The 72,089-nt window shown below is 35.6% G+C and overlaps 5 protein-coding genes and 1 long non-coding RNA gene across 8 annotated transcripts; all 6 read right to left on the reverse strand.

Annotated features, from left to right (window-relative positions):
• Positions 1-2,119: 2,119 nt before the first annotated feature.
• LOC145059296 (receptor-like protein EIX2) lies at positions 2,120-5,136 on the reverse strand. The gene has a single exon (XM_079007149.1). The coding sequence runs from the start codon at positions 5,085-5,087 to the stop codon at positions 2,238-2,240; it is 2,850 nt and encodes a 949-aa protein (XP_078863275.1). The 5' UTR covers positions 5,088-5,136; the 3' UTR covers positions 2,120-2,237.
• Positions 5,137-26,285: 21,149 nt separating this feature from the next.
• Positions 26,286-29,460, reverse strand: LOC145059199 (receptor-like protein EIX2). The gene has a single exon (XM_079007053.1). The coding sequence runs from the start codon at positions 28,425-28,427 to the stop codon at positions 26,388-26,390; it is 2,040 nt and encodes a 679-aa protein (XP_078863179.1). The 5' UTR covers positions 28,428-29,460; the 3' UTR covers positions 26,286-26,387.
• A 1,378-nt stretch (positions 29,461-30,838) lies between these two features.
• Positions 30,839-31,373, reverse strand: LOC145058465 (uncharacterized). The gene is made up of 2 exons (XR_013686401.1): positions 31,262-31,373; positions 30,839-31,117 (listed from the first exon to the last, which is right to left on the reverse strand). It is a non-coding gene; the product is annotated as an uncharacterized LOC145058465 (long non-coding RNA).
• Positions 31,374-42,640: 11,267 nt separating this feature from the next.
• On the reverse strand, positions 42,641-43,180 carry LOC145059924 (receptor-like protein 50). Its single transcript, XM_079007683.1, has one exon. It carries the CDS (start codon positions 43,178-43,180, stop codon positions 42,641-42,643), a length of 540 nt encoding a protein of 179 aa, XP_078863809.1.
• Positions 43,181-45,748: 2,568 nt separating this feature from the next.
• On the reverse strand, positions 45,749-49,086 carry LOC145059925 (uncharacterized). Its single transcript, XM_079007684.1, has 3 exons — positions 49,069-49,086; positions 46,429-47,242; positions 45,749-46,317 (listed from the first exon to the last, which is right to left on the reverse strand). Exons 1-3 carry the CDS (start codon positions 49,084-49,086, stop codon positions 45,749-45,751), a joined length of 1,401 nt encoding a protein of 466 aa, XP_078863810.1.
• Positions 49,087-52,064: 2,978 nt separating this feature from the next.
• LOC145059201 (uncharacterized) lies at positions 52,065-56,047 on the reverse strand. Of its 3 annotated transcripts, none has more exons than XM_079007054.1 (3): positions 54,426-56,047; positions 53,279-53,367; positions 52,065-52,330 (listed from the first exon to the last, which is right to left on the reverse strand). In XM_079007054.1, exons 1-3 carry the CDS (start codon positions 56,005-56,007, stop codon positions 52,307-52,309), a joined length of 1,695 nt encoding a protein of 564 aa, XP_078863180.1. In that variant the 5' UTR covers positions 56,008-56,047; the 3' UTR covers positions 52,065-52,306. The 3 variants fall into 3 exon arrangements, 2 of the variants coding, with proteins under 2 accessions (XP_078863180.1, XP_078863181.1); XR_013686677.1 differs by lacking the exon at positions 52,065-52,330 and adding an exon at positions 52,626-52,959 and having other exon boundaries at positions 55,269-56,028; XM_079007055.1 differs by lacking the exon at positions 52,065-52,330 and adding an exon at positions 52,626-52,959 and having other exon boundaries at positions 54,426-56,040.
• Between the last annotated feature and the right edge of the window lie 16,042 nt (positions 56,048-72,089).

Genomic DNA, 72,089 nt, shown 5'->3' on the forward strand with positions numbered 1-72,089 from the left:
TGTACGAGTTGCATTGGAACTTTCTTCGTCGTGAATGTGTTGTACAACGTTGAAGAATGTCTCGACGAATTCTGCATCGTCATCCGAGTCAAAAGTTTTTAAAAATTTCATATGTTTTGTGGAATCCATGTATATGTGTTTTGTGGTTTTAGAGAATAGAATGAGATGTAAATTTTGGTGAAAATAAAAAGTTTATTTATAAGTGAATTGAGTTTGAAAAAAAAAACGGGCAAAAAAGCCGTTCTACGGCCAAAAAAACCAACCACCAATCATCTTCGTTTGATTTCGTCGTCGGGAGCATGAAGGAGCACGCCCACGCCCGACCACGAAACGTCGGGAGGTGTGCACGATGCATTCTTGTAGGCAACTAGACCACGAGTCCATATACCACAAGGCCTAACATCCCTAAGAAGCATGTCTCCCTTTCTTCAACTTCAATGTCACTGGAAGAGCTAAAATTAATATAAAGATTATTAGGGTTAATGAATTGTACCTTGAGCATAAATTCTGGTTTTTTTTTAATAGCTAAATTAGCTACCCTGTCCTCTGAATCAACTAGCTTCTCATCTTCTTCACCCACAATAATTGTTTTGATTTACTCTTTTCTTGGCAGCAAGATCTTCTGATGCACTCAAATTCGGATAGAAAGTAGAAACGATCCACGACTTCATCTACATCGTTTTCCAGCCCAATTTCTCTATTTCTTTCCTTTTATTCTTGAACTCCATTGCAGGTTTGTATCTCTAGTCGGTTCCATTTGAATGAAAACAAAGTATTATCTTCAGAAAGTCAGTCCGCCCTCCAAGTGTTTGATGAAATGTCTGAAAGAAGTGAATACTGATTCAAGAATTTGATTGCTTCGAATAAATCTGTTTCATGTGTTTGATCTTGATTTCTAATTCTTGATTTTTCTTCTGACCTCACTGTATGATTGTGTTTTGCCGCCAACACTTTGTTCTAATTCTTCCCAACTACAAATCGATCTTCTGTTGTGCTGAGTTCATCGCAGCCTACAAACTTTCATCATTGTACAATCGATTTAGGGAAACATACTGATCAACTTTCAAAATCCATATGGATTTGAGCCAACAAATATAGATATCTCTAATTGTTTACCTAAGAGAGCAAAAATTAGTTTTGGTTCTTGAATTGTCCTCTGTTTCTTGATCTTTCTCAATCTTCAAATGGTGATCTATCTCTTCTATTTGATTCCTCTTGAATTTGATTGAGATGGGTAAATTGTAGCAGAATTTCTTGTAACATTCCCTCCAATTCCATGGATTCAAATGTGGAACCTATCCTTGATTGTGGATACACATTTGCTTTGCTTTTGTGGATTGTAATTTTGTTATTCCGCCTTCATTTCCCTCCATTTGATTGTTTGTTAATCTTATTTCCATGGTGAATCGAAACTGTTCTTATACCATTTGATGCATATTACAAAATTAATTCTACTCGACTTCCCTCCCTTTATACTCATTCCATCCAAGTCTAATAGAATTTCCCTCCCATTTATGGCCAGTTAATTAACAACTTTGACTTGCCTGGTTGATGAAAATTTTCCCTCTTCTAGACACCAGACTCATCATTATGGTGCACAATTTTGGTACACTCTTCTTTTTAACTGGTTGATATGAAATATTTTCTGAAATATATTTGTTTTATGACGGAGTGCAATTAATGATTCCAAGTTATATTAAGAATAGAAATCAACTTCTGGTTCTAAGCTTTTGAAAGAATCATCATTTTAGTTCATTTCCCATTACCTGTATATATTGCATGTTTTCATTTCCGTTGTATGTAACATCCTCATATGTTGGTGGAATTTGTAATAAATTATGAATTGTTAATGCTAAGTAATGACATTTAACTTAGGTAGGGTATTATTTTAATATAATAATGTTGTTTTTCTGAGTTGAACATTGATTTACTGATGAACAAATAAGGCCCTAGGAAACATAAGGTGAAATATATTATTAATTATAGACATAACTTCATGTTCGCAGCGGGAGATTAGTCGGTACGTGAAAGCTTGCCCGGAAACCCACATTAGAAAAGTTCTCTTTCCAATAAAAAAAAATAAGCAAAAACTTTCTAAATATAAATATTTTATGATGCCTTATTTCATACAGCGGTGAAAAATGGCTACCCAACGGTGTTGGTGGCAATTTTATTGATAAATGGGACTTAAAAACCCATGCCAAATACAAAAATGAAACATGGTTTTACATGACTATCTATGTTCTTCTTTTTTTCAAATTTGCAATGAACACCACCACCTTCACATAAACCCAATCTTTGCAGCTATCAAGAAACGTAAAAAAAGCATATCTTCCACGACGGTTGAGGAGTAAAGCACCACATGCTATCCAAAATCCAACAGTGAAACCAATGGCCCCACCAATATAGAACCATACATCAAGTTCGTCTACACCTTCACCCTCACCCTCACTTTCACCAATATAGTGTTGTATTTCAGATTCTTCATCTCCAAGACATTTTTTGGTAAAGGGAGGTCCGCATAGCCGTAAGTTCCCTTCGTATCTTGAAGGATCAAAGGATTGAAGTTGTGTGCTGGATGGGATTCTCCCTGACAAGTTATTACATGACACGTCTAGGTAACTCAATAAGGTCATTTGAGACATGGTTGATGGTATTTCTCCTGAAATCTTGTTTCTAGATAAATCCAAAGTTAAAAGAGTTTTCATCTGACTGATGTTCCATGGAATCTTTCCAATAAGAGCGTTCGTTGACACGTTGAGTGCAATCAGTTGATCAAGATTGGTAATCTGATATGGGATTTCCCCTGTTAAGTTGTTGCTTGACAGATCGATGCTCCTCAACAACTTCATATTACTTCTGATGAATTCACGTTCAGTTCCTTGCCACTGGATCATCACATGGTCAACATTATAAGAATATCTTATTAATGGATTGCTAGGATCTAAATTCTGTAGTTGAGAGAATCCTTGTTGCACCATGATCGTAAGATTACTCAAACATGAAGGGATGGTTCCATGGAAATGGTTCACGGACAAGTCTAGAATTTGAAGACTTGCTAATTGACATAATTGTAAAGGGATGCTTCCAGAGAAGTTGTTCGATCTTAACATAAGAACATACAACCCAGATAAGCTCTCGCCAATCCAAACAGGCAAATTACCAGAAAACTTGTTGGCACCCAAATTCAATGATTTTAAGCTCGTGCAATTCTTAGCAGACAAAGGAAATTCTTCGGAGAAATCATTCTTATATAAATCCAATGCCTCTAGCTTAATCATAGATCCAAGAGAGGCAGGAAGCCTTCCAGACAGATTATTGTGTTCTAAATTAAGAACCTGTAGTTCTTTGAAATGCCACAAACAATCTGGAAGTTTTCCGCTTAGAAAGTTATGGGAGAGGTCAAGAATAACTAAAAAGCCATGGACAACCTCACATAAAAAGGAGATTGCTCCAGAAAATTTGTTTCTGGAAAGATTTAGTAATGTCACAGTGGAAGAGACATTAGTTATTAGACCATCAAAGCTGTTGGAGCTTAAATCTATCACTGAATTGTTGTGAAATATTGATGACAGATCTGGTACTTTCCCACTTATGTTGTTGGAAGAAAGATTCAGGAATGTTAACCGGGAAGGCCACGAGCCCCAAAACTCGAGAGGAATAGTATCTGAAATACCATTATTTGCAATATCAATACTGGTAAGGTTTTTCAAATTTTGAATCCATTTGGGGAAGAGAGGCCCTAACTTGCAAGAGCCTAGTTGAATAGATTCTATATGAGAATGGTTTGACATGTAATCGGAGGAAGGAAATCCATGGAGTGAGTTTTTAGAAAGATCAAGATATTTAAGGTTGGGCAGTTCCCACAGTTTCTTACTTACAGTTCCTTTTAATTGATTCGTAGAGAGAAACAGATATGTTAGGGATGTAAACTTTTGGATCTCATCCGGCAATGACCCTGTAATTTGGTTGTTGGAAGCAACTAACAATTGTAATGAAAGCGATGTGCATCCAGACAAGTTGTTGAGAAAATCAGGAAAAGTGACAACAGCAGAGTTCCTATCAAATCTCAAACTTACCAAACTACAGAGATTACCAAGATATTTGGGTATCCCAACTAACATGTTGCCAGAGAGATCAAGTATGTGAAGCTTATTGCTGGTTAATGAGAACAACCAATGATACATGGATGAGGTGAGACTGTTGTTTCCAAGATAAAGGGATTGAATAGATGAAGAAGAAGAGTTGAGAAATCCAGAAGAATATGGATAAATGACCTGTGACAGCTCACATCCTGATAAACTTAAATACGAGAGTTTTGGGAGACTGAGAATAACATCTACCCAATGATTTGTTTTGGCCAGTGAAATCCCATCCATTTCAAGTCCCACCAGATGAGACAGAGGAGACAACCACTCAAGGTTCTCAACTCTACACCTTCCAACATATGAAAGGTAAAGGTATTGCAAGTTGATGAGGTTTCCGAACTCTGCAGGAATGGTTCTATAAAGAGAGTTAAAAGAAAGGTCAAGGTTTCTTAATTGAGTCAAGGAACCAATGGACCTGGGAATGGTTCCATTAAGATTATTGCCGCCAAGGTCAAGGTGCCTTAATTGAGTCAACGAACTAATGATCATGGGAATGTTTCCATGAAAAGAATTTCCGGAAAGATCAAGATAATTCAAGTAGGTTAAGTTAACCAATGCATGGCTAATCTCACCTACAAGATCACAGGACATCAGATCAAGCTCTGTGACATGACCACCTGTTTGGTTGTTGCATGTTACTCCATTCCATTGACAGCAGTTGTCTTGTTCAGCTGTCCACATAGAGAGACGATCAGAAGGGTCTTGAAGGAGAGATTTGAAATGAAGGAGAGCGTCTTTCTCCTTCTCAAAACACCTGTTCACAGCACCATTATCATCATCTCCTCCTCCTACTGCGGCCAATTGGTTGGCAGCTGTAGTCTCAAGACATAGCAAGAGAAGTGAGAATATTATAAAAACACAAGGATGCATGATGTAAATGCAAATCTTAATTGGTGATTTCTTGTTGTTTGTATTGATGAAAATTTGAAGATGCCCCATGCAAGTTTATATATTGCCAACTTTGAAAATGAAGGATTCAATAATTCTCGTGAGAACCGTAGGAATACATAATTCTTTTTTCCTTTTTTTTCATCAATATGAAAACATTTTTTAAGGCTAAAAATAATAAATTCTGGAATTTTTTTAATAAAATAAAACACTTCCTATAGCAACATCTATAGATGTCTAGTTTTACATCCTAAAAAGATATTTTGGTATATTTGTTTTTATTTTTTGAAAAAAATAATGCTCTAATAGATAAAAATAAAAATAATAATAAAATAAAATAACAATACTCGTCAATGAAAATATCATAAGAAAGACTTTGTATATCCATATGGATGTCTATTTATACAACATAAAAATATATACATTTGGGTCTTTTTGTTTTTATTTTTTCGAAAAGTAATATTACATTGAAAAATAAAAGATAACAGTGATTAGGCATATTCACCAACAAATGGTTTATTATTTCTCATTTTTACAACTATGTTCTTATCAAAAAAAAATACTGAAATTTATTATTTTTATCCTCTAAAAAAAAAGATATCAATATACAAACAAAAAAAAAAAAAAAAAAAAAAAAGGTTCCTACCATTTTTCACAAGAATTGTCTTTCTTGCGTTTACAAACACCTTATGAGTTGCGATTCGTGTGGAGCATAAAATCTGTATTTTCCTTTGAAATAGAACCAAACTATAAGACAAATTAGAAAAGAAGAATTGAAACAAACTACCGCAAATCAAACATTGTGTGGGGCATAAAAGCCTTGGTTTCCTTAAAATAGAACCATTCAAACTATAAAATAAATTAGAAAAGAACAACGGAAATGGATAGCTAGCTTCAAAGAATCTCAGGTCTTGAAAACTTGTATTTTTCCTATACATATCTTTTTTCATATTGTGATATCTTTTGGTCCTCATTTTATGTCATACAAATCCCAAAAAACAAACTAAACATTCAGGAAAAAGGACAAATGGTAAATAGTTAATGGGTTAGTGCCTGGAAACATTAAGCGTTTTTTTGGGTTAACATGTTATGTCAAAAAGAAACAACCATCATATATATAGTTAGCTGTCCAGATCAAATGCTTTATTTATTAAGCCTATTAAGTCATAAATGATGAGTCCAAAAGAATGTACCGGATAAATAAGGCTTTTTTTTTGTATTCTGGATTGAATGAACCGTTCAAATAAGAGAAAATGACCATTTTACCCTTCTATATAAAAGTGATGTAGAATAGCAAATTGTTGTTTGTTTGAGAACTATTGTGATAGGAAGGCACCGGTCCCAGTTAGAGTATCCAAATATTTGACTGCATGAAGTTAACGTTTTTATTTCACAGTATTTTTGTTGTTTTCTATTTTAGTTTTATTTGTTTGAAGTTGTCAAAGTAGTAAAGTAGTTATTTGGGTTTCCACAAGTGTAGGAAACGTAGGGTGGAAGTGCTAATGTTTGTGTCTTTCTTTTCATACATATTTACTGGAAAATTGTAAAATTTCCTGAAATTTATTCCCTGTACTTGGGAGGATGTTCTATTTACATGTTATTCTAACCTTTTGGCAGACAGTTAGAAGGTGATCTTGAAAGACTAATCTAAATTCTCATGGTTTGACGATCCAAACTAGAGGTTTCTTTTGCCATCATATTATAATTTAAAACTAAAAATCACTTTGATACATACGACCATGAGACTTAAATATGTCAAAAACTACCATAACTGTCCTGGTCTTTGTAGTTTTTAAAGAAGTTGAGAAACGATGAGCACAACATGCATGCTGTAGAAGACCTTTATCAAAGCAAACTTGCAGTGTAATCTTACCATTTGTCAACATGATTAGGAAATACCATATAAATTCTTTCCCTACAGATAGAGCAAAACCTTTTTCAAAGGATCGTTTCCCCAAAACAACAAATCAGAATGCAAACGAGTTGTTTTATTCACAAACATTCAATTAAACCCCAATTTAACAAGGGTTCATGCATCTCATATTCCCCTTCGGTTATTAAACAACTTATGTTTATGTCAAATTGACATAATTCTTCCTATCCTAAGCAAGAATTAATATCCTAAACAGATTTCATGGAATAAACCCAAAAGACAACTCTAATTTATGGAATCAATTAAAAAAATGTCAATTCAAACAAAAACGCACCGTTCAACGTCAAAACTCAAATTTTAAATAAATAAATAAACAGAGAAACATCATTCAAACAAAGAATGTAGAAGAAAATCAAGATTCAAAGAACAGTGAAGAGAATAGAGATGATCGAGAAGGACTACCTGAGATGGTCCTGCAACACACCTGATGGAAGACCGAGGCGAGAACGACGAAGACATCGCGGGACAGTGATGGAAATGGAGAAGAATAGACCATGGGGTAGAAGTGAACGCGCTGACGAAGCAAAAGGCCGTAAACCCTTACATCTGCGTATTTTTGCGTATTAAAATCTCTTTGCAGCCTTTTTTTTTCTTTATTTAAGTTTGACCGGAACTTTAGATGTTGTTCTTTTTTTATACTTTTTTGGTTTCACATCTTTGGGTTCATTTAAATTTTTTTTATTAATTTATTGATTTTTAAAAATTCAATAAGTTAAAAAAATATTTGGATAAATAATAAAACATTTTAAAACTCGTTTTTGTTTAACATTTGAAAATGAGTTTTCAAAAATTGTGACTTTTTGAATGACTTATAATAAAAAAAACAAACAAAAGACAATTTTAAACTAAATATTTTTTAGTTTATTGACTTATTGATTTTTAGCATTAAAAAGCTAATCCAAACATTTTTTTAAAAAACTCATTTTCTAACCTTCATAACTTCATAAGTCAATAAATCCTTTTTGGCAAAAGTTATTTTTAATTTCAAAATAAAATCTCAAACAATCTTTAAAATATTAAGTTGATTACCATTTCAAGTCATTATCCTAAACATTAAAAATAAGCGCTAAAATGCAAAAAGAAAAAGTAAAGACCATAAAGGAAAAGTAAGGGACCAAATTCATAACTAATATTTAAAATCTTGACCAAATCTGTAAAAGGAAAAAAAAAATAAGGGACCATAAAATAAAAATAAAAGACCAAACTTGTTATAAAAATTAAAAGGCAGTCCAAAATTGTAAAAAGAAAAATAAAATGTGAGATGTTGGCAAATGTATGGAATAAATATTATTCATTTCCACTTATATTGTAGATTCATGTTGTTATAATCCAAATTGGTTGTATTAATTGTAATAAAATTATATATATACCCTCTGTCGTTCTAGTAAAAACTGGTCTAGAATCTAAACACTTGTTTTTGTTTTGCAAGATAAGAAAGAACAACTTACACTGCCTTTGACCAACATACATTGGATTTCCAAAATCTCATCTTCTTCAGGCGTCCATGGCCCTTTCTTCATCCCTATCTCCACCATCTTTCCTATTATTATTTTTGCAAGAATATGAAACCGAAAATTACTTCAAAATCTTCACCCAAAATATGTATTTGGTGATGAATCAAAATGTGGCATACAAGTATTGAATTGTTGTAATAAAACTACATAAGCGTTTTACCCTATTGATCCATAGTTTTAATTTTGTTTCTTATAAATCTTATTCTATTTCAAGTATTGGGCTAAATTACGAAGTTCCCAAACAGAGACACCGCCTTTGAAGAACACCCAACACCACCAATGATAAAAGTCTCGATGAATGACCACGAGCACGGTGATCGAAGCTACTCAATTCATCGGAGAATCAGGAACCCTACCTGAAAACTAAAATTAACTCTACCCTATCCCACTGTAAAAAGCCTCAAACCCTTTCCACTCCAAAAAAAAAAACCATTGGTACTGTGATCTGCTTCGTTGGCATTGATGTAGGGCGAAGAGGAAGTCGGTGAAGTAACTCAATTCAGCAAAAGTCATTATCTGAGTCGACATGACGACCACCGTGTGTTAATTTCTTTATATCATGTCGATTTCCATGTGAACAACAGGAATGGAGTTACCTAAGAAGAGGTCCGACAATAGTTGATCGTCTCTTTTGATGGATGAATAACATCCATCATGAATGGAGTTACCTAGAAGCCCTAACTAATCTTCTTTATAAAATCTATTATATTTTTAATTCGAGTGTAGACTGAAGTTGCAAAACCATTGCTTGGAGGATATTACATGGATCCAAATAAATCATGTCCCATTCCATTCCGTTTTGTTGGAGTTGTTGCAAATAGTATGAGAAAATATCATTATATGAGTTCTGAAGGGGGAGTAATTAGTAAATCCTTTTGTGAAATTGTTCTTCTCATTAAGCATATCTGGTAAAGAAACATTGATTGTGCAGTCCAAGTGTTTGTGAAAATGAAAACCTGAATACCAATTCAGGTGAACACCATTATTTCATTAACATTTTTTTTCAGTGTTTTTACAAATCTGAAAAGTTTCTTGTATTTTTTGGCAACTTTACTCTCCGGGTAACATCCTTGACCTACTTTCTTTTTGGATAACATCCTTGACCTACCTTCTTTTTGGATTTTATTTGGATCTTCTCTTCTAATTTTAAGGTAAAAGCTACTTTGATTTATGTATCAAATGAAGTTGCTTTTTTGATTTTCTTCAAAATGAGACACATGTATTCATATCTAAGTTTATGTAGTATAATCTTATCCTACCTGTATTAGAGAAAAGGATTTTAGGAATCAAATTATCAACCTTTTATGTTTAATTGTATGGTTTTAAAGCTCATGTAATCTAATACTATGCTACTCATGTATGATCCCTTCGAAACATGTAAGCTTCAATTTCGATGTATATAGGCCTTCAATAAAAGAAAATTAATTATATTTTTAAGGTATATAGGCCTTCAATATTTCTTTCAAGAGTAAGTTATACAATTTTTTAAGGTATATAAGCCTTAAAAATTAATTATATTTTTAAGGTATATAGGCCTTCGATATATTATTAAGGTATATAGGTCTTCAATTTTGAATCATGTAAGCTTCAGTTTTGAGGTATATAGGCCTTCAACATTTTTTTCAAGAGTAAGTTATACAAATCGTCGATCTGATTTGTACAATCTGTAGGTTTTGTCGCTAAATTGTTTTACTTGTCTCATTTTTATGGTAATTATTATATTTTTAAGAGTAGAAGTCTAAGGCTATGTTGGGCGTATTAGTTGAAAATCTAGCTGTTAGCTGAAAAACCAGTTGATAGTTATATAAAAAGCGATGGTTGTGAAAAATAGCTGATAAGTTAGCTGAAATATATGAAATGATATGAAAGGTCATTTAAAAAATATTTTATTTTATAATTAATTAAGGATATATTTTAAAAAAATTAAAAAAAAAAACTTTTAAAAAACTAGTTTAAATACTTTTTTAAAAAAGCTAGCTTATAAGCTACTGTTTTGTCAAACATTACAGATAAAAAAGATGGAAAAATAAGTTAGCGAGTGAAACTCAACCACTACAAGAAAAACACGCGCAATGCGTGTCGTAAAAGGCTCAGACGACGCGCAAATGCGTGTCAAGAAAGGCCCTGTCATAACGAGAGACGACGCACTTTTGCGCGTCGTCTATTTACGACGCGCATTTACGACACGCATTTACGACGCACATTTACGACATGCATTGCGTATCAAGGAAGGCCCTGTCATAAAGGAAGATGACACTCATTTGCATGTCGTAACCTTACGACGTGCATTTACGACTCACATTGCGTATCATTAAAGCCCCTGTCAAGAAAGGCCATGTCATAAATGAAGATGACACACATTTTTGCGTATCATAATTTTAAATGATTAAAATGGCATATACAAAAAATACAATCCATTGCATAAAATTTAATGTCATACAAATAATCATTCCATGGAAAGATAAAACAAATCAATAGAAGTTGTAACAAAAATTTACAAACTAATTAGATACAAGAAATATAAAAAAATATACCCTCAAATGCTTTTAAAAGTCTAATCTCCATGTCAGCTCTTCAACTCACTTCTCCAATTTTTCCTTAGCTTCTCTAAGGGCTCCAGCATCTCTTGTTTCACATATCATGTCAAAAAATTCTTTGTGTCATTGGTTTGCCACCAGGTGTACCAGGTAAAACTGTTGAACGCGGTGTTATGGGCGGCTGTCCACCGAGCATGGATGGCAAGTAAGGGCTTGAAGCATTACCTTAAACAAAAAAAAATTATTAATCACACAATCACATAATGAGCTTTAATCTAGGAATCTTTATGTTACCAAAGGTGAAAACCATATACGATGGAGCATGATTCTCTTTAATCACTAATCTTAAAGGAATCATTCATATTTGTTACACGGACTATTTTCAATTATGAGGATAAGAAGGACATTTATGCCTTTTGTATAGACGATAGATCACAACTAGTCCCTGTTCACATTGTTCACTGACAATACTATCCTTATCCCTCGGTAACCTTCTCATCATGTTTAAAAAATTGATTATTCTTATTTGAGTTCATAGAAAAATCTCCTATTCTGTTAGTATTAAACCTTATTATTATAAACATCAAGATGTTATTTTTGTCTGAGTCTGTTTCTATTCTAGATTAAATAAACCATCTTAATGAAATGAAATGACCAGTTTACCCTTTCCAAAGAAGAGTTGGGAGGAAAGAAAAAAAGAAAGGAAAACAGGCATAGAATTAGTGTTTTAATACATTAAGCCTGAATTTTTGGCTTAACCCATCAAGTCATTCTATGTAGAATAAATCAAGATTAAGTTCTTAATCCATTAAGCCCATTAAGTAAAAAAAAAACAACCCTTTAATCTAATAATATATATAGTATGTATCATAGTTACCAGAAACGCGGTACGGTACGGGAAACGAGGTACGGTACGGTACGGGGTTCGCGACATATAGCGTATCGGGTACAAGGGGGTAGGCTCATTTCGGTACGAACCGGTACAACCTATTGTATAGTCCGATAATGTGTGCCTAGTTCTAAGACATTTCATAAAATATATGTATACTATTACGTAACAGTTTAACACTTCAAGGTTTAAACATTAAATACTTAATAACAAAAGTACCAGTTACCAAATCGCACAGCCACTGTAAAACGCGGCTTATATCCCGCCAAAATTGCCATGTTAGTCGACGCATAAAATCTCATCGGAAGCAACAAAAACGACTTCAGGTACGCTCGATTTTGACGATTTAGACTCCAGGTACACTCGATTTAGACTCTAGGAACGTTATTAGAATCGATTGGGATCGCGATTGGGATCGACTGTATCCAATTCGAGGTTCGCCCATATATCACGTACCAGACCGATTTTGTCTCGATTGGGTACAGGGCGTTTGGGTACGTGGTACGCCACTGTTTGAGCGTTTCTGGTAACTATGGTATGTATATGGATGTTTCTTTTTCACTTCATGCAGAAAGAACAACTTAATATAAAATTTTAAAAACGAGGCTTTCTCAATTAACTGAAGTAGAGTACTCTTTTCCCAAATACTTTACAACAAACATCCTAATATGAGGAATTTATGAAACAAAGAAAAATGCATCACCTGATTTTTCTCAAAGTAGTTTGGAAGCACGTTGTGTTCACTAAGAATTACTTCACCACTGTTGGGCTTTTGTAAACCCATAGTTAACTTAAGTAGAGTGCTCTTTCCACAACCTTTTGGCCTAATTATGGCAGCTTTATCACCCCTTTTGATAGATATGTTAGCTTTTTTTAAAAGAACCTACAAAAAAACAAACCAGAGCATATCCTTACATATTTAATTTTCACAAAGAAAATAAAAAAGCTCAACCTTATTATTAATAAATTACCTTGTCTTCATAGCTATATTGTAGATTCTTTATTGTCACAACAGATCTTCCACTTCTTCCACGTTGTGGAGATCTGATCTTTATTTATTTTCGGATGAATGGCTCGTCGACTTGTTCTTCCTCATCAAGCTTCTCTAGTTTCTGAAAAAAAAATCAAATTACATAACATTTAGTACTTGGTAATTCAAATAATATGTTGTATATAACTGGTTTCTTATATCTTTTATGTAAAGGTGTGGTCAACGTCTTCTCAGAGTCTTGGTCCTTGCACCTACCAAGGAGTTAACAAGGCAAGTAGAATCAGAGATCAAAGAGTCTGCTCCATATTTGAGTATTGTTTATGTCTATGGTGGTGTCTCATATAATTCACAACAAATTGCATTGTCTCGTGGAGTTGATGTGATGTTGGAACACCAGGAAGACTTATTGACCTTATTGACAGTAACACCCTAAATTTGGTGGAGGTTCTTGATGAATCTGATCAAATGTTTGCTATTGGTTTTGAGGAAAATGTAGAGCATATATTGGAAAAGCTTCCATCACAGAGCCAAAGCATGCTTTTTTCAGCAACAATACCTGGTTGGGTTAAGAAACTCTCAAGGAAATATGTCAACAATGTAATGTTTGTTAAGCAGAAAAAAACAGAAAACATACATTTTTCTTTAATAAAAAAAACAAATCATAGCTATCTAACCTCTCACAAAGTGAATTCCACTTCTGCCCCTGTAATAAAATTCAAAAGATTGAAGATCGTCATTAAATTAAGTAATCATGAATTCATATATGGGTAATTTAGTAGCAGTGGAAGAATTAAGATGAAACGGAAAACATACCTATCAAGTGTTCGAATGTCTAATAATCAAACAAAACCATCAACAAAGCTATTTGAATATTGACCTCTATGAACTTGAGAAGCAACCTAAAAGAGACAATACATACATATTCATACAAAAAAATTTATTAGAAACAATATCAAATAATTAAAAAATGGGGCTAATGAGCCAAATTGGTTTAGTCACTCAAGAGCCTGCATTACTAAGCTTAAGTATCAGGGACAATATCGCCTATGGGAGAGATGCCACATCACTTCAAATTGAAGATGCAACTAAAACAGCTCATGCACATACATTCATCAGCTCACTTGAAAAAGGATACGATACACAGGTAACTAAAAACCAAAAGAGTATATGAAATTACAGTTTTACCCTTTTAACCTAATGAGAAAACATGTGTTGCTTTCAGGTAGGTAGGGCTGGTTTATCTTTAGCAGAAGAATAGAAGATAGGACTTTCGGTTGCAAGGGTAGTGCTTTCGAATCCTTGTATTCTTCTTCTTGATGAGGTGACAGGTGGAATTGATTTTGAAGCTGAAAGATCTGTTCAAGGGGCTTTGGATTTATTAATGTTGGGTCGTTCAACCATTATAATTGGTAGAAGGCTTTCGTTAATTAAAAATGCTGATTTTATAGCTGTGATGGAGGAAGGTCAGTTAATGGAGATTGGGACACAACGAGACCTCAACATTCCAAATCGAAAAAGATTCCACCTTACAAGAACCATCATCTCCCAAATTTACCAAATCGCCCTCACTTCAGTGAGCCTCCAACCTACACACAACAAGATCTCTAGATTCCAATTACAACTCATACGGATCTAAAAAAATCAGTTGAAAATGGAACAGAAAAAATAATAGCTAGTGAAGTGAATAAAAGAACGGGCTCAGATTTAAATAACAAATTGGGATATGAGTATCATAACTCTTAAGTTCAAAATAGTGAAACGATTATATTAGATCATATTTACTATTTCAGTGGGAATAGAAAGTATGTAACCTTTTAGATCCCAATATATGACAGACACAAAATAAGAAGAATATGGGTGAGCACCTGCTTCCCAAGCTCCTTAACCCTCATCTCTACATCCTGACAACTTTCTTCAGCAAACCTGAGTTGCACAATATAAACTCTACAATGAAGACCATATATATATACATATACATACATACATATATATATATATATATATATATATATATATATATATATAAACAAAGAATACCATAATTAGAACCCACCTTCTCAAGGACATTGTCATTCTCTTCTTGTAGCATATCAAGTTGCATGAAATAGCACAAGTTAACGAATTGTACATCACTTAAGCTAAAACTGAAATTGAAGGGAACAAGAAAAGTAAAAATTTCCCAGATGGTGGCAAATGAAACGCTGAGGAGAGAAGGAGGCAATCAAGGAGTCACAGATGAAAACAAGATGAAAGATGGAAACCTAGGAGAAATTGAGAAACTGTTTGATGTTTTGAGAGAAATGGAGAAAGAGAGAGAGAGAGAGAGAGAGAGAGAGAGAGAGAGATAGAGAGTGAGAGAGAGGGAAATGGAGAAATTGATCTCGAACCAGATGTATGAAAGAAAAATCTAGTCGATTTGAATGTCTCTGCAAATCTCTGGTGATTCACGTTCAACCCCAATGCCTCTAAGAATACTCTGAAAAGTACGCCTTCGAATTTCATGACTTGATTTGAGTACTCGATTTGAATGTCTCTGCAAACCTCCGGTAATTCCTCAGGCGGCAGAGGTAACTGTTGGATTAGTGTCTAAGTCCATAACTATTTTGGTATGTACTTGACCCGATGGTGCATGGTCCTTTTGGGTTGCCTTCACCAAAGCAACTTGATAGGATGAATTATGGAGAGAAAGGATTAAATATGATTTATTAATATATTATGAGAATTATATATTAAAGGAGAAATCATATTGTTATTAGTCAAGAATTAATTGGTAATTAGTTTTGTGACTAAAAGAGATTAATTAAACTTAAGGGACTGGAATTGTAATTATAAGATAATTACAATTTGGGCCATGGATTGCCTTATATAATGAGGTGGACGAATTCTATGGGAAACCCATTAAGAAATCGTCCAAGGCTTTAAGGAATGGAGTCCATGGGTTGCTTAGGGCTTAAGCAACAAGTTTAGGGTTTCCTTGTTAGATAACCCTAATAGCTCCTATATATAGAGATTCCTTATGACTCAAAAACATGGCTAAGACTAATTCTAGGGTTTCACACGTTTTAGGGCAGCCTTCATCCTCTCTCCTCTTCATCCTCTTGCTCTTGGTGTTTGTGAACCATTAGAGGAGTGACATTTGTGACTCTCAGCTTTCTAAAGTCAATACAAGAAGGAATTGGATTGTTATTGCTACATAACAATCAAGGTAATATCTTAAACCCATTCTCATGTTAATATGATTACTTGTATGCTAGAATTAGGGTTTATAGTCTTGGATAAATTGCATGTACAATAGAGAAACCTAGATCCAAGCATTAGGGTTTGTATGAGCACATAGGATGTTCTTATGACCAAAAACTCATCAGTGGTATCAGAGCCATGATTGGTTTCTATTCTATTGATGCCTTGTATGTTGAAAAAATTCGATTTTTATGATTCTGCCTGATGAACTCGGCGAGTACCACAGTGTACTCGGCGAGTAGGCCTCAACTCAGCGAGTACAGTGTGGTACTCGGCAAGTTCGAGCGTCAGATGGAGCTATTTCCGGGATTTCTTGTTGTTTTTGCTTAAGGATAGTTGCCTTATCATATTAGATCAATATAAATTCGATTTTATGATATATTTGACTATATTCTTGATCTAATTAAAGATATTTATCAATTAATAAAATATTTATTTCCTTATGTGATAATTGATTAATTATTTTGATTAAATTGGTAAATTGTTTTGCAAGAAATCATTAAATAAATCAAATATGGATAATTATGTGATTTAGATTATTTGTTATTAGATCCTTGTTGTTTTGAAAAGTTTCATATTTTCCCCTTTAGGTTTTATAGTTTAAATTTGAACTCAAAAGTTTTTGTTGTTTTGAAATTTAAATAGTTGAAACCCTAATGTTTTGAAAAAGGTTTCAAAACTTGCCCTCAAGTTTTGGAATTTAAATTTTGATTAATAGTTTAATTTTAATGTAGATTTAAATTCTAAACCCTAAGTTTTGAAATGTTTTAAAACTTGCCCTCAAGTTTTGGAATTTAAAAGTTGATTAAAAGTTTAATTAGGAATGTTAAATTCTAAAACCCTAGTGTTGTTTTGAAAAGGTTCAAATCACACCCTTATGGTTTTATTAATTAATTAAGGAGTATAATTAAAAGAGGTTTAATAAATCCATAATAGTTTTGGTTTACAATTTAATTGAATTAAAGGTATAATTATTAAATTTGACCACCTAGTATTTTCAAAGTGTAAAATACACCCTATACTATATATAACATTAAAAGTCTAACATTATATATATGTATGAGTAAAAGTCAGTCTTACCGTTAGTAGGCCTCATTCACGAAGCTGGTCTATAAGGGGTGTTTAAGGAAATTGCCTATAAAATGGCGATTGAATGGGTATCCACTCTTACCCACCGCACTCTTGACTAGTGGAGGGTCGTTAGCCGAACGGGTAGGATAGGACAAAAAAAACCTTCCATTATAAGTATAATGAATTACAAAAGTAACTAAATGTTTTCATAAAATTCCCAATCTTAGTTACTTTAGGAAAAAGTGAATTGATGCAATTCCATGAAATTACACTTTGTGCCCTTGCTAAGACGTTAGTGGAGCGCGTGTGGTTAACCGGCACACTAAATGGCTCTAAGCAAAGGTCGCAAAGGGTGACTCAATGTTTGTCATAGTTCGGTGGAGCGTGTGTGGTTTACCGGCACATCGAATAGGTGACTGTAACATGTGAGGGCACCATGTAAGTTTGCATGGTTATTCACACCCGCTTTGTGATCCTCGGCATCCCAGTCACAAACTAGAGGGGCATATCGAGATTTAAACATGCCATTGAAATGTTCAATGAATCTCAAAGGATCTAGGAATTTTCATAGATTTAAAACTTAAATTTCTTTTTCATTTTCATGGTGGAAATTAGTGAATCGTCATTCACTTACCTTCAAATGTTCTGCAATTAGGGTTACGGCATCCCTCTCCCGAATTGTAGAATATTATGTTGGGTCCTAGCCTTAGTATCTCATTTGGGTGATTTACTGAGGACTCAATCAATCAACTAACTTGAATTTGTTTCTCCCGTTTTGTAGATGTCTAAGTTCGACAACTATGGTCTTCCCAAATCCCGTGGAACAAGCATTTTACATGCTCATTGCTGCTGAATAAAAAATGATTTGGCGAAGCAATGGAGCGTATTTGTTGGGAAAGTCAACCGACCATGCTTCCGAGGACGTTCTAGAAGAACTGACCTGTGTTTGCTGCCAAAAGAAAGGGTGTTGGATACAAGTCTGCCCAAAGAGCCTGAAGAGTCCAGAAGATGGGAGAGTCAAAATGTATGGCTGCGCTTCAGGTAAAATCCACTATCTAACTCCATTAAGTTCCTATTCATTGATTCTTAATACATGATGTGATAAGATTGCATTTGAATGTTTTGCAGGATCGGTGAAAAGAAAGGAAGCTTGGTGAAAGAGCAAGATGAATCTAATCACAAGAAATGGATCTTGATCGCATGGACTTGAAGATTAGATTTTGAGCTTAGATAGTTATGATAGAGTTGTTAGAAATTTTCCTTTTGAAATACATAGTTTTCAATAGATTTTGCATTGTAAGGACAAATGTTTTCCGCTGCTTTTATGAATAAAATAAATTTTGTTTATTTATTTCCTTGCAATGAAATCGTTATGAAAAATTGATGTTTGCATATTTCTACAACGAATGGATAAGATTCTTAATTATGTTAATAGTGGAAATGTCAAGAATTACCAAATAGGGAGAGTTTCTCATCGCCCAAGTTTCAATTGGACAGAAACTTGGAATCATGCAATGTGGTTGCACGATGAATGAGAAATTTCATATTTGGAAATTAGACTAATTCGTTGACAAAGTTTCAAGTGAAGGACTAGGAGATCGAGTACACAAGGTTGTGTGTTGATCAAGTCCACCACAAGGGTAACGAAGATATTCATCATGATTTACTAAAGATTTAGTAAATATGATTATACTTATAAGATTAAGTGTAATTCTGAATTGATTGAAAATGTTTAAATCAATAGCAGAACGAACAAGAAGAATCAAGTAGGCAGAAAGATAAAAGTTTCTCCATTCTAAGAAGAAGGGAGAGTACCTTTTATGCTTTATGATTGGTCTAAATGATTAAGAACCATATCTCAATTGATCCTCTAAGTAAGTCTTAGTATAATTGTGTGTCTAAGAAGGGGAATCAAGAATTAAACAAATGGTTAAATCAAGAAGTCAATCATACTTCGTTCCAAAACAAGTCTTAGAGTTAAGATTATGACTTCGAGTGATAAGTATTAAGAAGGTTTATTACATTCATTAAATGTGGAAAGTTGTGATGTCTTGGATAAGACAAAGACCAACTAGGACCATTTTATGAAGTACTATGTTTTGATAAAAACTACATTAACTCTTGAATATTTAGTTGTCAAGAAATGTTTATTGACAAGAGAATCTTATATGTCAAGGAGTCAGTGGGAGTCTTAATGGTCTTGAAAGGTTTCAAGAACAAATCAAAATAAACCTGATCGATCATCACTAGCACACAAGTTGAGGTTTACAACCTATCGTGTTGACACAATTTTGTTTCTATGCCATTCCAATTAAGTTAATTATGCATGTGAGTTCTATGAGTTCTCATTTAAACGCATGAAAGACAGGCACCTTGATCAATGAAAGGTACATTGATTGGAAAGTTGAGCTGCTTAACTACTTGGAAGACATGGTGGGCAGCCGTGCTACCATAAGGCAAGAAATCAAGATTAAGAAAGTTCGGTCCATATGAGTTTAAATTTGTCGTAAACCTTGGTTTTGACAAATTCACATGGATAGGAACACATACACCGTTTAAATCTAAGTGTCATAAGATTTCCTCCTTCATGAAAATGATTGTGAGGAAATGCTTTCACTAAGAAAGATTTTTAAAAGGATAGTGATTGTAAAATTGCATTCTCAAATTCGATTATGGTTACGGTATCCCTTTCCATGATTTGAGTTTTGAGGTTTGGCAATTAGTCTTAATCGTTTAGACACACATATAAACTATCTAAGGCAAAGGTGTATAAGTTTAAGAAGCCTTGATAAAAGATTATCAAAGCATTAAGTATTAGGAACATGTACTTAAGAAATTCAATAGGTATTGTTTTTCTGTAAGTTAAGCTGTTTTCTGAATACATGTCAAAGCTAGTGGGAGCATAAGTGTTATGTTTTATAATAATCATCATGATAGTGGGACCATAAATGTTATGATTGTATGATTATTAAGGAAAATATTGCAAGTTGGCAATATTAATTATAGAAAACAAGAGTCATTCTTTGCAAAGTTGTAAGGATGGAATAGTTGTTTTACTATAACTAAGGGAGAGAGTATTATGCTTCATTTCAAATCTAAAGGCTTAGGTTGTGGAATGTTAATAAATTTAGTCAAAAGTACATAGTGTGTTCTTAAAATTTCGATTATGATTACGGCATTCGTCTTCACAATTCGAATTTTGAGAACATAGCAAGTAAAATATTATGGTAGAAGATTGATAAAGTATTAAATCTTCATGTAAGACATTGTGCATCGTGTCCATACGCTTCGGGTATAGGATCAATTGCAAATGCTATAATATTTGACCATTCTAAAATTTTCCAAATGTCTAGCGCATTTAGAGGGAAAAAGGACAAGAATCGGTATTGACTAAGATAATTAAACAACTATCAAAGGACAATCCAAAGTTCGCCGAGGATTGGTCACTTGTGAGTAGTTGGAAGTATAGTATTGAATGGACCATATCGACTTTATTATGGAAAATATGGAAACGTGTCCATATTGGGGATTGAATATTGAAAATCTATGTCTGGATTAGAAACTTTTATGCAAAAGGATACTCAAAGGAATGTACTTTGAGTGAGAGACATCACATCTATGGAATTGTCTTGTAACAATCTCCAATAGAGGACTTTGTAATTTCATTGGCAATAGTCTTTGTGACTTTGGTACAGTGACATTACGAAAGGATCATTGCATAAAATGTTAGAATCTAGCATATTCTATAAGTAGCAAGAATTTGATATTCTTTCACTTATGAAAAGGATTTGGAGTTGTGAAATGAGAATGATTGGAAATGTGTTCAATTTGATCTATTTCACAAAATAAGAACCATAGGTAAACATTGTGTGCATGCGAAAGAGCATGGGGCAAGTGTAATAATTCAAGTAAGAAGTTGATTACCCGAAACGAAAAATAATGAGTAATCGATATGGTGATAAATAAAAGGTGTTTTATTTATACTCAAAGGTTTGAGGCCATATGGGATTAGTATTATTCTTGTATTTCACTTTGCATGTTTTGACTTCCTGAATAATTTAATTGATTAAGGACAGTCAAATTATTCGAATGGGCCACAGTCGTTCATATGTTGGAAGTAGGTATGAATGAAGACTGTCGTGAATTGGTGTGTGGATTGTCTAAAAGAGTATTAGACATAAGCAAATGTTTGCTGCAACGTTCATGAGTGCTTATGAATATGATTTGAGCATTGGATTAAACCCACGCTCACTTGGATCACTCCATGAATTGTATCACAAGTGATTGGTGAGACGATAACATCTTATATTCTTGAAATCGAGATGTGTGAGTTGTATCTTGCAAATCGGTTGCACATTGATAATATGTAAACGCACCAGTAACTTGGTGTCATAAAACATATTGTTGTGTGTGATTCGGTGAGTGAGTGCAAGCGAGCATTGAATCAAAGTTTATCCGTTCCTTTTATTCAAAGTAGGATAAAAGCGATATCTTTGGGCCCCTCGATGATTTAGTGATGACAAACGTAAATGCTCGGCCGGGCTAGGGCTAATTTGATTTGTTCAATTAGTCAGTCGTCATAAATCAGAAGTCGAGAAATAGTACAAAGAGAATGATTAGAAATCATGTCTCATATGATATCTACAATGGAGGAATATATGATCCCTTATCTAAAGGACACGCGTATCTGATAGGATCAGAGTTAACAGCGGCTTTGGAAAGCTACGATTGCAGATCAGGATCTGAAGTCATACGCAGAATAGTTATTAGACTTATCCAAGTGGGAGACTGTTGGATTAGTGTCTAAGTCCATAACTATTTTGGTATGTACTTGACCCGATGGTGCATGGTCCTTTTGGGTTGCCTTCACCAAAGCAACTTGATAGGATGAATTATGGAGAGAAAGGATTAAATATAATTTATTAATATATTATGAGAATTATATATCAAAGGAGAAATCATATTGTTATTAGTCAAGAATTAATTGGTAATTAGTTTTGTGACTAAAAGAGATTAATTAAACTTAAGGGACTGGAATTGTAATTATAAGATAATTACAATTTGGGCCATGGATTGCCTTATATAATGAGGTGGACGAATTCTATGGGAAACCCATTAAGAAATCGTCCAAGGCTTTAAGGAATGGAGTCCATGGGTTGCTTAGGGCTTAAGCAACAAGTTTAGGGTTTCCTTGTTAGATAACCCTAATAGCTCCTATATATAGAGATTCCTTATGACTCAAAAACATGGCTAAGACTAATTCTAGGGTTACACACATTTTAGGGCAGCCTTCATCCTCTCTCCTCTTCATCCTCTTGCTCTTGGTGTTTGTGAACCATTAGAGGAGTGACATTTGTGACTCTCAGCTTTCTAAAGTCAATACAAGAAGGAATTGGATTGTTATTGCTACATAACAATCAAGGTAATATCTTAAACCCATTCTCATGTTAATATGATTACTTGTATGCTAGAATTAGGGTTTATAGTCTTGGATAAATTGCATGTACAATAGAGAAACCTAGATCCAAGCATTAGGGTTTGTATGAGCACATAGGATATTCTTATGACCAAAACCCATCAGTAACAGAGCCATAAATGAAAAGATGATGCCTCTCCAGTTCAAGGCGAGGGAACTATACAGATCGTAACTGCTATTAAACACTAATGTACTCGAAAGATCCCTCGTGTAAAACCCTTTCTTCACCTCATCATCTTGTTCGTGAAATCTACAAAATCCTTGAACCACCTCATCTATAACACTCACTTGAATCCCATGATTCACTACCTGAAAAATACCTAGGTTCGCAGAGGCTTCACGAATCATCTCCATCATTGATGCTCTATGGGTCGATTGAAGGTCTATGACCGGAATCTTGACTGCAGCAGTGGATATTTTGGGAATGGTGTCCTGTGGGTGAAAGAAGATGGGAGGGATTTTCCGGATTCCAGCATCGATGAGGCCTTTGACGCCGGTTTTTGTTTGGTCGAAAGCTTTGAGCTCCGTATGTCGATCGTAGCTTGAGCCGACTCAAGCAATGGTGGCAGCCACTTTCGTGAAGATGATCGTGCTATATATGTGAAGGTATTCTCTAGAAATGTGAGTGAGGATCCTTGCAATTGTGGCCTTATGAATGTAAATTGTTTGATTTCCTGTGAGAAATGAAGTGATAGAGATCGATCTACGGAGGATGTGGGTCGTTCTTTGAGGGATGAAAAAACCCTAGTTTCTTAGACTTTTTGAGTACGTGGTTTTCTAATTTTTAGATTCCCGCGAGGTATTAAGGAGGGAACACGATATTTAATGAGATCGATAAGGAGGTTAGGAGTGGAGGAGAAGCGGATCGGAGAGGAGAGAGAAGGAGGGAGAGGGGAGAAGATGAAAGATAGAAAGAAGGTAGAAGACGGGTTTTCAAAATTTTGGGGATTTCGTTTCCCCCTCTACTAAACGCGCGTTTTCATTAAAATTATAAAGTGACAGGTATAGAGGACGCGCCTTTAAAATAAAGTGCCCTCCGTGTTTTTAATTTATTTTCATGAGACACTAATTTAAGGGCACACAATAATGCGTGACGTAAATCATTAAATTTTTTTGAAGAGATGACACGTTTTTAATGTCACTCTCTTTTGCGTAACATAAATCAATGAGTGTCATGGTTTGCGCGTCATAAAAGGGTCTTTTTCTTGTAGTGAACCTAAATATTGAACAATTTTATACAATTACTATTTTGACTTTCAATTATATTTGAGCCTCATATTCAAATTTTCATTTCCTAATGCTTAACATCTCTTATTAAGGTATTCAAATTTTGTCTAGTTGCTAAAAGAGACTAATGCATTTATGATATCTTAGAATTAATCATAACCAAACTATATAAGGTCCAATTTATTCAGTTCGGTTTAGCAATTGAACGGAATAAAACTTTGCATGTAAAAATAAATATTAAACTAAAAAAAAAGCTTACTAAACTTTTTACCAAATGAAAAAGATACACTAATACATAACATATATAACATATATTGTCTTGTTTTGAAGTTATAAAATTCCTTTAAACGATCAACAATGTTGATGCAACCTTTTTTCAACAATTGTTGACCACCCATGTGATATTACCGTTTTAACCTCTTCTAAAATTCTAACTTCCCTAAGAAGCATGGTCAAACATGTCTCCCTCTCTTCAACTTCAACGTCACTAGAAGAGCTAAAATTAATATAAGGATTATTAGGCTTAATGAGTTGTACCTTGAGCATGATTTTTTTTTTAAACTAAATTAGCCACCCCGTCCCCTGAATGGCTGAATCAACTAGCTTCCCATCTTCTTCACCCACAATGCTTTTGGTCGACTTTTTTTTTTTGGCTACCACAGACTTTCGGCAGCAAGATCTTCTGATGCACTCGATTTCGGATTAGAAACCATCCACGACTTCATCAGCATTGTTTTGTAGCCCAATTTCTCTATTTCTTTCCTTTTATTCTTGAACACCATTGCAGGTTAGTATCTCTAGTCGGTGTCATTTGAATGAAAAGAAAGAATTATCTTTATAAGGTCGGTCCGCCTTCCAATTGTTTGATGAAATGTCTGAAAGAAGTGAACATTGATTCAAGAATTTGATTGCTAAGAATAAATTTGTTTCATGTGTTTTATCTTCATTTCTAATTCTTAATTTTTCTTCTGACCTAACTGTTTCATTTTTCTTATTGTTTTTTGAAATTGATTCAAGGTCATTTGTTTTAATTCTGCCCATATCAGTCTTCTGTTGTGCTCCCATTTATACCATTTGAGTACATCTTTTTCAAAATAGTTCATCGCAACCTCCAAACTTTCATCATTGGACAATCAATTTAGGGAAAAATATTGATCATCTTTTAAATCCAAGAGCCATCAAAGATAGATGTCTCTAATTGTTTACCTATGATATTAGAAATTGATTGTCGTTCTTGAACTGCCCTCTGTTTCTTGATCTTTATCCATCTTCAAATGTTGATCTATTTCTTTTATTTGATTCTGCTTGTTGAAATAGCACAACTGACATATTTTGATCTCTGTAGTGTTTTTTGTTTGTTTGAACAGATGCTTAGAGCAAATCTCGACAGCACCATCATCTTCTTCCTTTTCTCTTCCATATTTTGTTTTTGCTGATAATTTTTTAAGATACCAAGGCTTTGTTTCACTCTTTTAGGCTTTATTCCTTTTTTCATCTTTATCCATCTTCAAATGTTGAATAACCTCTTTTAGGCTGTGTGACTATAAGTATCATACAGACTCTGTGTGTGTATGTGTCTCTGGCTGTGTGTTATCTGCACCAGAACCTAAACAAATCAGGTAACCATCAGCTGCTAAAGAAACTTGGATGCACTGCTCTTAGTTATATCAAAACATATACTTTATTTTTTGTTTAAGAGGCTTATTAGATGAAGATGTTGTTTGTATTGTATTCGTCTAATTCTAATATAGTGGTTTGATATGTAATTAATAGGTAAAGCTGACTAAAACAATTACTCAACAAGTGACATTACTAGCAAAAGATGAAGATGAAAGTACATACATGGGGTAGTGTTTAGCGGCCTGTGTATGTGTTTTAGGAAAAAAAAACTATTTTTTTTAATAAAACATTGTATTTTGAAATATTTTCTCATATGTATAGATTTTTCAAAGTACATTGCCTTTAGAAATGTAAATGTTACTTTAACTGGTATGCCATGCTTCTGGATCGAGTTTTCAAGTAGAAACATGATTATTAATGTCCATGAGCAGAATTTTTTCTACAGCAAATGGTTAAGATATTAAAAAAAATGGTCCCTACCTAATAGAAAATTTAAAAATTATGCCCTATGCAAAACGGACATTGGAACTTATGAGTTTTGCAACGCCAGTTGGAAATTACCGGTCATAATTGTATTTTTAATGGTCAAACTCAAACGTGTACAAAAAGTTGACTGAATATGAACAAATGTGATAAATAGTTATCCTCATAAGTCATTTTCTCTTTTTATTATACACCTAACGGTTATTAGTACAAAAAAAAAAAAAAGAACTTTCATTAACTCTTCATGATGCCTTATTTCACAAAACACTGGGAAATGGCCACCCTTGGTGTTGGTGGCAATTTTATTGATAACTGGGACATAAAAACCCATGCCAAATACAAAAATGAAACATGGTTTTACATGACTTATCTATGTTGGTCTTTTTTGCAAATTTGCAATGAACACAACCACCTTCACATAAACCCAATCTTCGAAACTATCAAGAAACATAAAAAAAGCATATCTTCCACGACGGTTGAGGAGTAAAGCACCACATGCTATCCAAAATCCAACAGTGAAACCAATGGCCCCACCAATATAGAACCATACATCAAGTTCGTCCACACCTTCACCCTCACCCTCACTTTCGCCAATGATGTGTTGTATTCCCGATTCTTCGTCTCCAGGACATTTTTTGGTAAGGGGAGGTCCACAAAGCCCTAAGTTCCCTTCGTATCTTGAAGGATCAAAGGACTGAAGTTGTGTGCTGGATGGGATCCTCCCTGACAAGCTATTATCTGAGACGTCTAGGTAATTTAGCCAAGTCATTTGAGACATGGTTGATGGTATTTCTCCTGAAATCTTGTTTCTAGATAAATCCAAAGTTAAAAGAGTTTTCATCTGACTGATGTTCCATGGAATCTTTCCAATAAGAGCGTTCGTTGACACGTTGAGTGCAATCAGTTGATCAAGATTGGTAATCTGATATGGGATTTCCCCTGTTAAGTTGTTGCTTGACAGATCGATGCTCCTCAACAACTTCATATTACTTCTGATGAATTCACGTTCAGTTCCTTGCCACTGGATCATCACATGGTCAACATTATAAGAATATCTTATTAATGGATTGCTAGGATCTAAATTCTGTAGTTGAGAGAATCCTTGTTGCACCATGATCGTAAGATTACTCAAACATGAAGGGATGGTTCCATGGAAATGGTTCACGGACAAGTCTAGAATTTGAAGACTTGCTAATTGACATAATTGTAAAGGGATGCTTCCAGAGAAGTTGTTCGATCTTAACATAAGAACATACAACCCATATAAGTTTTCCCCAATCCAAACAGGCAAATTACCAGAAAACTTGTTGGCCCCCAAATTCAATGACTTTAAGCTCGTGCAATTCTTAACAGACAAAGGAAATTCTTCGGAGAAATCATTCTTGTATAAATCCAATGCCTCTAGCTTAATCATAGATCCAAGAGAGGCAGGAAGCCTTCCAGACAGATTATTGTGTTCTAAATTAAGAACTTTTAGTTCTTTGAAATGCCACAAACAGTCTGGAATTTGTCTGCTTAGAAAGTTATGGGAAAGGTCAAGAATAACTAAAAATCCATCGACAACCTCACATAAAAAGGAGAGTCTTCCAGAGAATTTGTTTCTGGAAAGATTTAGTAATTCCACAGTGGAAGAGACATTAGTTATTGGACCATCAAAGCTGTTGAAGCTTAAATCTATCACTGAATTGTTTTCAAAATTTGATGACAGATCTGGTACTTTCCCGCTTAAGTTGTTGGAAGAAAGATTCAGGAATGTTAACTGCGAAGGCCACGCGTCCCAAAATTCGAGAGGAATAGTATCTGAAATACCATTATTTGCAATTTCAAGACTGGTAAGATTTTTCAATTTTTGAATCCATTCGGGGAAGCGAGGCCCTAGCTTGCAAGAGCTCAGATAAATATGCTCTACATAAGAAAGGTTTAACAAGAAATCTGAGGAAGGAAATCCTTGGAGTGAGTTTTCGGAAAGATCAAGAGAGTTAAGCTTGGGCAGTTCCCACAGTTTCTTACTTATAGTTCCTTTTAACTGATTCTTAGAGAGGGACAGAGCTTTTAGGGATGTGAACTGTTGGATGTCATCAGGCAATGACCCTGTAAACTGGCTGCTTTGAGCAAACAACCATTGTAATGAAAGCGATGTGCATCCAGACAAGTTTTTGAGAAAATCAGGAAATTTGGCAGCAGCAGAGTTGTTATTGAAGAACAAATATTCCAGACTACAGAGGTTACCAAGATATTTGGGTATCCCATCTAACATGTTGTCAGTGAGAGAAAGAGAACGAAGCTTATTGCTGGTTAATGGGAGCAACCAACGATACATGGATGAGGTGAGACTGTTGTTTCTAAGAGAAAGGTCTTCAATAGATGAAGAATAAGAAGAGTTGGGAAATGAAGAAAAATATGGATACATGACCTGTGACAGCTCACATCCCTCTAAACTTAACCACAAGAGTTCACGGAGACTGAGAATAACATCTACAGATGAGATAGAGGAGACAACCACTCAAGGTTCTCAACTCTACGCCTTCCAACATTTGAAAGTAAAAGCAATTGCAAGTTTGTGAGGTTTCCAAACTCTGGAGGAATGGTTCCATAAAGAGAGTTATAGGAAAGGTCAAGCTGCCTTAATTCAGTCAAGGAACCAATGGACCTTGGAATGGTTCCATTAAGATTATTGTAGCCAAGGTAAAGGGACCTTAATTGAGTCAACGAACCAATAATCGCAGGAATGGTTCCATGAAAAGAATTTCTGGAAAGATCAAGATAAATCAAGTAGGTTAAGTTAACCAATGAATGGCTAATCTCACCTACAAGACCAAAGGACATCAGTTCAAGCTCTGTGACATGACCTGTTTGCTTGTTGCACGTTACTCCACTCCATTCACAGCAGTTGTCTTGTTCAGCTGTCCATGTAGAGAGACGATCAAAAGGGTCTTGAAGGAGAGATTTGAAATGAAGGAGACCATCTTTCTCCTTCTCAAAACACTTTTTCACAGAGACATTGTGATCTCCTCCTCCCACTGCTGCCAATTGGTTGGCAGTTGTAGTCTCAAGACACAACAAGAGAAAGAGAAGTGAGAATATCATAAAACCAACAAAGATGCATGATGTAAAATTGTAAATGCAAATCTTAATTGGTGATTTTTTTTGTTTGTATTGATGAAAATTTGATGATGCCCCATGCAGCTTTATATAGTGCTGTTAATTCTGAAAATGAAGGATTCAAGTGGATGGCCTCAAACTGCACACCTATCTTGTGGTCATTTATTAAGTAAATAAGATAAAATATTAACCAGCCAAGTGAAATTACAATGCATAAAATATCAGTGTAAATTACACAAAGATAGAATGGTTAAGTACAGACAATAATTCTCGTGAGAACGCATAGGAACAAAATTCTTTTTTTCCTCTTTTTTCATCAATATGGAAACATATTTTAAGGCTAAAAAATAATAAATTCTGGTGTTCTTTAATAAAGTAAAACAATATATAATAAAAAAATCAACATCATTCATCAATGAATACAGTTTTAAAAAAAAATATTTTTTTTATTTTGGTATGGATGTTTAATTGTAAGGCCTAAAAAATAGAGATTTTCATATATTTGTTAAAAATAAATAATTAACATTCATCTGTGAAAACAACATACTCATCAATGAAATAAAGTGCTATAAAACACTTCCTATATCAATATAAATGTCTATTTTTACATCATAAAAAGATATTTTGGTGTATTCGTTTTTTTTTTTCGAAAAAGATAAAAATAATTAAGCAAATTCATCAATGAACAAACTGTTAATAAAGACTTTGTATATCGATATGGATATCTAATTGTATAATCAACAAATATATAAATTTGGGTATTTTTGTTTTTATTTTTCAAGAAAAATATATATATTCTTAAAAAAATAAAAGATAACAAAGGATAGGCATATTCATCAACAATAGTTTTGTTATTTCTCATTTTTAGAAAAAACTATAAGAAAACTTAGAAAAAACAGAATTGAAATAAACTGCCCCAAATCAAACGTTCAAAGACTTATACATCGTGTGGGCCATAAAACCCTTATTTTCCTTTAAAATAGAACCATTTTATAAGGCAGATTAGAAAAAGAAGAATTGAAATAAATTGCCCCAAATCATACGTTCAAAAACTTATACATCATGTGGAGCATTAAAGATGAAGGATTGAAATGAATAGCTAGCCCCATATTAGACGTTCAAAGACTTCCAGGTCTTGGAAATTTGTATTTTTCTTATACATATTTTTTTTTTTTTTTTTCATTTTGTGATATCTTTTGGTCCTCATGTTAACTCAAAGTGGGGAAAAAAAATAAAAATAAAAAATAAAAAATAAAATCATCCCCTATGGGCCTAAATGCTGAGTGATAAATGATGTGTCTTCATAGAATATTTTTGGATAAAAGAAGACTAATTGTTTTTGTATTTTGCACTGAATAAACGGTTCAAATAAGAGCAAATGGGCCATTTTACCCTTGTATCTAAAAGTGATGTAGAATTAGAATAGCAAATTGTTGTTTGTTTGAGAGCTATTGTAATTTTGAAACTAAAAATCAATGTGATGCGACCATGAGACTTGCATATGTTTGTCAAAAACTGCCATAACTGTCCTGGTCTTGTAGTTTTTGAAGAAGTTGAGAAACGATGAGCACAATATGCTGTAGAAGACCTTTATCAAAGCAAACTTGCAGTGTAATCTTACCATTTGTCAACATAATTTGGAAATATCATACGAATTCTTTCCTACAGATAAAGCAGAACCTTTTTCAAAGCATCGTTTCCCAGTATAACAAATCAGAATGCAAACGAGTTGTTATATTCAGAAACATTCAATTAAACCTCAATCTAACAAGAATTTATGCATCTCGTCTTCCATTTCAGTTATTAAACAACTTCCATTTATGTCTAATTGATACAATTCTTCCAATCCTATGCAGATTTACTATCCTAAACAGATTTATGATACCATTTATAAAAGTTCCAACTTACAACATAAACATAAACCCATAAACAACTCTAATTTATGGAATCTATTAAAAATTGTCAATTGAAGCAAAAAGGCACCGTTTAACGTCAAAACTGAAAATTTTCAAAGAAACAGAGAAACATTATTAACAGAAATGGGAGAACAGAGAATGGAGAAGAAGAAAAATCGAGATTGAGAGAACAAAAAAGAGAATATAGATATCGAGAATGAATAGTTGAGATGATCCAACAACTTACCTGATGGAAGACCGAGGGAGGAACGAAGAAGACATCTTGGGAAAGTGATGGAAGATGGAGAAAAGGAGACGAAGAAAAGGCTGTAAAAACTAAAAAGAAAAAGTAGGGTTAAAGGACGAGGGTGAACGTGTAAAAATCAAATTCTTAAGCTAAAAGGGGCGAACAAAACCAAACCCACAGACCAAAAAATCAATAAAATCCAATAAAATCAAAAAACCAAAAAACTGAACCCAAAATACTTTGAGTTTTTAAAAAAATAAAATATTGGGTTTGGTTTCACTTTTAAAAAATATAAAAACTAACAAAAACTCAACCCCAAATTGTATGAAATATATTTATTCACTGAATTATATGGTATTTATTTATTTATTGCGTGAGAGATAATAATAGGGATGAACATTTGGACCAGAGACCCGGCCTGAACCGGATAGAACCAATCGGGCCGGGACCGGAATGATATTTTTGTGTATTTTTGGAACCGGAACCGATACGAACCGGTCATTGGACTCAGCCAAAAACCGGGAACCGAACCGGACCGGATTAAATATAACTCATGTCTTTTGAACTTCTAATAGTTCTTGGAGGCCTTAAAAAACGATTGGTCCATAGTAAGTAAACCTACGGCTACACAAACAAAGCATATCAGATCAAAAAAAATCCTACTTGAACCCTAGCGACAACTTGTGTAACGCCTCATTTCTAATATGTAAATTAAAATAGTATTTTCCCTTTCTTAAGAGGAACTCGACGAGTCAGTAGCCCGACTCGTCGAGTAGAGACGGGATTTGCACGCGTCTTGAGTGGGCAACTCGACGAGTTCGTATCCTGAACTCGGCGAGTCCTCCACGATGAAACCCTAAATCCCAAGGTTTATACCCTATTTAAACGTCATTATAGCCTCCCACCCCAGCCTCCAGCACCTTTAGAGCATTTCTCTGTAAACCCTACTCCCCATTGTTAAGCTTGATTGTTTTGTGCTAGCTTGGAAGTTGTAGAAGAGAAGGGAGGAAAGAAGACCAATAGAAGAGAAAGGAGATCCAGAATCTAGCTTCCATTTGCTACACATTCTGGTAATAAAGTTATTACCTTGCTTATTCTTCCATTAAACCCTATTTTTATGCTTGTTTATGGTTCTCTTGGAACTTTATATGATTCAAACTCGAGAATTGAACTCTCCTTAGGATGGAGACCATAGATCTGGATGTTATTGAGCTCTAGGAGCTCAATGTAGCTACCTTTATGCAAGTATAGCCTTGTTCCAAACCCTAAGTGCTTATTGTTGGATGATTTTGGTGTTTTAGCCCCATTCTCGTGTGCATGCACGTAAAGTTGGAAACTTTACGTGTAAAACCAGCCCTAGAAGCCCAGATATATGAATTGGATGCAATAAAATTGACTAGAATCAACTGTATAGTAATGGCATGCATGGAACTCGACGAGTTGTTCATACAACTCGTCGAGTCACAGTCTGGACGTGTTCATATGATGAAGGAGAACTCGACGAGTTGTTCATATAACTCGGCGAGTCGGATGAAGTTAAACTCGATGTTAGTATCAAAGAAGAACTCGTCGAGTCTTTGCCAAACTCGACGAGTTGAAGCGGTTAGAGGATTAGAAAGGATGTTAGGGACTCGGCGAGTTGGAGGCCCAACTCGGCGAGTACAGTTAACTGAAAGTTGACTTTGACCAGAAAATTGACTTTGACCAGGGGTAAAATAGTCATATTTTACCCTGAGAGTAGTTATCAATATCTAATTGAGTGTTTATGGGATTTGTAGTCGGGGAGTTTCGGAGCAGCAGTCAGCCAGTTTCAGATTTAGCATCTCAGCAGCCAGCGTTACGAGGTGAGTTTCCTTCCAGTAGGAACGAGTCTACGGCCACAATGTCGGCCCGTTTAGTTAGCAGTAGTTCCGTACTTCGGTCCGATGCAGTAGTTTGGTGTGCTTGATGTCTTTGTGATTCAAGCATTTCTTTGTGTTATGTGTTACGAACTTTGGTTCGATGCGGTACGCAGTATATGTGTTTATGCTAGTAGATATGATTATGATATGCTATGTTCAATCTGTTTCCGGACTTCGGTTTGATGCAGTTTTCGGACTTCGGTCCGATGCAGAGGGCAAGGCTCTGGTTAGTTCCAGACTTCGGTCCGATGCAGTTTCCAGACTTCGGTCCAATGCAGAGGGAAAGGCCCTGGTTAGTTCCGGACTTCGGTCTGATGCAGTTTCCGAATTTCGGTCCGATGTAGTGGGCAAGGCCCAATACGTGTTTATATGTTATTGTATGGTATGTGGTAGCTTGGGGGAGCTCACTAAGCCTCGTGCTTACAGTTTCAGTTTTGGTTTTAGGTACTTCAGCTGGCAAGGGGAAGGGCTCGGGATGATGGCATGGCACACACCACAGTTAGCCTGGGAGATTGACTCTGATATTTTGATATGATCTTGACACTAGTTTTGATTTGATAATTTATTATGACATTTGATATACACGATTCTTGGTTTTTATCTTTTGATATTTGATATTATGGTTTAGTAACATTTTTCAAACAAAAATTTTTAGGTTGTATTTTTGGGATGTTTCAACTTCAAAACGCATGACTAAACCAATATCAAAGAAAAAATTAAGTAGGTTGTTCATGTTGGACTTTGATTGTTCGGTCATCAATTCATCATCATCTTAAGTCGACATATCCACATCTTGTTCCATCCTCATATGCTTTTCATCTTAAATCAACATTTATTATCCACCAATCCACCATCATTGATCTAGTTCTTAATTCGTAACCATCAATAGGCAATGCCAAAAGGTAAAAAAAGTAGTCTACAACCATCAACTTCTCAACAATCAGCTTCAAATAATTCGATATATAGACGCTCATGAAGATTAAGTAAGATTATATATTTGTATTTCATGTTTTAAGTTCCATTTAACAATGTACTTTGTAGTTTATTGATAGTTTATTTTATTTACTTCTTTTCATAGTTTATTTTAACATATTTCATCCATAATTGAGTTAATTTCCATGCATATTTTCCTTTTTGTTATTTTATGGCCATTTCGGGTACTTTCTAGTTTTGTGAGCTTAATTGTAGATTTTAAGGAGATTAGCGGAGTGGGATCTTTAGGAAGCGATTGGACTTAAAGGATGTCAAGGATCTTGGGCTTTATAATAATGGAGTTAATGCATGGAGTGGGCTTGATGATTATTTGAAGGCTTGGAGAAAATGAAGTTTGAATTTACAAGATGCGGGAGAATATTCAAGCGTGCGTAGATCATTAATCGGGCGAGTTCACGAGCTTTGGAGGATTTGGAGAAGTCAAATTGGGCTTAAAATGAAGAAAACTTGAAGAAAAATGGGCTAGGAGCTGATTGGACTCGAACTGGGCCAAGTGGGCTAAGCTATGGAGGCCCAAACCTCAAAGATGCTACATCCAGGGACCACCCACGCAACAGCACGTGGGTCGCGCAACCCCATACAGGGGCAATTCTGGAAATTCTTCTTTTGAGCTATATGGGGAAGGTTGGTGTGCCACTTTTGCAAAACTCTTAGACATCCGACTTTGGAGCATTCTCTCTGGATACTTGAAGATTTTTGAAGGCCAAGAACACCTCAAGAACATCATCTTTGCACCTCTTGATTCTTGTTTAATGTTTGGTACAATCTTCTCTAACTTTGTTTCTTTGAGTTTAGTCATGCTTGGCTAAACTAATATTGGTTGACTTTTGTTGAATCCTTTGAACTTTTGTTGAATGTTGAAGAATCCATGAACATGTTCTTAAATCTTTATGGAAATGTTTTGTGTTTTAACATCTTATCACTAATTGTATGTTTTTATTCATGAGTTTAAATGTGTTTGTGGTGATTAGTTGGCTAATTTCTAGATTAAGTAAAGCATCCTCAAATTAGCAAACAACAAATGATTTTTGTGTTGTTTTTGCTTCACACAAACATAAAAACATTTTCTCCAACATGGTAGCGAAAGCATTTGACTCCTCTTGGATTTAGTGACTTTTTGGTTCTTAATGCTAGTTGACTTTCACTAATTACATGGTTAATGGAAATTGTGAATTTAACTAAGGAAATTGTTATGAGCTTCTCTAACCATTTTAACAACTAAGAAAAGTCTGATGGGTTTTATACAAACAATCTTATGTGTGCATGCAACCCTAGAGTTGGATCTATGTTTTCACTATTAGTTATACAACTTTATGAACACAAAAAGAAACCTGGCATGCTACTATTATTTTTGAAATCCATATAAAAGAATAGAATACATACCTTTTGTTGTTATATAGTAATAACAACTAGTTCCTTGAATTTCCTTAGCTCTTGAAAGCAAGTACCACAAGTGTAGTACCTCTAATGGCTCACAAACACACTAGGTGAAAGGATGAATATGGGAGAGAGGAGAGAAGGGTATCTTGCCCTAGATTTCGTCCCTTTTAGGGTTTCCCAAGGCTTGTACGAAATCTTAGTGCCTTAGGGTGCTATTTATACTTAAGGCTAACTAGGGTTTCAAGGTGTAAACCCTAATCCCTTAGCTTAGGGCCTAAGCAAGTCCATGGACTCCTTTCCTTAAGCCCTTGGACGAAAACACCTGGATCCTTCTAGGATTTTCATTCAAGCCTTAATAAAGGTGATTCAATAGCCCAAATCCTCAACTATTGAATAATTACAAAATAGCCCCTGTACTTTCAGTCAGTTTCATTAATCCCAAAATTAATTCCTAATTAATTTCTGATTAAATACTAATTAATAATATGATTCCAAATTAATATATTATTCATATAATATATTAACAAATCATATTTATACCCCAATTTATTATTCTAAACAATAAACCAACATCTCTCCTCAACAATCATCCTGTCTAGTCACCAGTGTGAAGGCAACCCAAAAGGACCATGCACCATCGGGTCAAGTACATTCCAAAATAGTTATGGACTTAAACACTAATCCAACAGTCTCCCACTTGGATAAGTCTAATAACTATTATGCATATGACTTCAGATCCTGATCTATAATCGTAGCTTTCAAAAGTCGCTGTCAACTCTGATCTTATCAGAAGCGTGTCCTTTAGATAAGGGATCATATATTCCTCCATTCTAGATATCGTATAGACGTGATACATGAATTCGAATCATTCTCTCTATATTGTTTCCCGATTTCCGATTTATGACGACTGACAACAGACTACAATTGAACACATCAACTTAGTCTCGGCTTGGCCAAGTGCTTAGGTGCCATCACTAAATCATCGAGGGGCCCACAGATATCGCTTTCATCCTACTTTGGATAAAAGGAACGGATAAACTTTGATTCAATGCTTGCTTGCACTCACTTACCAAATCGCACACAACAATATGTTTTATAACACCAAGTTACTGTTGCGTTTACATATTATCAATGTGTAACCGACTCGCAAGATACAACTCACATATCTCGGTTTCAAGAATATAAGATGTTATCGTCTCACCAATCACTCATGATACAATTCATGAAGTGATCCAAGTGAGCGTGGGTTTAATCCAATGCTCAAATCATATTCATAAACACTCATGAACGTTGCAGCAAACATTTGCTTATGTCTAATACACTTTAGACAATCCACACACCAATTCACGACAGTCTTCATTCATACCTACTTCCAACATATGAACGACTATGGTCCGTTCGAATAATTTGATTATTCTGAAATAATTAATTATTCAGGAAGTCAAAACATGCAAAGTGATACACAAGAATAATACTAATCTCATATGGCCCCAATCTCTGGGTATAAATAAAAACATTTTATTTAATCACCATATTGATTACTCATTATTTGTTGTTTCGGGTAATCAACTTCTTTCTTGAATTATTACTACACTTGTCCCATGCTCTTAGCATGCACACAATGTTTACTTATGGTCCTTACTTTGTGAAACAGATCAAATGAACACATTTCCAATCATACTCATTTCACAACTCCCAATCCTTATCACAAGTGTAAGAATATCAAATTCTTTCCACTTATAGAATATGCTGGATTCTAACATTTTATGCAATGATCATTTCGTAAAGTCATAGCTCAAAATCATCAAGACTTGGCCAATATCTATCAGAAACAATTCTATAGATATGATGTCTCTCACTCAAAGTATATTCCTTTGAACATCCTTCTTGCATAAAAGTTTCTAATCTAGACATAGATTCTCAATATTCAGCTCCCAATATGGAAACATTTCCATATTTGCCATATGATAACTCATTCTTAATAGAATCTTATCTATTCATAATAATGTCGATATGGTCCATCCAAAACGATACTTCCAACTACTCACAAGCGACCAATCCTCGGCGAGTTTTGGATCGTCCTTTGATAGTTGTTTAATTATTTTAGTCAAAACCGATTCTTGTCCCTTTTTTTTCTCTAAATCCGCTAAACATTTGGAAAAATTTAGAATGGTCAAATATTATAGCATTTGCAATCGATCCTATACCCGAAGCATATGGGACACGATGCATAATGTCTTACATAAAGATACGATACTTTATCAATCTTCTTCCATAATATCTTATGTGTCACGTTCTTATAATTCGAATTATGAAGAGGGATGTCATAATCATAATCGAAATTTTGAGAACGCACTATGTATCCTTGACTAAATTTATTAACATTCCATAACCTAAGCCTTTATATTTGAAATGAAGCATAATATTCTCTCCCTTAATTATAGCAAAACAACTCTTCAACCCTTACGACTTTGCAAAGTATAACTCATGTTTTCTATAATTAATATTGCTAACTTGCAATACTTGCCTTAATAATCATACAATCATAACATTTATGCTCCCGCTATCATGATGATTATTATCATATAAGCATAACACTTATGCTCCCACTAGCTTTGACATGTATTCAGAAACCAACTTAACTTCCAGAAAAACAATACCTATTGAATTTATTAAGTTCATATTTCTAATATCTAATGCTTTGATAATCCTTTATCTAAGCTTCTTAATATTATACACCTTTGCCTTAGATAGCTCATATGTGTGTCTAAACAATTCAGACTAATTGCCAAATCTCACAATTCGAATCATGGAAAGGGATACCGTAACCATAATCGAATTTAAGAATGCAATTTTCACAATCACTATCTTCTTAAAATCTCTCTTAGTAAAAGCATTTCCTCACAGTCATTTTCATGAAGGATGGAATCTTATGACACTTAGATTTTAATGGTGTATGTGTTCCTATCCATGCGAATTTGTCAAAACCAAAGTTTGCGACAAATCCAAACTCATATGGACCGAACTTTCTCAATCTTGATTTCTTGCCTTATGGTAACACGAGTGCCCACCATGTCTTGCAAGTAGTTAAGCAGCTCGCCGTTTCCTATCAATGTACTTTTCATTGATCAAGGTGTTTGCCTTTTATGCGTTCAAATGAGAACTCATAGAACTCACATGCATAATTAACTCAACTGGAACGGCACAAAAACAAGATAGTGTCAACACGATAGGTTTTGAACCTCAAGTCATGTGCTAGTGATGATCGATAAGGTTTATTCTTGATTAGTTCTTGAACTTTTCAAGACCATTAAGACTCCCACTGACTCCTTCACATATAAGATTCTCTTGTCAATAAACATTTCTCGACAAACAAATATTCAAGAGTTAGTGTAGCTTTTATCAAGACAAAACTTCACAAAATTGGTCCTAGTTGGTCTTTGTCTTATCCAAGACATCACAACTTTCCACATTTGATGAATGTTATAAACCTTCTTGAGACTTGTCACTCAATGTCACAATCTTAACTCTAAGACTTGTTTTTGGAACGAAATATGATTGACTTCTTGATTTAACCATTTCTTCAATTCCCCGATTCCTCTTCTCAGACATTCAATTGCACTAAGACTCACTTAGAGGATCAATTTAGATAAGGTTCTTAATCATTAAGACCTATCATAAAAACATAATAAAAGGTACTCTCCCTTCTTCTTAGAATAGAGAAACTTTTATCTTTTTGCCTACTTGATTCTTCTTATTCGTTCTGCTATTGATTGAAACTTTTTCAATCAACTCAGAATTAAACTTAATCTTATAAGTATAATCATATTTACTAAACTTTAGTAAATCATGATAAATATCTTTGTCACTCTTGTGGTGGACTTGATCAACACACAACGTAGTGTACTCGATCTCTTAGTCCTTCACTTGACACTTTGTCAAAGAATTAGTCTAATTTCCAAATATGAAATTTCTCATTCATCACACAACCAAGTTTTATGATTCCAAGTTTTTGTCCAATTGAAACTTGGGCGATGAGAAACTCTCCCTATTTGGTGAATTCTCGACATTTCCACAAATAACATAATTAAGAATCAAATCCATTATTGCTAATAATAGAAACATTCAAACATCAATTTTTCATACATGCCATTGCAAGGATAAATAAATAAGATAAAATCAAAAATTTATTTATTGCGGAAAAATTTGTCCTTACAATGCAATTCAAATGAAAATTATGTTAATACATATTTCTTAGCAATCTATTCTAACTCCAAGTAGTAGCTCAAGAATCTAATCTTCATGGAATGCGATCGAAATCCATTTCTTCACGATTAGATTCAGCTCACTTCTTCCCTTAAGTTTCCCCTCTTTTCTTCGATCCATCAAAATGTAATCTTATCAAATTAAGAATCTAGAATAGGAACTTAAAAGATTTAGTTAATGGATTTACCTAAAGTAGAGCCATATGTTTTGACTCTCCCATCTCTTAGATATCTTAGGTAAATAGGGCAGCTTCGTCTCCAATGTTCCTTCTCTTGGCAATAAAAGCAAATTGACTCTTTTAGAAAAGCACATGGAACTACTTCAGACTTTGCCTTTCTCTTATGATCAAACTTTTCGATCATGGCATGCCTTTCGTTGCCATTACCTATATCCACAGATGTCTGGAAGGCAGATTCACCAATCAACTTTGCTTTTCCAGTGCGCCAAACCATTGCTGATTCAGCAGCAATAAGCATGTATGTGAGATCTATAAGGGTCACATCGTAAAGTCAACAGTCAGCTCCTCACAGACAATGGATCCCAACATTCTTAACCTATCAATGTGTGACTTCATCTCTAGGACGTGTGCACACACTGACTTTCCTTCTTTATGTTTACTTGCCAAAAAGGCTTGAGTGAGTTTGAACTTTTCAAGGCTTCGAACTTGTGGGTTAAGGAGAATAATTGGAGGAGGTGGAGGAAGTGAAGCATGATCTCTTGTTCCTTGATCGAATCGTGGAATATCATCTTCATGTGGAAAGCTTGTTCCATGGTATTTAGGAAGACCATAGTTGTCATACTTTGACATCTACAAAACAGAAGAAAAAAAATTAAATTAAGTTGATTCGAATCCTTGATGTGACACCCAAATGAAACATCAAGGCTAGGATCCAACACAATACTCTACAACCTAGAAGAGGGATGTCATAATCTAGTTGCAGAATATTTGAAGGTAGGTAAATGACGATTTACCAATTTCCACCATGAAAAACGAAAAGGGAATTTAAGTTTCAAATGTATTAAAAACTCCTAGATCTTTTGAGATTCATTGAACTTTTCAATGGCATGTTTAAATCTCGATATGCCCCTCGATTTGTGACTGGGATGCCGAGGATCACAAAACAGGGTGTGAATAACTATGCAAACTTACATGGTGCCCCCAATGTTACAGTCACCTATTCTATGTGTCGGTTAACCACACACGCTCCACCGAACTATGAAAAACATTGAGTCACCATTTGCTACCTTTTGCTTAGAACCATTTAGTGTGCCGGTTAACCACACGCGCTCCACTAACGTCTTCGCAAGGGCACAAAGTGTAATTTCATGGAATTGCATCAATTCACTTTTGCCTAAAGTAACTAAGATTGAGAATTTTGTAAAAACATTTAGTTACTTTATACTTCATTATACTTTTAATGGAAAGGGTTTGCCCTATCCTACCCGTTCGGCTAACGACCCTCCACCAATCAAGGAAGCGGTGGGTGAGAGTGGACACCCATTAAACGGCCATTTTGTAGGTCATAACCTTATACCCCCTTATAGATCGGCTTCGTGAATGACGCCTACTAACGGTAAGACTAGCATTTAAGTTATACATATATAATATTAGACTTTTAATCTTATACATAGTATAAAGGTGTATTTTACACTTTTAAAATACTAGGTGGTTTAATTTTATAAATTACACTTCTAATTTAATTAAATATAAACCATATCATTATGGATTTATTAACTCTCTTTTAATAATACACTTAATTAATTTAATAAAACCATAAGGGTGTAATTTGAACTTTTCAAAATTAAGGTTTTAGAATTTAGACTTTTTCAAAATTAAACCTTTTAATCAAACAATTTAAATTCCAAAACCTGAGGGCAAGTTTTGAATTTTTCAAAACATAAGCAAGAACATTCTAGATCAAATTACAAATAATAATAATTAACCAATTAATTAGTAATTATCTAAATATGACCTAATTCAATTTCTTGCAAGATAATCTATCAAATAATTCAAATAAATCAAGTTTATTACATAAGGAAATGATTATCTAATTAATTTGACAATTATCTTTTATTTTGGTAAGGATATCTTTTAAATTAAACAATTAATTTAATCTAATCCCTTAAATCCCCTAGATTTCGAAATTATGGGATGGATAAATCAAAATCTTTAATTACCAAATTTAAACATTTAAAGAAAAGAAAGGTATATGGATGGATAATCCTTCTAGCACTATATTTCCTAGAAAATTTGTCCATCCTAAGTATATTTGTCAAATGTGTATAAAAAAATAATTGATTAAATGTGTACAACTGCAAAACTTCATTACTCTCACAAGTTTAATTGTCGACAGTGAAGTCGTCGGAAACCGGGGTAACCTTTAATTACAGATCATAATGGTACTTTTTTTAATACTTTAAGTAAGTTTAATGGTCACACGTGTACAAAAAAAACTGACCAAATGTGAACAAATGTGATAGATGCTTACCCTCTCAATGAGAAAATGAGTCCAATTCTAAAGGATCAAACCTATGGGACTTATAAGACATTTTCCCTTTTTATTATATACCCTTAATGGTTATTATTAATTTTTTTTGTTAAAAAAAACTTTCTTAAATATAATTAGAAAATATAAACTTTTTATGATGCCTTATTTCACACAACACTAGAAAATGGCCACCCATGGTGTTGGTGGCAAATTTATTGATAAATGGGGCTTAAAAACCCATGCCAAATACAAAAATGAAACATGGTTTTACATGACTATCTATGCTCTATCTTTTTTGCAAATTTGCAAAGATCACCACCACCTTCACATAAACCCAATCTTCAAAGCTATCAAGAAACATAAAAAAAAGCAAATCTTCCACGACGGTTGAGAAGCAAAGCACCACATGCTATGCAAAATCCAACAGTGAAACCAATGGCCCTACCAACATAGAACAAACCTTGAAGTTCGTCTTTACCTTCACCCTCACTTTCACCAATGTTATCTTGTATTCCCGATTCTTCATCTCCAGGACATTTTTTGGTAAGGGGAGGTCCACAAAACCCTAAGTTCCCTTCGTATCTTGAAGGGTCAAAGGTCTGAAGTTGTGTGCTGGATGGGATTCTCCCTGACAAGCTATTATCTGAGACGTCTAGGTAATTTAGCCAAGTCATTTGAGACATGCTTGATGGTATTCCTCCTGAAAACTTGTTTCTAGATAAATCCAAAGTTAAAAGATTTTTCATCTGACCCATTTTCCATGGAATCTTTCCAAGTAGAGCGTTTTTAGATAAGTTGAGTGCAATCTGTTCATCAAGATTGGTAATCTGATATGGGATTTCCCCTGTTAAGTTGTTGCTTGACAGATCGATGCTCCTCAACAACTTCATATTACTTCTTATGAATTCACGTTCGGTTCCTTACCACTGGATCATCACATGGTCAACATTATATGAATATGTTAATGAATCACCATGATCTAAACTCTGTACTTGAGAGAATCCTTGTTGCACCATGATCGTAAGATTACTCAAACATGAGGGAATGCTTCCATGGAAATGGTTCACGGACAAGTCTAGAATTTGAAGACTTGCTAATTGACATAATTATAAAGGGATGCTTCCAGAGAAGTTGTTTGATCTTAACGTAAGAACATACAACCCAAATAAGCTTTCCCCGATCCAAAGAGGCAAATTACCAGAACCTTGTTGGCCCCCAAATTCAATGATTTTAAGCTCGTGCAATTCTTAACAGACAAAGGAAATTCTTCAGAGAAATCATTCTTGTAACAGCCCGGATTTCCAGGTATCTTTATTGTTTATGATTTTGGTGTTTTGAGAGGGGACTCGGCGAGTCGGAGCTCAGACTCGCCGAGTAGGGACGCGATTTTGGGCGCGAGATTCGCCTGGACTCGGCGAGTCCAGGATATGGACTCGGCGAGTCTGCGTTGTTTAATGAAACCCTAATTTCTCGGGTTTGGGACCTATTTAAAGGGCCTTATGGCCGTCATTTGTACCCAACAGTCCATAGAGAGAAACCCTAGAGTGCTTTAGCGATTTGAGAGAGAAAGGAAGCATTCCTTGACCTTTGTGTGTTGTTTAGCAAAGAAGAGGGAGGTTCTAGCCAAGAGGAGGCAAAGGAGGCTGCTATTCTGTGGATTTGAAGCTTAGATCTTCGATCTAAAGGTATGATTTCGGCTCATCTTCTGTTTTGTGAAGTATATTTGGTTTTAGGGTTTCTTGTGACCTTTGTTGGGTTGATTTGATGGCCAAATAGTCCCTTGCTAGTGATGAGGCTTTGGATCTGGATCCATAGAGGTCCAGAGAGCCTCATTCATCAAGCTTTATGAAGATCAATGGAGGTTATGACCTTGAGTTGTGATATTTGTTGATAATTCTTCATATATGGACATATAGAGGTTGTATGTACACCAAGTTTGGGGCTTTACGTGGTGAATCAGTCTAGGAAGGCCAGATCTATGAATTGATGGAACAGATCTGACCTTAGAAGTGAGTTTGAGTGATTGCATGGCATGAACTCGCCGAGTCCGATGAACAGACTCGGCGAGTAGCTTGAAGATTGCCTTGGATTGGCCAATGAGTGGTCCAGTCAAGTCACGGGTTGACTCAGTGAGTCAGGGCGAGTTAGGGAGAGTTGACAGGTGGACTGAGTCGAACTGGGACTCGCCGAGTTGTTCTTGAAACTCGGCGAGTCGAGTCGGGGTGGCCCCGCGATTCTTCCAGGTGGAACTCGTCGAGTCAGGGGGAGTACTCGACGTGTAAGAAGGGAATCCTAGAGAGTTGGTGAAAACGTCTAGACTTGCCGAGTTGCCCTTGTGCACTCGCCGAGTCCGGTCAAAGTTGACAGTTGACCGTTGACCGTTGACCAGAGTTGACCTGTGTTGACTTCTTAGGGATAGTCAACCTTAGAGATGAAAAGTGTTAAAAAGAGATGTATGATGTTATAGGGAGATTTTAGCTTGGAGGATCGAGCACGAGTGATTTCGGGATTTGCTAGCTATCGACATTCACGAGGTGAGTCTTCTCACTATACTGTACCCGGAAGGGTTTGATTGTGTGACCGGAAGGTCGGATATGATATGAGACATATGTGTTATATGTGATAAGTTAATTGTTATACGTGCTATGTATGATATGTTTAATGTGGGCCGGAAGGCATTATGTTATAGGCCGGAAGGCGTCGTAATGTGGACCGAAGGGTTGGCGTGGGTAGGACCAGAAGGTTTACCCAGCAGGGACGGAAGTCCCCTGAGACACATGGACCGGAAGGTTAGGGCCTGGAAAGGCGTATGTGCGTAAGTTGTATTTTGGGGGAACTCACTAAGCATTTATGCTTACAGTTGTCGTGTATGTGTTTCAGGTACTAGCGAGGACCGTGGGAAGGCGCCGACATGATCTGTACACACTGACAGATGATTTATGATCTTGGGATTCGTATGATTTGTATTATGACATGATACGTTGGATATTTATGCCTTGTTTTGGATGAAAATGCATTTCTAGAAATGAAAATTTTGTTTTAAAATTTCCGTTGTTACAATTCTTGTATAAATCCAATGCCTCGAGCTTAATCATCGATCCAACAGAGGCAGGAAGCCTTCCAGATAGATTATTGTGTTCTAAATTAAGAACTTTTAGTTCTTTGAAATGCCAAAAACAGTCTGGAATTTGTCCGCTTAGAATGTTATGGGAGAGGTTAAGAATAACTAAAAAGCCATGGACAACCTGGCATAAGAAGGATATTCCTCCAGAGAATTTGTTTCGGGAATGATTTAGTAATGCCACAGTGGAAGAGACATTAGCTATTGGACCGTCAAAGCGGTTGGAGCTTAAATCTATCGCTGACTTGTTGTCAAAATTTGATGACAAATCTGGTACTTTCCCACTTATGTTGTTCGAAGAAATGTTCAAGAATGTTAACTAGGAAGGCCATGTGTCTCAAAACTTGAGAGGAATTGTATCTGAAATGCTATAATTTGCAATATGAAGATGGGTGAGATTTTTTAATGTTTGAATCCATTTGGGGAAGAGAGGCCCTAGTTTGCAAGAGCTTGGTTGAATAGATTCTATATGAGAACGGTTTGACATGTAATCTGAGGAAGGAAAACCATGGAGTGAGTTTTTAGAAAGATCAATATATTTAAGGTTGGGCAGTTCCCATAGTTTCTTACTTATAGTTCCTTTTAACTGATTCCTAGGGAGGTACAGCTCTTTTAGGGATGTAAACTTTTGGATCTCATCAGGCAATGACCCTGTAAATTGGCTTCCTGAAGCATACAAGTATTGTAACGAAAGCGATGTGCATCCAGACAAGTTGTTGAGAAAATCAGGAAATTTGATAACACCATAGTTGTTATCGAAGAACAAAGTAGTAAGACTACATGGATATTTGGGTATCCCATCTAACATGTTGCTGGAGAGATCAAGCTCATGAAGCATATTGCTAGTTAATGGGAACAACCAACTATACATGGACGAGGTGAGACTATTGTTTTGGAGAGAAAGGCCTTCAATAGAAGAAGAAGAAGAAGAAGAAGAATAAGAAGAAGAAGAAGAAGAAGAAGAAGAAGAGTTGAGAAATGATGAAGAATATGGATACATGACCTGTGACAACTCACATCCATCTAAACTTAACCACCAGAGTTTCGGGAGACTCAGAATAACATCCACCCAATGATTTGTTTTGGCTAGTGAAATCCCATCCATGTGAAGTTCCTCCAAATGAGATAGATTAGACAACCACTCGAGGTTCTCAACTCTACACCTTCCAACATTTGAAAGGAAAAGCACTTGCAAGTTGGTGAGGTTTCCAAACTCTGGAGGAATGGTTCCATGAAAAGAGTTGGATGAAAGGTCAAGGTACCATAATTCAGTCAAGGAACCAATGGAGGAACCAATGGACCTGGGAATGGTTCCATTAAGAGAATTATAGGAAAGGTCAAGCTCTCTTAATTCAGTCAAGGAACCAATGGACCTGGGAATGGTTCCATTAAGATTATTGTTGTCAAGGTCAAGGTGCCTTAATTGAGTCAACGAACCAATGATGGCAGGAATGGTTCCATGAAAAGAATTTCCGGAAAGATCAAGATAATTCAAGTAGGTTAAGTTAACCAATGAATGGCTAATCTCACCTACAAGGCCACAGGACATCAGATCAAGCTCTGTGACATGACCACCTGTTTGGTTGTTGCACGTCACTCCACTCCATTCACAGCAGTTGTCTTGTTCAGCTGTCCACGTAAAGAGACGATCAGAAGGGTCTTGAAGGAGAGATTTGAAATGAAGGAGACCATCTTTCTCTTTCTCAAAACACTTGTTCACAGCACCATTATCATCATCTCTGTTATGACCCAGCGGTTTGGTAAGGTCTATCGCAGGAGGATTAGTTAGGGAATTGGTTTGGATAATGATAACGAGTAGTTTAGAAAATATCTAAATAGGATTAGTTTGGATAAGTAGAAGATAATAGTTATCTGTTAGTTTTTTGTTGCTGCCAGTTAGCAGGACACTATTTAAGGTGCTCCATAGCTTGTTTAGTTTTTTATGCATTAATAAAAATACCGCGAGGTTTTTCTTGGAGTTCCCCTATAGCTCGAATTGCAGGTAGGGAACTAGGGCGTCGAATTTCAGGTGTGATGGCAAGTTTGCTCCAGGAAACAAGTGCCCTAGCAAGACGTTGCAGGTCCTTATTGTGGACGAGGAAGTTGACGAGAGATCTGACTTGGAGCATCCCATTTTGATATGGGGGAGGTTTCGCTCAATGCGGTTAGTGGGTTGACACCTCCCAGGACGATGAAAGTAAAAGGTGATGTCGGAGGACTAGAGGTGATTGTTTTAATCGATAGTGGGGTTATGCATAATTTCCTATCTACGCGAATCATACGCCTCTTCGGGGTGGCTGTAGTAGGCAAGGGAACAGTAGGGATCAAGCTAGGCAACGGGCTGATGGTGAGAAGTCAAGGAACATGTAAGGGTGTAGTTCTCAACCTACCAGAAACACAAGTGGTGGGAGATTTCATTCCATTCGATGTGGGGGGGGTCGGATATCATATTGGGTATACAGTGGCTGCAAACTCTAGGAGACATCACTGTTAATTGGAAGGAACTACGCATGCAATTCTGGGACGGAGGTCGGCTTGTGACGATTACAGGTGACCCAACCCTATCAAAATCCTTGGCTTCATGTAAGACTTTTTGTAAAATGTTGCAGCAAGAGGTGGAAGGTTTCTTGGTACAGTTGGCTACCAAGGCTGATACTCACGAACCACCTGAGGTACCGACTGCAATTCAAGCGATTCTTGATGACTATTCGGATGTGTTTAACATGCCTACGGGTCTACCGGCAAGTCGTAGCCACGAGCATGGCATAACTCTTAAAGAAGGAACTCCACCCGTCAGTGTGCGGCCGTATTGTTATCCACATGTCCAGAAGAATGAAATTGAAAAACTTGTGGGGGGAGATGCTTAGTGCTGGAATTATTCAGGCTAGTACTAGCCCGTTTTCTAGTCCGGTGTTACTCGTGAAGAAAAAGGACGGGAGTTGGCGGTTTTGTGTAGATTATCGTGCACTGAACAAAGTTACGGTGTTAGATAAATTTTTGATTTCGGTGATTGATGAGTTGTTGGATGAGTTACATGGGGCTACCGTATTTTCGAAAATTGATTTGAAGGCCGGTTATCACCAAATTCGTATGAAGGCGAGGGATATTCCGAAAACAGCTTTTAGGACCCATGAGGGTCATTACGAATTTTTAGTCATGTCTTTCGGGTTGACTAATGCGCCTGCTATTTTTCAGTCTCTAATGAATAAAATCTTTCATCCGTTCCTGTGACACTTCGTTTTGTTTTTTTTTGACGACATACTAATTTACAGTAGGACAGAATCAGAACACGTGTTGCACCTGGGGAGGGTATTGGACACGTTGAGAGCTCACCAGTTGTATGCTAACAAAAAAAAATGTTTTTTCTTTCAGGACAGGGTTGAATATTTGGGTCATATAGTGTCAAAGGAAGGGGTAGCGGCTGACCCGGCTAAGGTTGCGGCCATGTTGACGTGGCCTTTACCTAAAACGCTTCGTGAGCTGCGGGGATTTTTGGGTTTGACGGGCTATTACCGTAAGTTCGTTAAAAATTATGGGAAGATTGCTTGGCCGTTAACGGAGCAACTTAAGAAGGACAATTTTAAGTGGACAGAAGAGGCCCAGAAGCATTCCAAAAGTTACAAAAGGTAATGATTGAAGTCCCAGTTCTTGCATTACCTGATTTAGTTCTTGCATTACCTGATTTTGGTAAGGAGTTCGTAGTGGAAACCAACGCATCGGGATATGGTTTGGGAGCAGTGGTCACAAGAGGGGAGACCATTGGCTTATTTCAGCCATATTATGGGAACAAGGGCCCGATTAAAATCCGTATATGAGCGAGAACTTATGGCGATTGTACTTGCAATACAGAAGTGGCGTCCGTATTTGTTGGGAAGGTGTTTTAAGGTGCGAATAGGCCAAAGGAGTCTGAAATATTTGTTAGAGCAAAGGACTGAAATATTTGTTAGAGCAAAGGACTGAAATATTTGTTAGAGCAAAGGACTGAAATATTTGTTAGAGCAAAGGACTGTAACCGAAGATCACCAAAGGTGGTTATCAAAGTTGTTGGGTTATAAATTTGTGGTGGAGTATCGGCCAGGGAAGGAGAACAATGTGGCGGATGCTTTGTCCAGACGGGTTGAACCTCCACAATTGTTGACTTTGGCAGCAGCGAGCCTCGTGGATTGGGAGGGATTATGGAAGGAGGTTGGAGAAAATGAAGAATTGTGTGCTATCCGCCAACGACTCTTAAGTGGTGAAACCATGACATGTTACATGCTAGTACGAAATCAGTTGCTGTTTAAGGGGCGACTGGAGATACCAAGTGACTCGGCTTGGATACCAGTTATTTTCAAGGAATTTCATGCTAGCGCAGTGGGAGGGCATTCGGGGGTTCAAAAGACTTATCAGCGGCTCGCGAGGGAGGTCTATTGGAAGGGAATGAAAGGAGATGTTACGAGGAGGGTAGCGGAATGCGACACGTGTCAGCGGCAGAAGTACTCGACCATGGCGCCAGGTGGGTTGTTACAACCTTTAGAATTACCGAACAAGGTGTGGTCTGAACTGACAATGGATTTCATCAATGGGCTTCCTCGTTCGGAAGGGTACACGGTAATTTTTGTGGTGGTTGATCGTTTGAGCAAGTATGCTCACTTTGTACCCCTGAAGCATCCCTATACAACAGTTACTATGGCTAATGTGTTTCTTAAGGAAGTCGTTAGACTTCATGGGATTCCCGAGTCCATTGTCTCGGATCGGGACAAAAAAATTTTAAGTCAATTCTGGAAAGAATTGTTCAAACTGCAAGGTACCGTATTGAAGCAAAGCACGGCCTATCACCCGCTAAGACAACACCCTTTAGAGTTTTGTATGGGCGGGATCCTCCACATTTGTTGTTTTATGGCCAAAACGGGTCTCCAGTAGGGTCCGTGGATCAATATTTAGAAGAACGAGATCGGATTCTCCAAGAATTGCGGGGATATTTGATGAAAGCGCAGCAGACTATGAAGTTACAAGCAGATAGATATAGGAGGGAATTGCATTTTGACGTGGGTGATCAAGTGTATCTGAAGCTTAAACCTTATCGACAACAAACGGTAGCAAAAATACGAAATGAAAAGTTAGCATCTCGGTACTTTGGTCCTTTCCGTGTCATAGAGAGAATAGGGAAAGTGGCATATCGGTTGGAATTACCTGAAACATCTCGTATTCACAATGTGTTTCACGTTTCTCAGTTAAGGAAAGCTGTCGGGGAACGAATAGTTATGCCATGTCTGTCAGCTACTTTAACTGAGGACATGGAAGTGTTATTGCAACCTGGTCAAGTGGAGGGGGTACGCAAAGGGGCGGCTGGGAAAGAGGTGCTGATACGTTGGAAGGATTTTACCGGAGTATGAGGCTACGTGGGAGCATTTGGCGACTCTGGCTAAGCAGTTCCCTGACTTCAACCTTGAGGACAAGGTTTTAGTTTGGGAGGGGAGTAATGTTATGACCCAGCGGTTTGGTAAGGTCTATCGCAGGAGGATTAGGTAGGGAATTGGTTTGGATAATGATAAGGGGTAGTTTAGGAAATATATAAATAGGATTTAGTTTGGATAAGTAGAAGATAATAGTTATTTGTTAGTTTTTTGTTGCTGTCAATTAGCAGGACACTATTTAAGGTGCTCCATAGCTTGTTTAGTTTTTTATGCATTAATAAAAATACCGTGAGGTTTTTCTTGGAGTTCCCCTGTAGCTCGAATTGCAGGTAGGGAACTAGGGCGTTGACCCAAGTTCCTAATAATCTCCTCCTCCTACTGCTGTCAATTGGTTGGCAGTTGTAGTCTCAAGACAGAGGAAGAGAAGTGAAAATATTATAAAAACACAACGATGCATAATTTAACTGCAAACCTTGGTGAATTTTTGTTTGTGATGAAAATTTGAAGATGCCCTATGAAGGTTTATATAGTGCTGCCAACTGTGAAAATGAAGGATTCAGTAATTCTCGTGAGAACGGTAGAAACATAATTCTTTTTTCCTTTTTTTTTTCATCAATATGAAAACATTTTTTAAGGCTAAAAAATAATAAATTCTGGAATTTTTTTTATTAAAATAAAACACTAAATAAATGAAAAATCAATTCCATATTCATCAATGAAATAAAGTGCGCTATAAAACACATCCTACAGCAACATCCATATAGATGTATATTTTTACATCATAAAAAGATATTTTGGTATATTTGTTTTTATTTTTTGAAAAAAATAATGCCGTGATAGATAAAAAAAATTTAACAATACTCATCAATGAAAACATCATAATAAAAACTTTGTACATCAATATGGATGTATAGTTGTACAACATAAATATATATAAATTTGGGTCTTTTGTTTTTTTTTCTTCGAAAAATAATATTACCTTAAAAAAATAAAAGATAACAGTGATTAGGCATATTCATCTATTATTTCTCATTTTTACAACTATATTCTTTTCAAAAAAAATATACTGAAAGTTATTATTTTTATGCTCTAAAAAAAAGATATCAATATAAAAGGTTCCTATCATTTTTAACAAGAATTATCTTTCTTGCGTTTACACTTTACACACACCTAGTGAGTTGTGATTCGTGTGGAGCATAAAATCCTTATTTTCCTTTGAAATAGAACCAAACTATAAAAGAAATTAGAAAAGACGAATTAAAATAAACTGCCCCAAATCAAACGTTCAAAGATTTATACATTGTGTAAGGCATAAAAGCCTTATTTTCCTTGAAATAGAATCATTCAAACTATAAAACAAATTAAAAAAAAAAAAGGACAATTGTAATGGATAGCTAGCCCCATATAAGACTTTCAAAGACTTTCAGGTCTTTGAAATTTGTATTTTTCCTATACATATCTTTTTTCATCTAGTCATATCTTTTGATCCTCTCTTTATGTCATTGTAAATCCACAAAAGCAAACTAATCATTCAGAAAAAAGGACAAATGGTGGGTTAGTGCCTGGAAACAACCATATATAGCTAGCTGTCCAGATCAAGTGCTTAATTATTAAGCCTATTAAGTCATAAAGAATCAGCCCCTAATGGCATAAGAGCTGAGTGATAAATGATGAGTCTCCAGAGACTGTATTGGATAAAATAAGGCTAATTATTTATGTATTTTGGATTGAATGAACCATTCGAATAAGAGAAAATGACCATTTTACCCTTCTATCTAAAAGTAATGTAGAATACCAAGTTGTTGTTTGTGAGAACTATTGAAATTTTAAACTAAAAATCACTTTTATATATACGACCATGAGACTTACATATGTTTGTCAAAAACTACCATAACTGTCTTTTGTCAAAGCAAACTTGCAATGTAATCTTACCATTATTTTCTACAGATAGAGCAAAGCCTTTTGGCTTTTGCAATGCATTGTTTCCCCAAACAACAAATCAGAATGCAAACGACTTGTTATATTCAGAAACATTGAATTAAACCCCAATTTAACAAGGATTCATGCCTCTCATACTCCCCTTGGGTTATTAAACAACTTCTATTTATGTCTAATTGAGACAATTCTTCCAATCCTATGCAGATTTAATCTCCTACACAGATTTTTATGAAACCATTTAGAAAAGTTCCAACTTCCAACATAAACATTAACCCAGAAACAACTCTAATTTATGGAATCTATTAAAAATTTGTCAATTGAAACAAAAAGGCACCGTTTAACGTCAAAACTGAAAATTAATAATAATAATAATAATAATAATAATAATAATAATAATAATAAATGTGAGCAAGAGAAACATTATTCAACAGAAAATGGAGAACAGAGAGTCGAGAAGAAAATTCGAGATTAAGAGAACAAAAAGAGAATAGATATATCGAGTATTGAATAGTTGAGATGATCCAACAACTTACCTGATGGAAGACCGTGGGAGGAACGACGAAGACATCTTGGAACAGTGATGGAAGATGGAGAAGAGAAGACGAAGCGAAGGCTGTAAAAACTGAAAAGAAAACTAGGGTTAAAGGAGGACGAGGGTAAACTGAGTAAAAATCAAATTCATAAGCTAAAAGGGGATAACAAAACCAAACCCACAAACAAAAAAAATCAATAATCAATAAAAACCAATAAAATTAAAAAACCAAAAAATTGAACCAAAAATACTTGAGTTTTTTTTAAAAAAAAAATATATTTGGTTTGGTTTCAGTTTTAGAAAAATATAGAAACTAATAAAAACCGAACCTCGAATTTTATGAAATATATTTATTCACTGAATTATATGGTATTTATTTATTGCGTGAGAGATAATAAAAATCGAAGTTTTGTTTGGTGATTAAGCAGGGTCGGCCTTGCCTTGTGTCAAATTAAGCAAGGGCTTAGGGCCTTGCTTGTTTACTTTTTATTGTATTTACCTCTTAATTTTACATCTAAATATGAAACCGAATAAGTGTGAGGAGGAAGTCCGAAAGAAAAATGCACATGCTTGCCCTTCCCCCGTATGTTTCCCACCAACAAAATTTTTTTATTGGGTTGTTCGTTTTTGAAAAGCTAATAAGTTGAAAAAGTGTTTGACAAACTCAAAAGTATTTTTCATAATAGTTTTTCCATTAGTTTCAAAAAGCACTTTTTAAAAAGACTAAACTGCACAAATGGTCCCTGTGGTTTGCTCAAAATTGTCACTTTGGTCCAAAAAAGTTTTGACTAACACCACAGGTCCAAAGTTTTCATTTTGTTGCGAACTTGGTCCAGTTTGATTTAAAAATATTTAAAATGACGGATTTACCCTTGGTATTTTCTTTTTCTATTTTTTTATTTATTTCAATGTTTTTTCTGATTAAAAGAAAAATAAAAAAGAATCTCTCTCTCTCTCTCTCTCTCTCTCTCTCTCTCTCTCTCGTTTTTCTTTCACTCGTCGAGAAACACAAAACAGAGACCGGAGGTTGTTGCCTCCGATCAAGCTATCTAGCCTCAGTAGTGTCAGATAGGCCTCAGTAGTTCCATGGAGTGAGTTTTTGGAAAGATCAAGATATTTAAGGTTGGGCAGTTCCCACAGGTTCTTACTTATAGTTCCTTTTAACTGATTCTCAGAGAGGTACAGAGCTTTTAGGGATGTAAACTTTTGGATCTCATCGGGCAATGACCCTGTAAATTGGCTTCTTTGAGCAAACAACCATTGTAATGAAAGCGATGTGCATCCAGAAAAGTTGTTGAGAAAATCAGGAAATGTGACAACAACAGGGTTGTTATCGAAGAACAAAGTATCCAAACTAGAGAGGTTACCAAGATATTTGGGTATCCCATCTAGCATGTTGCCAGAGAGATGAAGGATTTGAAGGCTATTGCTGGTTAATGAGAACAACCAACGATACATGGATGAGGTGAGACTGTTGTTTTCAAGATTAAGGGATTCAATAGATGAAGAAGAAGAGTTGAGAAATGAAGAAGAATATGGATACATGACCTGTGACAGCTCACATCCCTCTAAACTTAACCACAAGAGTTTACGGAGACTGAGAATAACATCTACCCAATGATTTGTTTTGGCTAGTGAAATCCCATCCATTCCAAGTCCCTCCAAATGAGAGAGAGGAGACAACCACTCAAGGTTCTCAACTCTACACCTTCCAACATGTGAAAGGTAAAGCTCTTCCAAGTTGGTGAGGTTTCCCAACTCTGGAGGAATGGTTCCATAAAGAAAGTTATCGGAAAGGTAAAGGTTCCTTAATTCAGTCAAGGAACCAATGGATCTGGGAATGGTTCCATTAAGATTATTGCCGCCAAGGTCAAGGTACCTTAATTGAGTCAAGGAACTAATGATCGTGGGTATGGTTCCATGAAAGGAATTTCCGGAAAGATCAAGATAATTCAAGTAGGTTAAATTAACCAATGAATGGCTAATCTCACCTACAAGACCACAGGACATCAGATCAAGGTATTTTAATTCTGTCAAGGAACCGATGGACCTAGGAATGGTTCCATAAAGAGAGTTGTAAGAAAGTCTAAGGTACCTTAATTGGGTCAAGGAACCAATGGACCTGGGAATGATTCCATTAAGATTATTGAAGCCAAGGTCAAGGTACCTTAATGGAGTCAACGAACCAATGAAGGTGGGAATGGTTCCATGAAAAGAATTGGAGTCAAGATTAAGATGATTCAAGTAGGTTAAGTTAACCAATGAATGGCTAATCTCACCTACAAGACCACAGGACATCAGATCAAGCTCTGTGACATGACCACCTGTTTGGTTGTTGCATGTTACTCCACTCCATTGACAGCAGTTGTCTTGTTCAGCTGTCCACATAGAGAGACAATCAGAAGGGTCTTGAAGGAGAGATTTGAAATGAAGGAGAGCGTCTTTCTCCTTCTCAAAACACTTCTTCCCAACAACATTTTCATCTCCTCCTCCCACTGCTGCCAATTGGTTGGCAGCTGCAGTCTCAAGACATAGCAAGAGAAGTGAGAATATCATAAAAACACAATGATGCATGATGTAAATGCAAATCTTGGTGATTTTTTTAGTTTGTATTGATGAAAATTTGAAGATGCCCCATGCAAGTTTATATAGTGCCGACTTTGAAATGAAGGATTCAATAATTCTCATGAGAACAGTAGGAACATAATGCTTTTTTCCTTTTTTTTTCATCAATATGAAAACATCTTTTAGGCTAAAAAATAATAAACTCTGGATTTTTTTTAATAAAATAAAACACTAAAAAATGAAAAATCAACACCATATTCATCAATGAAATAAAGTGCTATAAAAACTTCCTATAGCAACCTGGATATAGATGTCTATTTTTACGCCATAAAAAGATATTTTGGTATATTTGTTTTTATTTTTTGAAAAACAAATAATGCCCTAATAGATAAAAACAAATTAACAACACTCATCAATGAAAACATCATAATAGAGACTTTGCATATCGATATGGATGTTTATTTGTACAACATAAAAATATATAAATTTGTATTTTTCAAAGACTTTCAGGTCTTGGAAATTTGTATTTTTCCTATACATATCTTTTGATCCTCACTTTATGTCATTGTAAATCCCAAAAAGCAAACTAGTCATTCAGGAAAAAGGACAAATGGTGGGTTAGTGCCTGGAAATAGCCATATATAGCTAGCTGTCCAGATCAAGTGCTTAATTATTAAGCCCGTTAAGTCATAAAGAATCACCCCCTATGGGCCCAAGTGCTGAGTGATAAATGATGTGTCTTCAGAGAATGTTTTTGGATAAAATAAGGCTAATTGTTTTTTTATTTTGCACTGAATAAACCGTTCAAATAAGAGCAAATGGCCATTTTACCCTTGTATCTAAAAGTGATGTAGAATTAGAATAGCAAATTGTTGTTTGTTTGAGAACTATTGTAATTTGAAACTAAAAATCACTATGATGCAACCATGAGACTTATATATATTTGTAAAAACCTACCATAACTGTCCTGGTCTTGTAGTTTTTGAAGAAGTTGAGAAACGATGAGCACAACATGCTGTAGAAGACCTTTATCAAAGCAAACTTGCAGTGTAATCTTACCATTTGTCAACATAATTTGGAAATGTCATATGAATTCTTTCCTACAGATAGAGCAAAACCTTTTTCAAAGCATCGTTTCCCCAAACAACAAATCAGAATGCAAACGAGTTGTTATATTCAGAAACATTCAATTAAACCGCAATTTAACAAGAATTTATGCATCTCATCTTCCTTTTCAGTTATTAAACAACTTCTATGTCTAATTGACACAATTCTTCCAATCCTATGCAGATTTACTATCCTAAACAGATTTATGATACCAGTTATAAAAATTCCAACTTCCAACATAAACATAAACCCATAAACAACTCCAATTTATGGAATCTATTATAAAATTGTCAATTGAAGCAAAAAGGCACGGTTTAACGTCAAAACTGTAATTTTTTAAAGAAACAGAGAAACATTATTAACAGAAATGGGAGAACAGAGAAAGCAGAAGAAAAATCGAGATTGAGAGAGAAAAAAAGAGAATAGAGATATCGAGAATGAGTAGTTGAGATGATCCAACAGCTTACCTGATGGAAGACCGAGGGAGGAACGACGAAAACATCTTGCGAGTTGCGACAGTGATGGAAGATGGAGAAAAGTAGACGAAGCAAAGGCTGTAAAAACTAAAAAGAAAAGTAGGGTTAAAGGACGAGTGTGAGAACGAGTAAAAATCAAATTCATAAGCTAAAAGGGGATAATAAAACCAAACCCACAAACCAAAAAATCAATAATCAATAAAAACCAATAAAATCAAAAAACCAAAAAATTGAACCCAAAATACTTGAGTTTTTAAAAAAAATATATTTGGTTTGGTTTCAGTTTTAAAAAAAATATAAAAACTAATAGTTGTTCAAATCAGTTGCGGTGTCTCAACCTCGACTGTATGTTTTTTTTTTCACTTTTCTAGTTTTTGAGTTTTACATTGTCTTCTAGTCTTAGTGATTGTTATTGTAGATGACGCCTTTGGATTTTAAAATTCCATGTTTTTTCTAGATTAGTTAGTGTGACTCCATGGCGTCATTGAATTGCCTTTAAAAATTCTTTCAATACTCAGTAGCTTTCTTTTTAAGATATGTAAGAAGATGGTAGGAATATTGACAAAAAAAAAAAAAGAAAAAAAAGTTGTAGTTAGTATTTACACCAACAGGCAAGCATTGTTGTATCTACACCAGGCTAGAAATTTGTCCATTTAGGGAGAGTGATAAGCCAAAATACAAGAAATTAATGCTTATCTCCTATTATAAAACTTAACATTACAAACTTAAAACATATATTGGCACTACAGTTTCATCCCAAAAGTCTGTTGCTGAAACAGTTCTTATATATAGTTTAGTTATCAAAATTTTAATTTCTTCTAAGAGAGGACTGGTTCTAATCAATATATATATATATATATATATATATATATATATATATATATATATATATATATCCACAGATTAATATTGCTGAAACAGTTCTTATATATAGTTTAGTGATCAAAAATATAATTCTAATCAATATTATATCCACAAATTAAGATTAATACTACTGAAATAGTTCTCATATAATAGTGTGTGAGTATGTAATATGAAGATTGTAGAGCATGGTGTAACATGGTGAAAGGGAGTCAAAATGCCATAAAATAATGAACAGATATTTACAAAGAGGGAAAACCACACCAAAACCCTATGTATTATACTCCAGCGCTTAAAAAACCATTATATTATCAATTGGTACAATTTAACCATTAGTATTTGCGATATTTATTATTTTGATGATTTGTAACCGGTTAAGCTTAAGGAATCGATGGCATAAATGTCGTGGCATCTAAATAGATGACATGGCTGTACATTGGGTGACACGTTGACAAAGAAAACTAGGTTAAAAAGTGCATCGCCCTGGGTTCTTCAAAGTTACGATCATGTTCTTGTTCCTCTTCTTCTTTTAACTTCTTCTTTGCAGAAATGGCTGATCGATCGTATGGATCTTCTTCTTCTTCTTCCTCAACTCTAAACTACAAAAACGTTTTGTCTAGATTTGGTGAACAACGAAAGATCTGGACTTCAACGACCAGGAAGAACCCAGGGCGACATTTCATTCGATGCCCTAATTCGCTGGTATCTGAGATTTTTCTAAGATTCATACCGTTTCTCTAATTCTTACTCAGATACTTTCTTTTTGTAGGATACTTAAAAAGATTGTAAATTTTTTGTGTGGGTGGATGAGGATTTGGGTCTTCACTGGTATAAGAGTAAAGTGAATGAGTTGCATAGGGAGAATATGATCCTTTCTAAAAAGAATATGGAACTGCAGAAGGAGAACATGAATCTGCAGAAGAAATTAATGAACTTTGAGCTGATTGACAAAAAAGAGACTGGTGTATTCATGGTTAGGTTGATGATGTATGGCATTGTTCTGGTTTGCATCTTCATTTGGGTTATAATTATGTAACAGGGAAAGTAAGTTAATGTAAAATAGCTAATTATGTATTAGGGTGATGTTGTTTGGTTTATGCACCTTTGTAAAGTTGAAGAAATGTACTTTAAAGACTTAGCACATTCTAACCGTTATAAATTGGTTGAGAAAGGATTTATTGCATACATCTATTTTATGAAGAGAATGTAGTTCTGCGAGTATATGGATTGTTCCAGGTTCCCTTCTTATGGTTCTAATACCATTTTATATTTGGGTACAAATTAGTTGGACAGTTTTACCCTTTTGGTCGCATATTATCTCATTATGGAGATTATTGTTGTTGGTTTCATTTTTTTGGTCTCAATACTTACCTACATTTTCCCACTTTTGTTTTTACAGTTTAAGTATTTGGATTCAATTGGTAATTAGATGTAGGCAGCACTTTTTTGCATAACATTTTTTTGAACACACACCAACATCAATAACACCAGGCATTATACACAGCTGTCGTTTAACCTTTTTTTAGCATTATTGAATTGATAATTGGGAACATTAGATGAAGTAACAATTTTATGCATAATACTTTTTTTTCACACACACCAGCACCCAACGTAGAAACAGAACATAAACAGAAAATGATACTAAAACAAAAATAGAAAAAAAAATATGATTTCAATATTATATTGATAAGTTATTCCCTATTTTACCCTCCTGACTCATATCTATTTTAATACTCTATCACCCCTGATTTGGAAATCCAGAAACAAAAAAAAATGATTCATCATACATAAATAGTTCATAGGAAATAGTTCAATTCACCATTTTGCCCTTGGTGGTTGTTTATGTTTTTTAGCATACAAGACATAAAATATGACAATTATGGGGGAAAAAGAGGAACATAAAGTACATTATTAGCATTTTTAAAACCCCGCTCCATTAACAAATAGGAGGAATATAACCTATTAATGGGACATAATGTTATTACATTTTAATAACAAAATACTAGGAGTACTAAATTCCAAGTAACAAAAGTATTACAACATACTAGAGTTTTGTCCCATTCCAACTCCTAAATCTAATATTCTAAATAATTTTTTCAGATGGATTTCTTGGTTTGAGCTTTGCCCGGATAAAAAGGTACATCAAGTCCTATCCACCCAATCACATTAGATTGATCTTCCAAATTAGCTACAAAAATAGTTATGAAATTATTAAATTTATTATAAGCATAGAATATATATATATATATATATATATATATATATATATAATTATTTCTTACCATTTTCAATATCAAATTGAGTTTCAGGCACTACATCTTGAGCTTCGGCCACTCCATCATCTTGAGTTATAGAAACTCCTTCATCAAATTGAAACAAAGGTTCACCTTCTCTCCTTTCCATTTCAGCCCTACGTAGTTCTTCCTCAAAATTATCAAACATGTTTATAACTTCATTTTCCATTGGTGAATCAAAGATTTCCTCAATAAATGACCTTCCTCCTTTACCACCACTTGTACCTGCAGATGATCCTCTTCCACCTCTTGCCCCTGTTGGTCCTTTTCCGCCTCTACCACCACTTGTAGCTGTAGATGGTCCTCTCGGAGGTTTTTCATCAGAGTTTGTTTTTTAGGCCTACCGGGAGGCTTCTTTTCCTTAGGAGGGGGCACAACCTTTTCATTCTTGCATGTCCTAGCATTGTGTCCTTCTTGTAAACAGTTGTGACACTTCTTTATTTTCCCTTTACCCGAAACAATTGGATACTTTGTTTGTTTTTCATTCTTGTCTCTTTTTCTTTTAATAGAAGGCCTTCCTGGCATCCTACGTTCTTTTGGGGGCAATAATTTATCATATGGAGTTTTAACCCATAAATTGCTTCCATTTAAGGGAACAATGGAAGTGCTATAAGCTAAATGATATTTTTCCTTCTTGAACCAATCACTTACATAGTTAAGGAGATTTTGGTGGGTATGGTTTATAGTCGTGCATGCATGTACACATGGAAGGCCAGGCAATACCCATAGCCTACATGTGTATGCCCAACCTTCCAAGTCTATCATATATCCTTCATAACCACTTCTAACCTCCAATAGAGGCCCACTTGGGATAACAATCCAATTCCTAGCAAATATATAAAGTTAGTATAATATTTCTAAAATTTATTATAGAACAATCGAATTTGGAAAACAATCTATACCTCATTTTATTGTGCCATTTTCTCATCTTTTTAATTATGTTTGGAGCAATAATAGTTTTCCATGAATTTGTGTTCCTTATCATTACATTAAACCTCTCCATCACATAAAGTCTAATCTCTTCTAACATAGCTATCAAAGGTTTTCCCCTAGCACCAATGATTGCAGAGTTAAAAGACTTAGATATTCCATTTTCTACAGCCTCGCATGCCCTATCTGTTTCAAAATAGGCCCTACACCATGTTTTAGGATTTCTTTTCATGAGATCGTCATATGCATCATTGTTTAACTCTTTCATCTTTTCCATATTGTTTTTGAACTCTTGATTTGTTGTGGACTTTGCAGCTTGCCCAAATAAGGTTTTATAAATCTCTCCACTAAAACGCTTGTAAAAATTAGCACAAATATGACGGCCACATTATCGGTGCTCAACATGTGGCATCACCTCCTTTACGACTTCAAGAAGACACTGCATTTAAAAATGTTAGAAAATTGTAAAAAGTGTCAACAAATGTCAATAGGGGCTGTTTTGACATAAGGGTTGTTTTGTCATTTTAAATATGTCAAAATTTGTTAAAAATGGTCCAAAAATGTCAATAGGGGCTGTTTTGACATTAGGGTTGTTTTGTCATTTCAAATATGTCAAAGTTTGTTAAAAATGTGTCATAAATGTCAATAAGGGTTGTTTTCACATAAAGGCTATTTTGTCATTTTAAATATGTCAAAATTTGTTAAAAAAGTGTCCAAAAATGTCAACAGGGGCTGTTTTGTCATTTCAAATATGTTAAAGTTTGTTAAAAAGGTGTCAAAAATGTCAATAGGGGCTGTTTTCACATAAGGGCTGTTTTGTCATTTTAAATATGTCAAATTTTGTTAAAAAATGTCCAAAAATGTCCATAGGGGTTGTTTTGACATAAGGTTGTTAGCATATATCCATATTGGTCAAAATAAGCATTACTAGGTAGAAAATTACCTTATCTTGATCTGGTATTAAAGTAAGCCCATTTCCTTGAACTGTTTCAATATCTGATTGTAGTAATTCAATGAACCACTTCCAATTATCTTTATTTTCTATGTTCACAACCGCCCATGTAATGGGGTAAATTTGGTTGTTTCCATCTCGACCAATAGCAGCTAGCAACTCTCCTTTAACTTTTCCTTTCAAGAAACATCCATCTAAATCAATCACCTTACGACATCCTTTTGAAACATCCCAAAAATACGGTTCGAAAATTTCATTTTTAAATCATTAATCAAGTCATAATTATGAAATCAATCATCCATAAACATTAGTCACTAAAACAAATCAGAGTATCATTGCAAAACACTTGATCATTTTATCAGAGTAAACATCCCAGGCTAAAACTCCTTTGGCGTGTACCATGCGATCACCCCGAGCTCTTCCATCCGCTACCGGAAGCACCTGAAACAAAAACTAAAAATTGTAAGCATGAAGCTTATTGAGTTCCCCAACCTACCACATACCATATACGCATAACCATGAACACATAACCACGTACTAGGCCCCCGCCCATTGCACCGGGACTTGCCCGACATCGGGCCCCGCTTGGCATCAGGCCCCGCCTGGCATCAGGTCCCACCTGGCATCGAACCCCGCTCGATATACAGATTTGTCTCTCTTAGGCCCCGCGTGTCTCCAGGCCTAGCCCGCTATACACATACATACAATCAAATAGCATACTAGTACATAATTAAACACACTCTAATTGTATCCTGATCTAAGGCCCCGCCTAACTAGGGCCCCGCCCCTGGTCTGCTACTGAAGTTGTGGAATCCCGCCCATACTCCTGCTAGTAGTGAGATACGGGCCCCCGCCCACACTTACTCCCTTCCTATCACGGGCCTCGCCCCTACTCTACTAATATTGAAATATGGAACCCCATCCATACTCAGCTAGTGATGAGATACGGGACCTCGCCCACACTCATCTCCCTACCAGGCACATACAAGTATCATAGAGATAGCAAGTATAATTTAACATTCAACATAAGAACCTTCCTCGGGATTGCCCCGGCATCGGACTCCCGGTCCGGAAACATACTATCATCTAACATGCTTCGGGCTTACCCCGACATCGGACCCCCGGTCCGGAACCTATCATACCTACACATGCAAGAATCACAAAGACCTCTAGCATTCTAACATTCCTCGGGCCTCACCCGACACCAGGTCGTAACCCGGAACATATATCAATAAGTGTCTATGGCAAACCTTCGGGTCTTCCTACTATACATAACATAAATATAATGGGCCGACATTGTGGCCGTAGACCCATGCACACAGTGAGGAGACTCAACTTGCACTATTGAAGACTGGCTGAAACACTTCTGACTGCTAGCCGGCAACTCTTGAACTGCTGATCCTTCGGCTCCCCAAACTAACATTACCCAAAATAACATTTAGGCCACAATACCCTCAAAAGTCAAACCAGGTCAAAGTCAACGGTTAAAGGTCAAAGTCAACACTCCAAGTTGACTCAACTCACCGAGTGGCTCATTCAACTCATCGAGTACAAACACCTAGAACACTGAAATCCTGAACCCACTCACCGAGTCAGCCCCTGACTCGTCGAGTTCCCTAGCTAAACAGACTCGTGGTTTATCAAATCAACTTGTTGAGTCAACTTCTTTTAAAGCCTTCAAACAAATGTAGATGCTTTTAAAATATTTTGCATCCGGATTGACATCGACTCCAATTTCAACAGTGCTTCCTGGGTTTGATCTCAAAACTTCATTACCGTAATCCCATATTCTAGCACAATGATCAGTTAACTTGCCATCAATTAGTGTAAATGCTAAGGTCCTTTCCCTTTCACACTAACCTTTGCTAAGCTTTAAAGAATATCTCTGTAAAAAGTCAGCTTTCATTTCTTTGATTTTCATTTTGGGATTGTGAATTAGGTCACTAAGATAATGGTTAGCAATCCAACTTGGATTTATCAATGACCCGAGGTTGTATTTTCGTGCACAAACATGTTTCTTTTCCAAAGTTTTCACTTGCCAAGTTAGTTCATTTCCCATCCAAGACGTCCAACATCTAAATGGACACTTATTCTCATCATTTTTTTCACAACGTACTAATATCCTAGAACGATCACACTTGGCAAACCTTAATTGGTATCCATTAGCCACCACATAATTTGTTAGACAAAGCTTGAACTGTTCCGGGCTTTCGTATTTTCCCCCAAGTGTGGTTCCATTATATTCCAAGGGATTCTAGGGTTGTGTACAAGAAATTGGTCCCCAATTTGTTGATCTTTATGCTCTCCTTCGTCATATTCTTCATCTGAATGGATCAATTCAGCATCATCAGATGATATTTCAGGCAATTCCACTTCACCCTGTACCAAGTCATTCAAAAAAGGATCTCATATTGTTTTGTTCATTGAAGAAGGAGCATATTCTTCTTCGTCAGACTCATCATCTATTCCATTCACACCCTCCGTATAAAGTTCACATAATACATTTGAACTTGAAGTCAGAATTTTTGGTTAAACCTTCCTTGAAGAATCAATGGAAACAACAAAAATAAGAACTAGGGGTAAAAGACGGGTTGATGTTCAGATTAAGCATAATAGAAATGATCGATTACCTTTTTTTTTCGTGTGACTAAGCAACATGTTTCCCGTCACTTCCAAGAAGCTTTCCCTCCTATACGTAGCTTTCACTTTCGTTTTTTTGCAGAATGACCGCTATCAGGTTAAAAGAGAACGATGTAGTCCACGTAGACTAATAAGAAAGGGTAACCTAGGGTTACCAGATAAATGAGATAGGTTACATGGTTCTAAAATAATAAGGGTTAAATTGTACCAATTGATAGTATAAGGGTTTCTTAAGGGCTCGAGTATAATACATAGGGTTTTTGTGTGGGTTTCCCTTACAAAGATGTCAATAAATGATATTTGAAATATATAACTAATAATTGAATATATATTATATTTGGATCGTAATGTCCTCAAAGTAGATGAAAACACGTATCTAAATTTTATGGTGTAATCATTAACTAACTAAAATCGTGAACTAGAATAGTTAGCCAAAACCAGTACTAACCGATACCCGATGGCTACCAAAATTCATTAACCACTTATAATTGTAACATCCCGACTTCTAGGTATAAGAATTGTCTTCTTTAGTGTGATATTTCATTTAAACTTTACGAGTTGGTAGTCTCAACTCATCGTGTTGAGAGACTTTAGGCCGCATATCTTTCTTGGACCAACTCGGCGAGTTGATAAGGGGAAACTCGGTGAGTTGGCGGCAGGTTAAGAAACCCTAAATTTTAGGGTTTTGCACCCTATATAAGCTCCTTAAGTCCTTGATGCTGATCTTTTATCAGCCTCCAAACCCCATATCGGCCCCTTGTAACCCTAATCACCCTTCCCTCTCATTTTGTGATCTAGTGTGGTATTCTTGAAGCAAAAGGAGAATAAGTAAGAAGAAGGAGGCAAGGATCTATCAAGCAAAGCTCTCATCTTCAGTTTGAGTATCTTTTGGACCTATATAAGTGTCCAAGACTCTATTTTTATCTATCTATGTAGCTAGATCTTTATGGTTATCCATTTTCTCCTCATTCTTGAATGTTGCAATGGATGGACTTCATAAAGGTTGCAAGTTTATGAATCTCCAGGTCAAGGTGACCCTATTGTGGTTTGGATGTGGTGTAACATCCCTAAAATTTCAATAAAATTTTAACTTTCCAAAACAACCATTTTTCTATAAATGTGCTTGCAAAACCCATTATTTAAAAATCGGAATGTCTTTCAACATAGTTTTCAAAACATTCACATTATTAGATTTTCCCACAAGTCAATAATATAATTAAGTTTAATCATCAAATAATTAATCCAATTTCTCATCCGAACGTATCTACCCTAATAAATCAAAATGACTTTGCCACATGTCATTCTCTCATAAAATTAGTCACATGTCATTTTGTCATAATTTGGGATATATTTATTTTCCACTTGTCATTACTTTAATTTTCATTTTCAATATATCATTAATTTAGTTTCCATAAATTAAACCTACCATAATGACTATTAATTTTAAATTTTAAATTTCAAATTCAATTTTAAATAAATTTACAGTTTAAACCTTTATGTTTAACATTTTGTTATAATTAACCCGTTTAGTACACACTAAACACATAATTTTAATTTATTTATTTTTTGCATGTTTTTTTTTCTGATAATTTTCATTTATTTCAATTTCAAATTCAAATAAATTTTTTATTTAATCGTTCGTACTTAACATTTTGTTTTAATCAACCCGTATATAATATACGGGTCTCACAACTAGTCTTTCATATAGCCACATGTGATACAATAAACTGAGTAGGTCAGGTTATGAAACCTGGTGAGTACATAGGGTTTTCAACCCACAATAATATAATTATTAAGTTTAATCATCACACAATTAACCCAATTTCTCATCTCCATTATCTTCTTTACTCTTAAAGATCTACCCTAATAATCATCTATTCTTCGTTTATTTATACCTAATGATTTTCCTAAGGAATAGGCATGAAGTCCATCGTTGCCAAGGTTTATCGAACATACACTAAGTTCATAGTTACCGATGTTATCTATTACAGGGGTGGAGCTAGGATTTTTTAATAAGGGGGACAAATGTATATTAAAGTATATTTTATCTTCAAATAATGTAATAAAGTCTTTAAATTTAAATATGAAATTGCTAGAGAAAAATATACAATGATTTTTTTTTCTCAAAGTTTACATATAATCATACATTTTTTGAAATAAGGGGTGAATCTAAAAAAGTTATAATATAAATATACATATCAAATTATATTTGTAATATTTTAGTAACACAAAAATAAAATATGAAAAATATACAAAAATAATATATATGTGAATTATGTATTTATATTGTTGCAATGACAGTGTACGTACTAGATATTTACGAGTTATAAAAAGAAACCTAAAAGTAAAATTGACTGATGTGAAAGGACTAATTTTGATAACTAGACTATACAAAAGGATTAATTCTTTAAATTTTACATTTTGAGATACAAAATAAAATCTCTTAGGGGCTTTACGCCTTTACCTCTAGAAGATTCAATCATTCAACTATAGTCGGCTTATTAAAAGTTAAAAAGAAAATAGATGGGGATTAGGGGGGCTGAGCACCAGCTAGCCCCAATACTGTCTCCACCACTGATCTATTAGGCACAATTGTCAATGTTGATTTATAAGGCATTAAGTCCATAGCTGCCAGGGTTTATCTAACAGGCACTAAGTCCATAGTTGCCGATGTTATCTATTAGGCACAACTGCCAATATTTATTTAAAAGGCACAACTGCCAGAGTTTTTAGATTACGTCTGGTGAACACGTAGTTCAAAAACACCTACAGGTTGTGAGTCTGCTAGCGTTCCACAGGAATGTCTAGAATCGTCCGTGGTTGTCATCTATACTCTGCTAGATGACTGGATCAACATTAAAGTCAAGGCTTCTCTTCATCTTTCACCTCTCAACATCTATATCATCTTTCATCTCTCATCATCCATATCATATTTCATCTACCCATCTTTACCCATTATATTTATATGTATAAAAATACATATACAGTTTAAATCAAGTAAAGCATATATAAATTGTTCATCTAGCATATATATTAGGAGCACAGATAATAAACACATATAGCATGTATTAATATTAAATACTTCATATCTATGTGTAAGATGAAAGTAATTATGCACTCACTTGTTAAGGTGACGACTCGAAATTCGGACAACGCTTTGCTTCTAGCAAATGTCTTTTCCTTTGACGTAACCTAGTTTCATTATCACTAAGTCTTAGTTTAGTATTTATTGCGACTAATTATTAGTCTAGATTCATCATTAATTCAAAGTCTATTTCAAGATCTATCAAGTAAGGAACAACCAGGTAGGATCATATCGGAGGTAGAGTCCGTTTGGTATACAAAGTATAGCGTTTGTTTATTTTTAAATTGTCCAGGGACTAAAAGCATGGAAAAACTTTGATTTTGGTTCATCTACGCAAGTAGAAAAGTTTTTGGATCCCATCCAAAAAAATTTTAATACCACAAGGACCAATCATGCATTTTTGTCCGCAACATATATTATCTTGTCTTGAAGTTGTAAAGTTGTTGATTGCAATATCTTTTTCAATTTTAAATTTCAAACTTCCCTAACACCCCGTTCCCGAGTCCGATTTGGGAGGATTTGGAAAGAAAGAAAAAAATGATTCATTTTCCTTCCACTTCTCTCCAACTCGGGAAAACAAAAGAAAATTTTGTTTTCCTTTTCTTTCTCTTCTTTTCTCTCACGACTTTCTTTTCTCTTCTCTTCTTTTCTGTTGTTAAACTCGGGAACGAGGCGTTAGTCCTATTCTAGCATGTTGTTTTACTGAAACTAAAACTGATAATCATAACATAAACTTGTATGAGTAATTTTGGAGCACTTACTTGAGCTCGGCTGATTGCATGCACCACACCCTTTTTCTCTTTTCAAAGTTTTTTTCTTTTTAAATTTCTTTTTCGAAAATGTTTTTCTATTGAAAACCTTTTACCGTTTCATTAGTTTGAGTTCAGACACACCCGAAAGTATGTCCGAATCCCTCAAACCAAGGCTCTGATACCAACTTGTATTAATTCAAAGCATATTCTTTTTAATCAGAGTAAACAATCCCAGACTAACTGACTATGGTGTGTGCCATGCGATCATCCCGAGCCCTACCCTCCGCTACCGGAAGCACCTGAAACCAAAACTGAAACTGTAAGCACGAAGCTTAGTGAGCTCCCCCAAACTACCATAGAACATACAATAACATATAAGGCACATATTGGGCCTTGCCCACTGCATCGGACCGAAGTCAGGGCTAACTGGGGCCTTGCCCCTGCATCGGACCAAAGTCTGAAACTGATTGGGATCTTGTCCCCTGCATCGGACCAAAGTCCGGACTAACTGGGACCTTGTCCCCTGCATCGGACCGAAGTCTGGATCTGACTGCATCGGACCGAAGTCCGGATCTGACTGCAGCGGACGGAAGTCCGGATCTGACTGAACATAGCATAGCATAACATATCAACTAGCATGAACACATATACTGCATACTGCATCGGACCGTAGCCCGAAACACATAACACATAATCCTGTCTGAGTCACGGAGACATCAAACATACTAACTACTGCATTGGACCGAAGTCCGGAAACTACTGCTAACTAAATGGGTCGGCATTGTGGCCTTAGACCCGTTCCTACTGGAAGGAAACTCACCTCGAAGAATTGACTGTTGAATGCCTGAGTAAAGAATCCCTGACTACTGTTTCGGCTGCTCCCCGGCTATCATGATCAATTAAGGCACTAAATCAGAAATAAGGATCCTTTTATTGGTAAAATGACTATTTTACCCCTGCTATGGTGTAGGTCATAATCATGGCCCAAACCCTTTAATTCTTTCTAAGTCCATCAATGGCCCACTAGAGGCCCACTTATGGCCCAATTTCTACATTGGGCCTAACTCCTCATATGGGCCCTACACAAACCCAAAAATTCCCTTGGCTCACAGTCTGACTTCTGAAAGGCCCCATCACTAGATAGGCTTCCTAGCCCACTCTTGGCCCATTAATGGCCCAATTTGCTAGATTGGGCCCCATTCCTTTATTAGGCCTTACCCTAAGCCCAACACCTATACTTGGCCCATATTAACTGACTCTTGATGGCCCACTAGTCCAAGAACCCGAAGATGAAACGAGTAACTTGTAGGGTTCTAAAACCCGAAGATGAAACGAGTAACTTGCAGTATGATCACATTGACTCCGTCTGAAATCTGTTGTCTTGAGATAGTCTGATTCCCTGACAGACCACTCATACTAAATCATTATTATTGAACCCAGTTCGCTTACCCCACAACTCAAAACACAATTACTAATGTTGCCTATTCTTGAAACTGCCCGAATGCTGATCTGCCCGAGGCAGTATGCTGCCACATAGCTGCTTCCCAAAATCTATCGAGACCTTCCTGGTCTCAATTCATTCGCCAAACATCTGAATTTACTGGGTTCCAGCCCGGTTGCGGAGCTAAAAAGTGCACCCACATAGTCGTCTCACACAACTTCTGAATGAAATCCCTCTCTAGAACTAGTTGCCACCAGTTATCATGCCACTATGGCTCTAACAACCTCCCGATCCAAACGATTAGATCCATATGTCGAATCCTGACAACATCAATTCCAAGACTAAAAGTGATGGCTCCAAGACCAACGGTAGCCCTTTATCATACACGAACCTAAGCGGTCCATTGCTTCCCTGATCTCATAACTTCGGTGACAATTCAACCGTCGAACCACCGGCTCAACCACAACTGAACCATTTGGGAGATCCGAAATCTAACCCGTGGATTTCCATATCCTCACTGCTGCACCCGGACTGGTGGGTACTACTGCTTCCTCCGCGTCCAAACAACGCGCTAGTGCTACCTACCAACCTGATGAATGCTAGGGCTACACCCTCAGACTTTCAACTCTCTAATACTATTTGGCTGCCAGTGAATGCTATGGCTACCCCCCGCAGACTTACAACACTCTACTACAATTTGAATGCTAGTAAATGTTACGGTTACCCCCGTAGACTTACAACACTCTACTACTATCTGTGTAACACCCATAGAAAATCAAGCCAAAATTAAACTTTTTAAATTAACCAAAAGAAAACAAGATTAAGTGTTTACAAAACATTTCCAAAACAATGTTCATCAGAGTGTCCCAAAACAGATCATAAGGATGAGGAGCGGTACAGTCACGCCTTTGCCTTCCCTCGATCTCCTGAAGTATCTGAAACAATAAACTGAAAACTATAAGCCCGAGAGCTTAGTGAGCTACCCCCAAAATACCAATACCACACTGAGATACCATATCAACCATAAATCAATCAACAACATACATACTGGGCCATCAGCCTGACTGGACCGCACTATCGGGCCTACAGTCTAACAAAATCTATACCGAGCCTTCGGCATGACTAGACCGCCACGTGGCCTACAGTCTCCCTAGACCGCTCATAGGGTATGTTGGCCTTCAGCACAAAGCAGGACCGCCTCAACCCAACCAACAAACAAATAACCATGTGCACATAATTATCATATACTGGCATAATAAATTATCAACATCTCTATCATATCGATCATTGATCATAGCAACTTCACAAAACTAGAGCACCGACCTAACAGGTCCCTAACATACCAATTCCTACAGAACATAAAAACATAGCAAAACGGCTATCCCGTTACCGGTCTAACAAATCATAATCGCATATATCATACCATCAATCGGAATACAACTAAAGGGTCGGCCTTGGTGCCTTAGACCCTATCGACATAGTGAGGATAACTCACCTCACAGATGTCGGCTCGAAAGGTAAACTTCAACGGTCGGATCACTTATCACAGGCTCCACCACCTATGATCATAACACAATATACTTATAAGTCCTCAACCTTATGAGGCACTCCATAACCCACTAGTCAACTCCTGATCAAGTTCAAAGTCCTTAGTCAAGGTCAACAGTCCATGTTGACCTCAACTCGCCGAGTACACTCGGCTACTCGCC

The sequence above is a fragment of the Lactuca serriola genome, chromosome 6 (genome assembly GCF_051521515.1).
Source record: "Lactuca serriola cultivar US96UC23 chromosome 6, Lser_US96UC23_V15, whole genome shotgun sequence".
Classification (NCBI taxonomy): Eukaryota; Viridiplantae; Streptophyta; class Magnoliopsida; order Asterales; family Asteraceae; genus Lactuca; species Lactuca serriola.

What these genes read in the sequence shown, in the direction of transcription:
- LOC145059296 (XM_079007149.1), bottom strand. Translation starts at nt 5,087, where the DNA reads ATGGGGCATCTTCAAATTTTCATCAATACAAACAACAAGAAATCACCA.
- LOC145059199 (XM_079007053.1), bottom strand. Translation starts at nt 28,427, where the DNA reads ATGTATCCATATTTTTCTTCATTTCCCAACTCTTCTTATTCTTCATCT.
- LOC145059924 (XM_079007683.1), bottom strand. Translation starts at nt 43,180, where the DNA reads ATGAAGTTGTTGAGGAGCATCGATCTGTCAAGCAACAACTTAACAGGG.
- LOC145059925 (XM_079007684.1), bottom strand. An exon ending in GTGGTTAAGTTTAGATGGAT is followed by an intron (nt 46,318 to 46,428) that starts GTGAGTTGTCAC and finishes CTTCTATTGAAG; the next exon opens with GCCTTTCTCTCCAAAACAAT.
- LOC145059201 (XM_079007054.1), bottom strand. Translation starts at nt 56,007, where the DNA reads ATGAAAAAAAAAGGAAAAAAGCATTATGTTCCTACTGTTCTCATGAGA. An exon ending in TCAGTTAAAAGGAACTATAA is followed by an intron (nt 53,368 to 54,425) that starts GTAAGAACCTGT and finishes TTTTCTTTTCAG; the next exon opens with TTTTTACAGCCTTCGCTTCG. An exon ending in CTCCCACGGTCTTCCATCAG is followed by an intron (nt 52,331 to 53,278) that starts GTAAGTTGTTGG and finishes CTGAATGATTAG; the next exon opens with TTTGCTTTTGTGGATTTACA.